The sequence below is a fragment of the Eptesicus fuscus genome, chromosome 2, assembly GCF_027574615.1.
Source record: "Eptesicus fuscus isolate TK198812 chromosome 2, DD_ASM_mEF_20220401, whole genome shotgun sequence".
NCBI lineage: Eukaryota > Metazoa > Chordata > Mammalia > Chiroptera > Vespertilionidae > Eptesicus > Eptesicus fuscus.
In genome coordinates, this window is record NC_072474.1 from 115652131 (window position 1) to 115720950 (window position 68820).

Below are 68820 nucleotides of genomic sequence, written 5' to 3' on the forward strand. Positions count from 1 at the left end.
ATGGGTCACGTGGACGCTGTCGCCCTCCCTACGGCCACGCGAGCCTCTGGGTCACGGTCCCGAGAGGGTCAAGAGCGTTCCAGCTGCGGGCAGGGCCCGGGCATCGGGGGGCAGCGGCCAGGAGGGGGGTCCTCCCTCCCCAGCTCAGCCACGCGCCCAGCCCTGGGGAGTGAGAGAGGGCTGCTCCCCTGGGCCACAGCAGTGTCCTCGGGGGCCCTGGTGGCTGAGGGCGCTGCCACTGTTGCCCAGTGGACCCGGGGCGTGTCCGGGGCTGTGCACACCCGTCTCTGTCATTGTTCAGGGCCAGGAGGGGCGGGGGGCATGTCACAGGCCTGGTGCCCAGGGGCGTGTGGAGGGTGAGCAGATGCATGAGTGCACAGTCCCTCCTGCGTCCTGCCCGCCAGGCTGTGCCCTGCAGCAGGGCGGGCACGATCGGGCCAGCAGGGGCGGGGGCTTCTGAGGGGCCCCGTGGATCCCACCCAAGGGCCGGGTGAGACGGTGCTCGCCAGGCAGTAGCTCTGTCTGTCCGTCCCTCCAGCTGCTCGGCTGCTTTGCCTGATTCTTTAATGGCCCCGCCCCCGCAGGGCGTAGGTAAGTGGTTATAAGACGTGACTCAAACGCGGGAAATTATGGCCTGGGAACTAGGCATGTGTGGCAGGAGGTGGTTTTTAAAAGTTAAACAAAAAGTCCAACCCCAGGCAGGTCACTGGAAGGTCCTTCCCGTCCTCCCCTGGGCGTGGCTCCTGGTGTGAGACTGAGGCGCCGTCACTGCCTGGCTCCTGGGGGCAGGGGGCCGGGAGCCCCAGCGCTCGCCAAGCAGGGTGTGGTCTCCCTTGTCCGGAACCCCAGAGCCGGGCTGTGACACTCCTTCCGGGGGGGGGGGGAGGGGGAGGGGGGGAGCGTGCCCGTTGCCGGGCGGGGCCCTGAGCTGGCACAGCCGTGCCATGTCCACGCTCCCAGCCTTAGTCCAGTCCTGGGCCGTGTGCACCCGGGCAGCGCCTGGGGGAAGAGACACTTTTGTGAGGGGTGACTGCTTCTCTTCCATTTGCCCTCTCTGAAGCCTCCACGGAATTTTCTAGAAGACCACGCAGGCACCGCGGCCCCAGGGAGGTGCTGCGAGTTGTGTCCGCGCTGGGCGTTCTAGGACACCCTCCGCCGCTGTGGCTCCCGCGCTGTGCGGCCGGCCGCTGGGCGTGCGGTCTTCTCTGAATCTGAAAGACGCTTCATGTGAACTTAACTGTCTTTCAAAGCAGCGCCGTGTCCCAAGGACCCGTGAGCCGGAAACATCGACTCAGAGGCTCTGGGTTTCTGTGCGAAGGGGACAGGCTGGCTTTGCCGGAGCCCGAGGCCGGCTGCGCCGTTGCTGGAAAGCGAGGCCCACTGAGCTCCCCGATGGACAGACCAGGCCGCCCGCGGGCAGGGGCTCCCGCTCCCGCTCCCCCACTGCCTCGGCCCCACCAGCAGCACCAGCGGGGCTCCCCGCGGGGCTGCGGGGCTGACGCAGTCTCGGCGGTGCCCAGTGGCGGTGCCCAGCGGCGGAGCGCGTGGATGAGTGACGCACGGCGCAGTGACGGCCGTGCTTTGCCCTGAACGTGCGGCTGGTCCACGGGCGGCCACCGTGGGCTCACCGCCCGGCCCCCCGTGGCGGATGGTGGTGTGGGTCCCGGACACCCGGACTCTGGAGGCGCTGAGATGGCAGCTGGAGTCCAGGAGGTCGAAGGCCTTCCCCTCCGCCTTCTCCACAGCAGGTCCCGCACCGCACCCAGCCTCGGGCTGCGTGGCAGCTGAGGGCACAGCTGGTGAAGGAAGCCCACGGGCGATGGCTCCGGGGACCGCTGGGCGTGACACGGGCTCGGCCTCGCCGTCTGGCCGGCCTTGTCCTCGGGGCTCAGGCATGCGCACGCCTGGCACACTGGCTGCCGAGGCTGCGGGGCTGTGAGCAGGGCCGGCAGGCAGGTGTGTGCACATCTGGACGGCAGAGTCAATCCCCGGCCAGATCCATGGAGGGGCTTCAAAGGCCCTGGGAGGCGGGGGGCTCCGGGCAGACAGCGAGTGGGGGTCCCCCTTTCCCTTACCTTGTGGCCACGGGTCCTGGACCCCCTCCTCCCAGGCCCCTCTGGCCTCCTCCCAGATGGCTGGGGTGATGCAGGCATGGGCAGGGGGAGGGGAGGCAGGTGGGAGGGGAGAACAGGGCGCATGGAGTTGGAGGCCGGCCTGTCTGTGTGGGCTCTCTGGCCCTTCACATCGCCCCCCTCATCTGGGGGGAGGGAGAAGGGGAGACGCACCCCAGTGAGCCTTGTGCCACCCCCTGGACCAGCCATCGTCCCCTCGGTGCCCAGAGCTGGTCCCCCCCCAACCCCAGTTTCACTGAATCCCCGGTGCCAGGCCGGGGGCCCTGCTGGTCGCCAACCAGGGGCGCTGCTCCCCAGGTGCGGAGCGAGGCCAGGCTCCGAGGTGCAAGCAGCCCAGGCCACAGGGGAGCCCCCCCCCTCCGCCTTCTGGGACCTCACCCCCCTCCCCTCCGCCCCCCACACCCTGGCAGGTGGGGAAGGTGGGGAAGCGGGCGGCCATTCCCTCCCTCCCTCAGGGGGTGGAGCCAGAGCTGGGACTGGCCGGGCTCGCGCAGCTGGGGTCTGAGCGCCCCCACTGGCCCAGGCATGGGATTCAGGCAGGACCCGCAGTGACGGGGAGTCAGCTCCCAATCTGGCAGGTAGGAGGCTGGACACTGAACCCAGAGGGGCGCCCGTCCCCGGGGGCGGGACAATCCGTGGAGGGCCTGGCTGGTCCCTCCTCCGCCCCCTCCCCGCGGTCCTGGCGCCTGGTTGTAACCCGACTCCGCTCGCTCGCTCGTGGGGGGCGGGAGCGAGCGCTGTGCCCGTCCTGTCCCAGCTGTAGTGCCACATCACGCGCCCGCGCCCACCATGCTGCTGCTGCTCCCAGCCGCGCTGGCGGTCGCCGCCGCCTGGCCCGGGTGCGAGCCCGCCTGGGACCCTGCCGGTAAGGCTGGACCGCGCGCCCTGGGGGGACAGGGCGCCCAGGAACCCCTCCCCCACCGGCACGACCAGGGCCCAGGGTAACTCCAGTGGGCGGCCATGGCCTTGGACTGGTGGTCTGCCCAGGAGCGGCACCTCGAGGCTGGACCCCAGGGTGGAGCGCCCGCAGCTGGGGGCAGCGGAGGGACACTGTACCCCACGTGGGGTCCTCTGGTCAGGCACAGCGGAGGGGCGCCCTGCAGGTGGGGCCGAAGGAGCCTGAGCCAGGACTTTGTGGGGGTAGGGAAGGGAGGCCGTCAGAGTCGGTCCTTCCAGGAAGGGGGCGGCCTCGGGGCCTGCTCGGCTGTGATGTGGCCGGACAACCGCAGGAAGTGGGCGCACCGCGCCTGGGGGATCCCATGCTAGGGGAGGGTTGGGAAGGGGTGGGGGCTTCTGGGAGGCTCTGGTCAGGGGGGGGGGATCCAGGGACCCCCTAGGGTGTGTGTCTGCCTGTGAATGGCCTGAGGGTGTGGGTTGTGCGGGAGTTTGGGGTCCTGGCCACACCCCCCTCCTGGAGTGGGCCTGTTCCCTCCTGCATCCAGTCCACTGTCCTCCAGGCCTGGTCAGCAGCAGACATCCGTGCCCCCAGGAGGCAGGGGTCCTCTGGGGTCAGGGTTTGAGGGTGTCAGATGCAGAATCTCTCCAGGGCCGAGGCAGGTGGATGTCTGAGAACTGGCTGCACCTGCAGAGTGAGCATGCACCTGGAGTGGGCGTGCACCTGGAGTGGGCGAGCACCTGGAGTGGGCGTGCACCTGGAGTGGGCGAGCACCTGGAGTGGGCGTGCACCTGGAGTGGGCGAGCACCTGGAGTGGGCGTGCACCTGGAGTGGGCGAGCACCTGGAGTGGGCGTGCACCTGGAGTGGGCGTGCACCTGGAGTGGTTGTGCACCTGGAGTGGGTGTGCACCTGGAGTGGGTGTGCACCTGGAGTGGGTGTGCACCTGGAGTGGGCGTGCACCTGGAGTGGGTGTGCACCTGGAGTGGGCGTGCACCTGGAGTGGGTGTGCACCTGGAGTGGGCGTGCACCTGGATGGTTGTGCACCTGGAGTGGGTGTGCACCTGGAGTGGGCGTGCACCTGGAGTGGGTGTGCACCTGGAGTGGGCGTGCACCTGGAGTGGGCGTGCACCTGGAGTGGGCGTGCACCTGGAGTGGGCGAGCACCTGGAGTGGGCGTGCACCTGGAGTGGGCGTGCACCTGGATGGTTGTGCACCTGGAGTGGGCGTGCACCTGGAGTGGTTGTGCACCTGGAGTGGGCGTGCACCTGGAGTGGGCGTGCACCTGGTGTGGGCGTGCACCTGGAGTGGGCGAGCACCTGGAGTGGGCGTGCACCTGGAGTGGGCGTGCACCTGGAGTGGGCGTGCACCTGGAGTGGTTGTGCACCTGGAGTGGGCGTGCACCTGGAGTGGGCGTGCACCTGGAGTGGGCGAGCACCTGGTGTGGGCGTGCACCTGGAGTGGGCGTGCACCTGGAGTGGGCGAGCACCTGGAGTGGGCGTGCACCTGGAGTGGGCGAGCACCTGGAGTGGGCGTGCACCTGGAGTGGGCGTGCACCTGGAGTGGGCGAGCACCTGGAGTGGGCGTGCACCTGGAGTGGGCGTGCACCTGGATGGTTGTGCACCTGGATGGTTGTGCACCTTGAGTGGGCGAGCACCTGGAGTGGGCGTGCACCTGGATGGTTGTGCACCTGGATGGTTGTGCACCTTGAGTGGGCGTGCACCTGGAGTGGGCGAGCACCTGGAGTGGGCGTGCACCTGGATGGTTGTGCACCTTGAGTGGGCGTGCACCTGGAGTGGGCGTGCACCTGGAGTGGGCGTGCACCTTGAGTGGGCGTGCACCTGGAGTGGGCGTGCACCTGCCCAGTGAATGTGCCAGGAGCAACCATGCCTCAGCCTGGACATTCTCTCCCCTCTGGCCGGAGCCCTCACCTCTTCCCTCCCCCTCCTTTCTGCAGAAAGACCCGGCCAGCCAGGGTGTGAAGCACACAGGTGTGTGTGTGTGTGTGCATGTGAGTGTGCCTGTTTACACACAAGTGTGCATGCGGGTGCGGATAGGACGTGCACAGTGCCTGAACCCCTAGGCGATGTCTGGAATCATAGGTCCTCCTTCTGGGAAGCGTTCTCTGACCTGCCTTCCCAGGGGGACTGCAACCCCCCTCCGGACATGGACCCACAGCCCCCTCCTTCCTCTGGCATCAGTGCCCCTTCCAGACCCGCCCTCCTTGCCGTGTGGACTCCGGAAGCCGCTGCCGTGCCCAGCTGCAGGCGGGCCTGGGGAGGCCGGGCAGTCGAACCCGGGCTCCCATATCCACGACGGAGCCGTCCCCCTCTCCCGTGCCCGAGGGCTCAGGCCAGCCCAGACCCTTCTGTCCCCCCGCTCTCTCCCTGGCCTGGTGGAGGCCTCCAGGTCGCCATGGGGAACTGGGGTCTGAGGAGACTCCATGCTCCTCGGGACCCGGCGGGTCTGGGCTCAGACTCTGACTCCTCCACTCGCTGTGTGGCTTGGCCGCTGGCTGGACCTCTCTGACCCCGTTCCGTTCTCTCACGTGCTGAGGCGGCCCTGGCAGGAGGGGTAACCCAGCTCGGTCTGTAGGGCAGCCCCGGCCCGGCCCATCCCTCGTGGAAGAAACGCTGACACCTCGTGGTCGAGAGGCGTAACGGTTCGTGTGGCCCAGAGCCTCCGACGTGCTGGCTGGCCGGTCACATGTAACTTCCATTTCTAGTGGCCACACTCAGGACAGGGGAAGGGAGCTCTGACTACGCTGAGCTTACCCAGGGTCGGCGAGGGCACAGGGTTAGGTCGCGGCCTTCTCCCCTGGTCCGAGCCTCCTCTGCACCCACACTCCCTCCTCTTTCCTGCTGCCCCCCACTCCCCCTCCCTCCCAGGACTCCTGTCTGGGCTAAGTCCACCCCAATTTCCGTCCCTGGAGTCAGGCCTTCCCGCCTGGCCCCGCAGACCGCTCTGACGGGCTCGCAGGTGGCGCTGCTGCGGCTGGTGGTACAGGCCTTCCCGGGGTCTCGCTGTTGGGTCCACGTGTCTGGGCCTCGAGGGGGCCTGTGAGCCCCTAAATACTGTGTGTTCTCCGAGAAGAGGCCCCCGCCCCGGGAAGCGGAATAACGCCGCACCTGCCGAGTGCTCTGGAGGGCAGGGAGCCGGCGCCCCGACCCCCGGGGACCCCGACTCCCGTGGGGTGGGCGGGCCCCTGGCTAGATGTTCGGGAGTTTTGTGAACGTGATGCGCAGCCTCGGAGGCTGGAAGGTGGCGTGAAGGGGGTGTTGGCTCCGGGCGCAGCGGGCGGACGCTGGGCAGGCCCTGTCCTCGGGGGGCAGGTTTGCCAGACGCTGCTGGGCTTGGGGATCCCCTCACGCCCTGGCTGTGCACCTTCCTGGACCCTGTGGCTCGGTGTCCGCCCCTGTGCACTGCGGGTGGCGGGGCGGGGCCGCCGGGGGCCGGGGGGCTGTGAGGACTGAGATGCTGCCTGAGGGGCCAGCGTGGGGCGGGCCCGGCCAGCACCAGCTTTAGGGGGTGACTGACGGCAGGATCCGCACCCCTAACCAAGCTGCCTTCCCTTTGCAGGCGGCTGCCACCGGCCGTCGGCCACAGACAGCGGTACGTACGTGGGCTGCCCCCATGTTTGTGTGTGGGAGCGAGGCAGACCCCCGGCCCCATCGAAGCATTTAAAGAGCCAAACCCATGGCTCTGACGGGTAATGAGTAACGTGGCCCATTAACCACATCCAGGCGCTTCCTAAGCGGCTAGAAACGAGACCCCAGGGACAAGGGAGGGCCTCGCCCTGGGCTGGGCCCCCGCCAGGCCCGGCTCCTGCAGGCCGGCCCCTCACCGCCGGCCCCTCACCGCCGGCCCCTCACCGCCGGCCCCTCACCGCCGGCCCGGGTGGGCTGCACACGCTGGGCCCAGCCTTCGGGTGTGCACTCAGCACCAGCCCCTCGTCCCGGGTCCCGGGTCGCAGCCCCGCCCGCACCTGCTGAGCCGGGGCTGGGAGGAACCGCCCCCTCTGGGCTTCCTCCCAGCACACCGAGGAGGGTGCCGTCTCCTGATGGCTGGAAGGTCACGCGGGGTCTCCTGTATCTGAAGGGAGAACAGACGTCTCTCCACGTCTCCCCTGCCCGATCGGATCCGCTGTCTTCCAGGCGGAGGGACTGGGCCTTTTCTTTAAAGCCGGAAACGGCTGTCTCTTTATGGCAGTGGGCGGCGTGCCCGAAGGCGGCAAACCCTCGGCAAGGCTGGCTCTCCCGCTCCCATTTCACAGATGTGGAAGCTGAGGCCCAGAGCGGCCGCCCGGCTTGCTCAGTAGTGAGCGGCAGAGCCAGTTGGCGTCAGGAGCCTTCCCTGCCCTCCCCCCCACCCCGGCCCCCGTCCGGCTTCCTCTGAAGAAGGCCTCGCCCCGGCCCCTCTCAGGCCAGCCTGCTGGGCCCCTCAGTGTGGGCCTGGCCTCGGCAGGGCGGGGGGGTGGTCTGCTTGGGCTGACAGATGGCGGTGTGGGTCCTTCTGGTCCTCCTGGGAGGGAGTGACCTGTGACCCCTGCTCCCCCAGCCACGTGCGTGGACCTGCAGCTCCGGACCTGCAGCGATGCCGCCTACAACCGGACGGCCTTCCCCACGCCCCTGGCGCACCGGTCCCGGGAGGCCGTGGAGGCCAGCCCCGAGTACGTGCTGCTCGGCGTGCTGCACCACCTGCTCGAGGGCCAGTGCAACCCCGACCTGCGGCTGCTGGGCTGCGCCGTGCTGGCCCCGCGCTGCGAGGGCGGCCGGGCGCCCAGGCCCTGCCGGCGCGTCTGCGAGGGCCTGCGGGAGGCCTGCCTGCCCGCCTTCGACGCCATCGACATGGCCTGGCCCTACTTCCTCGACTGCGGCCGCTACTTCGGGGACGAGGAGGAGGGCTGCTACGACCCCCTGGAGCAGCTGCGAGGTGAGCGGGGCCGGCGGGGCGGGTGTCCCCCCGGGGCTGAGCCGTCAGGTGTGCAGGGGGCCCAACAGGACAGCTGAGCAGAGGGCGGCGGGCTTCAGCGGGGCCGGCCGAGCAGGAGTGCAGGCTGGCGTGGGGAGGGCGTGACCCTGCAGGCCTGCGAGGCAACGCCCGTCACTGCCTGAGGCGGACCCTGAAAGATGGCACAGAGGATGCTATCCGGCCGTGGAAGTGGGGTCCTCGGGACCCGCGGGCTGAAGGCAGCTGTGGGAGGGCCTGCGGAGATGGGCTTTGGCTCCTCGTGTGGACACAGCAGAGGGGGAGTGGGCAGCCCTGGGCGCTGGTGAGCACTCTTCTCAGGAGCTGGGAGAGGAAGTCCTGGGGGGCTTCCCGGCTGTGGTGCTGAGGGGGAGGAGCTAAAGCTCCGCTGCCACGGAGGTGCTCTCTGTGCCGCCGGCCAGATGCCCTCGTCACACGTGGCCCCTGAGCTTGGAGTGTGGCTGACGGCGGAGGCTCTGAGTCTTTATTTTATTTTAACCGATTTAAGCTGAAGCATGAGTAGCCCCGCGCGGCCAGTGCGTGCCGCTGGGCGTGCAGGACATCTGCTTCTGGCCTCGGTGCTCACGCCACGAAGGCCACGGTGAGGCCTGTGGCCTGGGGCCGAGTGCTGGCCACCACCCCCGCGTGCAGGTGACAAGGTGGGGGATGGCGGCAGGTGAGGCCCCGCCGCTGGGTGGACGGACCGTGAGCACCTGCTGGGGGGCTCGTGCTGGGATGTGGAGGGCAGGCTGCACCGGGGCTGCCCAGAGCCTGGGTCCCAGCTCTGCCCTCCCTGCCGAGGGGCTCAGCGCGCCCCGGAGCTGCCCCGTGGGGTCCCTTCGCCAGGGGCTGCCCTGCAGGAAGGAGCAGGTCCCTGGGCAGCGCTGGGTGTGCAGAGGCAGGGACGCCCCGAGGCGGTGGGCGGGGCGGGGACCAGAGAAGGAAGCCAGACGCCCCGAGGGAGGGCCGGCGCCTGCCCGGAAGCCCGGGGACTTGGCCTGAACGGGATTATTTTGGGACAACTCCCCACCAAAAGGCCAGTTCCGCCCACTTTCTTCCTCCTCCAAACCATTCTGAGCGGAAGCAAAACCTCAGGGAAGGGAGACTCAGGGAGAAGCCCTCACCATTAGCGCTCCCGGGATCAGCCCGCAGGGACCCGCGTGGGCAGGGGGTCACAGGGGGGTCACAGCGGGTGGGGTCACAGGGGGTCACAGCGGGTGGGTCACAGCGGGTGGGGTCACAGGGGGGTCACAGCGGGTGGGGTCACAGCTGGGGGGTCACAGGGGGGTCACAGCAGGTGCTCCTGGGAAGCGGACGCACAGCCAGAGGCTGCAGGACAAGCAGCAGGTGTCCCGGGAGAGGGTGCTGGGTCGCCGTCCTCCGTGCTCTGTTCTGGAACATTTCCCAAGTAGTGACTCGTCCCTGCATTCGCAGCAGCGGCCCCGTGTGCTTTCCACGCCTGCGGCGCCGTCTGGCTGTGGCCGCTGAGAACTAGGGGGTCTTCACTCAACACAGCAGACTGGCCAGCGTGCGCTGGGGTTGGGGTGTGAGGGCCTGGAGCGTCCCGGCCCCCGGCAGCCCTGGGTTCGGGCTGGGCAGACAGAGCCGCGTGGGGGGGGGGGGGGCGCAGCCAGGCCGAGGCTGACCCGCACCCGCTCTCCCCAGGGGGCCTGGATGAGGGGGAGGCGCTGCCGACCGGGCTGCCGCTGACCTTCGTGGACTTCAGCCACCACTCCTACGCCCAGATGGTGCGCGTGCTGAGGCGGACGGCGGCCCGCTGCTCCCACGTCGCCAAGACCTACAGCATCGGGCGCAGCTTCGACGGCCGGGAGCTGCTGGTCATCGAGTTCTCGGCCCGCCCGGGCCAGCACGAGCTGAGTAAGCACTGCCACTGCCGGGCGCCCCCCGTGAGGCCGGCGTGAGCCAGCCTGCGGGGAAGGACTCGGGGTGCACACGCCTTGGGGTGTACATGTCGGGGCCCAGGAGTCTAACCAGAGCCCCGATGTTTGGGGGACAGGGTCGGGGCGGAGGCTCAGGGCTCTGCTTGGTGCGAGGGGGGTGGGGTGGGGCGCAGGGCCACATCCCACAGACACGGGGAGCCCTGAGTGATGTCGTCGCGGGGACCAAAGGGGACGAGCAGGGAGAAGCGGAGGCGGCTCCGGCGGCTGCAGGCACCTGGCCCGGTGTCTCCAGGGAACCGGCCGCTCTGTGCGCTGTGCTGTTTGCGACTGTGCCCCGCCCCAGGCAGGTGTGTGCAGCGCCCCCCGCCACCCCCCCCCCCCCCCCCCGGCCCCGTGCGGCGGCTCGGAGAACACAATTCACAGAACGTGCGAGCACGCCCCTCTTCCACTTTAGAACCCACGTCCATGTTCCCTCGCATCAGCCTCGAGGGCCTGTGGGTTTTCTGTTCACCCTCGTCCGAGAATATTTTCCCATTGATTTTTTTTTTTAGAGAGAGTGGAAGGGACGGGGAGAGACAGAGAGAGAGAAACATCGATGGGAGAGAGACACATTGATTGGTTGCCTCCCACATGTGCCCTGACCAGGGCCAGGGATCAAGCCTGCAGCCGAGGTACGTGCCCTTGACCGGAATCGAACCGGGACCCTTTAGTCCGAGGGCGGACACGCTACCCACTGCGCCACCCCGGCCAGGGCTGAAGGCCCTGCTTTGAGACGACGGAGAATCACATGGAAAACGCCACATTTTATCCCCCTCTGCAGGGTGGGGACCCTGTCCTGCCCAGGGCCGTTTGGATTTTGTAACATCACTCCCGGGCCTACACAATTATCCGCTTAGACTCAGCCTGCTCCATTTGGTCAAACATTTAATTAACTCCCCCCAATGCCCTGGCAGGGCCAGACCACAGCATCCCGAGGGCCTTATACGGCCCGTGGGCCGGATGTCCCCGCCCCTGCTGTAGAGCTTTGTCCTTTAGGGCAAAGTCAGAGTTCACTGCCCACCAGCTGGAGGGCAGGAGTTCACTCCCCATCATGACGGACAAAGGGCCACTCAGGCCGGGAGCTCGGGCGCTGAGGAAATGACCACGGGACTGAGTTTCCGGGGCAGGCCCAGGACAGGGCAGTGGGCCAGGGGTGGGGCTGGGGGACGGCCTGGGAATCGGGGCGTTTCTAGCAAAGGCTCCGCCCCAGGCTAGGCAGCCTGCTCCCAGTGAGCGAGGTGACGGCGGACCCACCCCCCCACCCCCCACCCCCGGGCACTGCGCGCATCGAGCACAGCGCCTGGTCCCGGCCTCCTCGGGGGCGTGTGAGAGGGGCCCTCAGCTCGTCTGTCCCCTGACCAGGGAGTCCGCGGGAGCGGGCGGCAGACCCCACTCAGCCTTGGTCCTTATAAGTTACTGAAAAACACCCCCCATCTCAGCCGAGCAGCCCCGGCCCCTTTGCTGCGCTGCCACCCTCAGCCCAGCTTTCATCCTATACCTATAGGCTCGGGCAGCCGAACAGGGTCAGAGGTCATGCAGCCCGAGCCTCCAATGCCCACCCTGCCCCTCCCCTCCAGCGTTGGGGTGTGGGTGAGGGTGCCCCTGTGCAGGCGGCCGGGGAACATGACCGTGGGAAAGCCCGGCCCTCTACCCTCTGCACTCGGAGGACCTGAGGGTTTGCTCCCACAGCCCAAGGCCTGGCCGCACACAGCCAGGAGGGAGCCACCATTTTCCAGATGAGCTACGTGAGGGTCAGAGAGCAGTGGCTTGCCCAAGGTCCCACAGCTAGTGAGGCTGCCAGGCTCCTGGTCTACCTTTTCCCAGCATTCATCCATCCACCCACCCATCCACCCCTTCATCCATCCACCCATCCATCTACCCATCCATCCACCCACTCACCTACCCACCCACCTTTTCATCCATCCACCCATCCATCCACACACCCATCCACCCCTTCATCCATCCACCCATCCATCTACCCATCCATCCACCCACTCACCCATCCATCCATCCATCCCACCCATCCACCCACCCACCCACCCCCCCCATCCATCCATCCATCCACCCATCCACCCACTCACCCATCCACCCATCCACTCACCCATCCACCCCTTCATCCATCCACCCCTTCATCCATCCACCCATCCATCTACCCATCCATCCACCCACTCACCCATCCACCCATCTATCCACCCCTTCATCCATCCACCCACCACCCATCCACCCACCCATCCACCCACCCATCCATCCATCTACCCATCCATGTATCCACCCACTCACCCATCCACCCATCCATCCACCCACCAGCCCATCCATCCATCCATCCATCCATCCATCCATCCACCCATCCATCCATCCACCCATCCATCCACCCATCCATCCATTCACCCATCCATCCAACCATCCATCCATTCACCCATCCATCCACCCACCAATCCATCCATCCATCCATCCATCCATCCATCCATCCATCCATCTATCCACCCATCCACCCACACACCCATCTATCCACCCCTTCATCCATCCACCCACCCATCCATCCATTCACCTATCCATCCACCTACCCATCCATCCACCCACCCATCCATCCATTCACCTATCCATCCACCTACCCAACCATTCATCCACCCATCCATCCACCCCTTCATCCATCCACCCACCTACCCATCCACCCATCCATCCATCCACCTGTCCATCCACCCACCCAACCATCCATCTGTCCATCCACCCACCCAACCATCCATCTACCCATCCATGTATCCACCCACTCATCCATCCATCCACCCATCCATCCATTCATCCATCCAACCATCCATCCATTCATCCATCCACCGATCCATTTATTCACTCACCCATTCATCCACCCACCCATCCATTCATCCACACATTCATCCACCCACCTGTTCATCCATTCACCCATCCATCCACTCACCCACCTGTTCATCCATCCATTCATTCATCCACCTACCCATCCATCTGCCAATCCACCCATCTGCTCATCTATCCATCTGTCCACCTGTTCATCCATCCATTTTTCTGCCTATGCACCCATCCATTCACCCACCCATCCAACATCCATTTATTAATCCATTCATCCACCCATTTACCTACCCACTCACCTTCCTTCCTTCCTTCCTTCCTTCCTTCCTTCCTTCCTTCCTTCCTTCCTTCCTTCCATCCTTCCTTCCATCCTTCCTTCCTTCCTCCTCCTTCTTTTCATCTTACCCATCACTCACTGGCTGTCTGCCTGCTCACTAAGCACCCATGCATACCAAACTAAAGCATGGCTGTCAGTGACATTCGTACAGACAGTGCTGCCGTATGTCGTTAACTAATGTCCTCAATTCGTCGTGCTGCTCATTAGGGCTAGACAGAGTGATGACCCCAACGAGACCTCGTTAGCCATGGAGATACCGGGGCCAAAACAAGTCTGAGTGGGTCCCAGAACATGGCCACCCCGCCACGGGCCCACAGGCTGAGGCGTCACGTGTCCCCCCAGTGGAGCCCGAGGTGAAGCTCATCGGCAACATCCACGGCAACGAGGTGGCGGGCCGGGAGATGCTCATATACCTGGCGCAGTACCTGTGCTCCGAGTACCTGCTGGGCAGCGCCCGCATCCAGCGCCTGCTCAACACCACCCGCATCCACCTGCTGCCCTCCATGAACCCAGACGGCTACGAGGTGGCGGCCGCCGAGGTGAGCACGCATCCGGCGGCCCATCCATCGCCAGCAGTCGGGGCGGGGGGCGGGGTCTGTGCACCCGGGCTGGGGGACGGGAATTCAGCCGGCGGCAGCATCGGCGGGTCCTGCTCGGGCAGAGCATTCGATGGCGTGGCGCAGAGGTGATGCGCTCCGGGGAGAACGGAAGACGAGAAAGGGGGTCGAGAGGGCAAGTGCGCTGGCTGGAGGCTGTGGCTCTCGGACCTGCAGGAGGGGGAGCAGTGCACAGCGGTGGGGGGTTGGGGGGCACTCCAGGCAGGGGAAGCAGCCAGTGCCGGGCCCTGAGGTTGAGGGTCAGCAAGGAGGCCGGGTGGGAGGGGCCGGAGAGAGGGCAGAGGTCAAGCGTGGACATGCTCCCAAGTTCATCACGTAAACCAGAGAGAAGCCACAGCGCCTCCAGAGGAGCAGGGTGGGGTGCTGGCCCCAGCTGAGGGTCTGTGTTTCCGGGGGGGCCTGTGGTTTGGGGTGGCCTGTGTTTGGGGGGGACTGTGTTTGGGGGGCCTGTGTTTGGGGGGCCTGTGTTTAGGGGGGCCTGTGTTTAGGGGGGCCTGTGTTTGGGGGGGCCTGTGTTTAGGGGGGCCTGTGTTTGGGGGGGCCTGTGTTTGGGGGGGCCTGTGTTTAGGGGGGCCTGTGTTTGGGAGGCCTCTGTTTAGGGGGGCCTGTGTTTGGGGGGGCCTGTGTTTAGGGGGGCCTGTGTTTGGGGGGGCCTGTGTTTGGGGGGGCCTGTGTTTGGGGGGCCTGTGTTTAGGGGGGCCTGTGTTTAGGGGGCCTGTGTTTGGGGGGGCCTGTGTTCAGGGTGCTGGCTACAACGGGTGGACGAGCGGAAGGCAGAACGCACAGAACCTGGACCTGAACCGCAACTTCCCCGACCTGACCTCCGAGTTCTACCGCCTCGCCTCGACCCGCGGCACGCGCCCCGACCACCTGGCCATCCCCCCGCACTACTGGTGGGGTAAGGTAGGAGCGCCGCCCGCCCGCCCAGGTGACACACGGGGGGGGGGGGGGGTCTCAGTGTCGCCAGGACCTCAGGGTGGTGCCTGCCCGACAGGAGGGCCTGGTGGTGACAGCCTCACCCTGGGGGACAGCTCCCCGCTGGGACCCTGCATGGAGAGCCCCGGAGCCGGGCGGGGCGCAGGGGGGGGGCGGGGGGGGCCAGAGAGCCATGCGCCTGACCCGAGCCCGAAAGGCCGGGTGGCCGGTGGTGGGCGGCGGTGGCCTGTCTGAGGCCGCTCCCCCCCCCCCGGCAGGTGGCCCCTGAGACGAAGGCGATCATGAAGTGGATGCGGACGGCGCCCTTCGTGCTCTCGGCCAGCCTCCACGGGGGCGACCTGGTGGTGTCCTACCCCTTCGACTTCTCCCAGCACCCCCACGAGGAGAAGATGTTCTCGCCCACGCCGGACGAGAAGGTGCGAGGCGGCGCGGGGCGGGTGGGCTGCGGCGGGCGCAGGGGAAGCTGCGGGGCGAGGCCCTCGGGCTGGCCCGGTGTGGGGCCTGTGCTGAGCCGAGTCCCTGAATCAGAGCAGCCTTCCCAGTCCAGCTCCAAACCCTCCTCCAGGGAGCCTCCCGGCCCAGCGGACGCAGCCCCCCCCCCCCCCCCCTTTGTCAGTGCCCAGGCCGGAGCCTCTGGGTGGGCCCTGCGGCCACCTGCCCCCACCAGGCCCCTGGTGTTTCCTGTCCACGGGGAGGGCAGTTCCGGGAGCCGCCAGCAGAGGGCAGTGCCGCCACGCTCGCGACACCGGCCTGTGGGCCTGGCGGGTTACGGATGGGGAGGAACTCTGGCCCCAGCATCCCCTGGGCCTGGGGGCCTCCTCCTCCTGGGCCTCTCTTCCCTCCCTGGTCCTCCCCGCAGGGGCGGCTGAGGCCTGTGAGATTGACAGCCCCCCAGCCCCACAGCCCCCCTGCCTGGGTCCCTCCCCGGCCTGGCACTGGGGCTCACGGGCGGGTCTGGGAAGGGGTGGGAGTGGGTCCCTCCCTGTTCTGTGGCTGAAAATCTGCGTCGGGGGAGAGGGGCCGGGGCAGGCACTGCCTTCGCTCCTGACACGGCTGGCCCGCGGCTGGTCCTCATTAGCTCAGGTACCAACCCCTGGAGCAGCCGCCCAGGCCTGCAGGGGTGCCAGCTCTGTGCTCAGAGCCCAGTAGGTGCCCGGGCGGAAGTGGGCTCCTGGTGCCCTGGCCTCGGCTCCCCTGGGCTGTCAGAGCTCAGGGCCAACGCCTGGGGAGGCCTGGCCCCTGGGCGGCGGGAGCCCTGGGCTCTGGGCACAGTCTCTGGACCTCAGAGGCAGGAACTGAACATGTCCCCAGGGGCCGTCACCTCCTGAGTCCCCGCAGAGCCAGAACCGAGCGTCCGCCCACCAGCCAGCAGCCAGCAGCCCGCTCCTCAGCCCTGCAGCCGTGGTGGTCTCCGGCGAACCAGGTCCTAGGAGAGGCGCTGGGGAGCAGGGGAGCTGATGAGAGGCTGGCCAGGGTGTCCCAAGTCACCCCCAAACTTCCATGGCACCCCGTGGGCGAGGGCCAGGGCCTCGGGGCAGCGTTCAAGGCCCCCAGGCTGGCCAGGGCTGGCCGCTCCTCCCATCTCCCCGCCGGCCCCCGCCTGCTCCACAGGAAGGCTGCCCCTGAGCCGGGCTCCGGCCCGTGCGCCCCCCACCCCCTCGGACCCGCCCACCGCGGGATGAGCTGGCTCTACCCAGGGCCCAGGCGGAGGGCCGGGCAGGCTGCCTTCTACACGGCCCCGGCCTGGTCCTCTTTCCCTGATCCTGCCCACCATGCTCCCTCGGCCGGAGCGCCTGCGACTTCCTTTCCGGCGCCCCCCCCAGGTCGGCCTGCTGCCGGGTGTGCAGGGGCTCCGAGCTGCAGGTGCCTCCACGGGCGCCCTGAGCTTGGCCGTCCACCTCGGGCCTTCGCACACGCTGTGCCCCTGCGTGGACACTGTTCCCTGTCTCACCTGGGTTGCAGGTGTCCGTTGTGGAGGCCCCTCCATCTTCCGGGCTCTGGTCTTGGCCTTGGGGAACCTCTTTTCTGGTCTCCTTTCCAGATGTTCAAGCTGCTGGCCAGAGCCTATGCGGATGCCCACCCCGTGATGATGGACAAGTCGGAGAACAGGTGTGGGGGCAACTTCCTGAAGAGGGGCAGCATCATCAACGGGGCCGACTGGTACAGCTTCACGGGAGGTGCGGCCTGGGGCAGGGGAGGGGCGGGGCGAAGGGAGGGGCCTGAGGGGGGGTGGGGTGAAGGGAGGGGCCTGAGAGGGTGGGCGGGGCGAAGGGAGGGGCCTGAGAGGGTGGGCGGGGCGAAGGGAGGGGCCTGAGAGGGTGGGCGGGACGGAGGGGAGGGGCCTGAGAGGGTGGGCGGGGTGAAGGGAGGGGCCTGAGAGGGTGGGCGGGACGGAGGGGAGGGGCCTGAGAGGGTGGGCGGGGCAAAGGGAGGGGCCTGAGATGGTGGGCGGGGCGAAGGGAGGGGCCTGAGAGGGTGGGCGGGGCGAAGGGAGGGGCCTGAGAGGGTGGGCGGGGCAAAGGGAGGGGCCTGAGAGGGTGGGCGGGGCGAAGGGAGGGGCCTGGGCTGGGTGGGGCGAGGCTGGTGCCCTGGGCCTCAGCTTTTTCTGGGAGCTGCACTCTGGGCCGCCTGTTGGGGAGACCCCGCTCAGGGGAGGGGAGTCCTGGTTGCCGGCGGCAGGGCGGGGCCTGGGACCCCGCTGCCTTCCTGGTTAAGGGGCCGGTCCGTTACGTGGCCCCCTGGTGCGCCTGGTGCTGTTTGCCTCCGAGGTCAGCAGGGCTGCGGTGGGTAAGGGGCTCCAGGGAAGGCCTTGAGCGCTGCCGGTGCCAGTTCTGCAGGAATGCACTCACCCTCGTTCGGTGTCTCCAAAACGCAACCTGAACTGGACTCTGCACTTGTTTGTTTAAGCTGCTGAGGCCGGGGCTGGGGCTGCGCTGAGGCTGGGCACAGAGCGATGCGGGTGCACCCCACCCTGCGCCTTGAGGGCCGCGGGGCTGGGCCCACCGCCTCTGCGCTCCGCCTGCCGCCTCGGCTCGGCCACCGCACACTCGGTGTTGGTGCCATTTGGCCGATGAGGTGGCAGAGCTGGGGCGCGTCGCAAGCCTGTCCCCGTCCTGCGTGGGCGGGGGCGCTCCCCCTGCTCCCCACGCCCCGCCTTCCCTTCCTGGGCAGAGCGGCCTCGCGCCCCAGCTCCCCGGCTCGAGGGCTCCCTGACCCCGGGCTCCGAGTCCCAGTCAGGACCCTGTCATTAGGGTCTCCCAGGGGAAGCGTGGGGGGGGGGGCGCGCCGAGGGCCCTGTGGGGGGCGTGGCTGCACTGCAGGCCAGGATGCTAAGCCCCTGGCACGGCACTGGGCACGGGGCTCCCAGGAGGTGCTGACTTCCTCAGGGGGTGTCCCCTGCTCCGGGCACAGGGCTGCCCCTCAGGGCCTGGCTCAGAGGCGGTCGCCCCTCTGGCTGGAGCGGCCGGGGTGGTGGTCAGCTCGGTTGCCGGGAGCCTCCCTCTGCCCATTCGCTGGCTGCCCGGCTGCGAGGCGGCGTCCCCTAGGGAAGGAGGTGACAGGACCCCCCGGCCGCGGGCAGGACCGGGCAGGTGGATGGGCGTTGCCATCCCTGGGCCGGGCCGGGCCGGGCAGCCTGGCCACGTGTCGGGTTCTGTCCTGAGGTGGGTCCCTCACCCACGCGGGCGGCACGCCCGGCCCTGCCCTGCGGGCCCAGGGCCTGGCCTCAGCCGCTCCTCTGGGGAGCGGGGTGGTGGCCACGGCGCCCGGGAAGCGGCGCCCGCGTGGCGCTCACGGCCCGTGCCGCTGCCGCAGGCATGTCCGACTTCAACTACCTGCACAGCAACTGCTTTGAGATCACGGTGGAGCTGGGCTGCGTGAAGTTCCCCCCCGCGGAGGCGCTGTACGGCCTCTGGCAGCACAACAAGGAGCCGCTGCTGCGCTTCGTGGAGATGGTGAGCCGGCGGCTGGCCCTGGCCTGGGCCTGGGGCCGGGAGCCTGGGGGCCGGCGGCTGGCCCTGGCCTGGGGCCTGGGGCCGGGGGGCTGGGGCGGGGGCCGGGGGCCGGGGGGGCGGGGGCCGGGGGCCGGGAGCCGGGGGCCGGGGGCCTGGGGGCCGGGAGCCTGGGGGCCGGGGGCCGGGGGCCTGGGGCCGGGAGCCTGGGGGCCGGGAGCCTGGGGGCCGGGAGCCGGGGGGCGGGGGCCTGGGGCCGGGAGCCTGGGGGCCTGGGGCCGGGGGCCTGGGGGGGGCCCGGGGGCCAGGGGCCGGGAGCCTGGGGCCGGGGGCCTGGGGGCCGGGGGCCTGGGGCCGGGAGCCTGGGGGCCGGAGCCGGGGGGTGATGAGACAAGGAGAGCTCGGGCAGGGGCGGGGGGCGGGCGCAGTGAGGGTCCCGATGGCCGTAGGAATGCGGGGCTGATGGCTCTGGAAGCAGGGAATCTGGTCCAGGCCTAGGGCACGCCCGCCCCTCTGACAGGAGGGCACGGGCTGGTGGGGAGCAGCAGGCTCTGAGAGAAACTCCATGGCCCAGAGGCCATGGGGTGGTGTGGGTGGGTGTGGGTGGTGGGTGGTGGTGGTGTGGGTGGTGGGTGTGGGCGGTGGGCGGTAGGTGGTGTGGGTGGTGGGTGGTGTGGGTGGTGGGTGTGGGTGGTGGGTGGTGGTGGTGTGGGTGGTGGGTGTGGGCGGTGGGCGGTGGGTGGTGTGGGTGGTGGGTGTGGGTGGTGGGTGTGGGTGGTGGGTAGTAGGTGGTGGGTGGTGGGTGGTGGGTGTGGGTGGTGGTGGTGGGTGTGGGTGGTGGGTGTGGGTGGTGGGTGGTGGGTGGTGGGTGTGGGTGGTGGGTGGTGGGTGTGGGTGGTGGGTAGTAGGTGGTGGGTGGTGGGTGTGGGTGGTGGTGGTGGTGGTGGGTGTGGGTGTGGGTGGTGGTGGTGGGTGTGGGTGGTGGGTGTGGGTGGTGGGTGGTGGGTGTGGGTGGTGGTGGTGGGTGTGGGTGGTGGGTGTGGGTGGTGGGTGGTGGGTGGTGGGTGTGGGTGGTGGGTGGTGGGTGTGGGTGGTGGGTAGTAGGTGGTGGGTGGTGGGTGTGGGTGGTGGTGGTGGTGGTGGGTGTGGGTGTGGGTGGTGGTGGTGGGTGTGGGTGGTGGGTGTGGGTGGTGGGTGGTGGGTGTGGGTGGTGGGTAGTAGGTGGTGGGTGGTGGGTGTGGGTGGTGGTGGTGGTGGTGGGTGTGGGTGTGGGTGGTGGGTGGTGGGTGTGGGTGTGGGTAGTAGGTGGTGGGTGGTGGGTGGTGAACAGCGCTTTACAGAGTCCCCCACGCCTGGCATCGGTGCTGACACCATCCTAGGCAGCAGACAGTGCCACTTACAGGCGGAGGTGGGCTGCTGGGCCCGGCGCCTCCTGTCCCTGCCCTCAGCGGCTGAGTGACAGCAGGAGGAGAGCGGGGGATGGGCCTGGCGCCCACTGTCCCCGGCCGCTGCCCAGAGCGTGAACTCAGGCCCCGATGCCCAGTCCTGTCCATGATCTCCTCCTTTCTAGAAAGAGCAGGAGCCTTGCTCCAGGCACGAGCGGGGCAGCGGCTCTAGCCGCAGGAGGAAGCAGAGATCATCGCTGGACGCTGGTCATTAGCGCGAGCTCCTGTTTTACGGCCGCCCGACCTCTGGCCGTGTGGGGCCGTCCTCATTCAATAATGGCTCGCGGCCAGACCCCGGCTCATTTCATTTTACGGCCGTCTGGTGCAAATGAGTTTTAAGGAGCCTTAAATGGCGCTGGGATGGCTCTGAGGATATTGTATGTGAAGGCTGGGGAGATGAAGATTTACTAGCGAGCGAGAGTCTGCGGGAGGCTGGGCAGCACGGCCGGGCGTGGCCGCCCCCGAGGACGACCCTCAGGAGAGCCGGGCGGCCTGCAGATAAGGATCGGCCTGTCGGGGCCCATTCAGGCCTTTTGCCCAGTGATCCTGACCAGGCCTTGGGGGTGTCTCCATCTCCGGGGGTGTGGGGCTGGGAGGGGAGGGGTGCTCACCATCGCTCCTTCCCTGCCAGAGAGCTCCAGATCCCGGTTCCTCCCCTGAGAGCAAGGACCAAACACAGCCCAGCCAGCTCAAGCTGACGCTGAATGCGGCCCTACTATGTGTCTGACCGCTGCTCTCAGGCTGCAGGGAGGAGGGCAGTCAGTGGCATTCCAGTGAGGTTGGGGCTGGGAGAGTGAGGCCCAGGTCCGTGGGACCCCCGGGGAGGCCCCTGATGTGGCCAGTCCTCAGGGAGGGCCTCCCGGAGGAAGAGGTCTATGCGCCGTGTCTGGAAGGGAGAGGAGCTGGGGCCGCTCTGCGGGGTGGGGGGTGGGGGGGCAGCCTCCTGGGAGACCAGCCTCTCGGCGCGGTTTCCGCTCCACCCCGTGGTCCCGGCCTCATGCGACGTGGCCCGTGGACCCCCGTGTTTTCAGCCGACAGAGCAGGTGCCCTCATTGTCCCCCCGAGACATGCCAGCAGGTGGGGCGGTTCTGGGAGGGGCTTTGCTTCAAGAAAGAGCCGTGTCCCAGCCTCGCCGCTGTCCCAGGGAGCCGTGGGCGTGCTGGGCCCGTGGCCACCCCGGCGCTGTCCGTATGGCTATGTGTTCTTACCCCAGCTCCCCGGCAGGCCGCGTGGCCCTGCTTTCCAGGTGGGGAGGTAGCTTGCCCAAGGTCACAGACCAGCTTGTCCAAGGTCGGAGACTGACACCAGGACCCAAATCCTGGCCCGTGACCTCCCGGTGGCCCGCGTGCCTTTAGGAACTCGACTCAGAACCCGGCCGGCTCCGGTGATGGAGGGGGGCCCGCAGGGGCTCAGCCGTGGGCAGAGGGTTCTCTGCGCGGGACCCGCAGCCGGGAACGTCCGCCGGGCGCTCTGGCGGGACTGCGGGCCGTTCGCAGACCCGGGCCGGCTGCCTGCCCCCCAGGTGGGCCCACCGGTCACCCTCCCTTCACAGATGCGGACCCCGAGGCCCAGAGAGGGGAGTGGCTCGCTCAAGTAGGCAGAGTGAGGGGTGGGCCGAGCCCACGCGAGACCCCAGGCTCCCTGGAGAGACAGAGGGGCTGGCTGGGCGGCTGGCTGGGTCTTCGCGTGGCCACACCCACACCCTCCTCTCTGGCCCCGGCAGGCGCACCGCGGCATCAAAGGTGTGGTGATGGACAAGTTCGGCAAGCCGGTCAAAAACGCCCGCATTTCAGTCAAGGGGATTCGCCACGACATCACCACAGGTGGGCGCCGTTCCGGGCCTGCGTCCTGGCCCCAGGCTCCCGGGACGACCTAACCCATCCTCCGCCCGCCTGGGCCGTGAGGGTGCGCGGACCGTCTGCTCCCCGCCAGCTTATTCCTGCGGCATTCGGCCCCGGGGACACTCCCAGGTCCTGGCTGCTCCCTGCTCCTCAGGAAACAGCTGCGGGCGAAGCCGCCTTCTCACACTCCACGGGGCCAGTGCCTCCAGCCACGGGCCTGCGCGCTCGATCCCAGAGCTTACGTCCCACTGACACACTGGCCCGTCCAGGGGGGGGCTCTGTGTCCCGGGGGTTTCACAGCGGATTTGAAAACGGTGATGCCCTGTGACGTGTTACCTGGTCCAGAGGAGGGAGCGAGGGGTCTCGGTGTGGTGTGGGGACAGAGGGTGGGGATGGTCTGTGAAGGCGTCAGAGAGGAGGCGGTGCCTCAGCAGGGTTTTGAGGGATGAATAGGAGCCTGATAGAGGGAGGAGGTGGGAAAACATTCCAGGAGGTCACCGAGGCCAGGGTAAACGTGGGGTCTCTCCGCCCTCCAGGCCAACCCCCCACTGACTCCCATCCCCCCCTCAGGGGGACTCTGAGCCCAGGTCTGAGTACATTTCCTCCTCTTGGTCAACAGCCCCGGATGGCGACTACTGGAGACTGCTGCCCCCCGGGACGCACATCGTCACTGCCCAGGCCCCTGGCTACTCCAAGGTCATCAAGAGAGTCACCATCCCCGCCCGGCTGAAGAGGGCGGGCCGCGTGGACTTCATTCTGCAGCCTCTGGGGACCGGACCCACGAAATTCCTTCAGGGGCCTCGGCGAAGCAGGCCCGGGCCCCGAGACCCGCCGGGAGGCGCGGGCCCGCACGGGGCGCCCGAGGAGGCGGGCCAGGAGCCCCGGCGGAGGCCGCCCGGGGCCGGCGGCAAGCCCTGGTGGTGGTCCTACTTCACGGCGCTGAGCCAGCACAAGCCGCGCTGGCTGCTCAAGTACTAGGTGCCGCCCGGGCCCCGGCTCCGGCTCTGTGTCCCGGCGGCACCCGGAGAGCCGCGGCCGCTTCATTAAAGCATTTTATCTCCTGACAAACCTGCTTGTGTGAGGCCCCTGCTGGGGACCAGCTGGACCCTGGCCCGGTGAGGCCCCCTGGTGGCCACTATCGGGGCTGCCATTCCGACTCGCCGGTGCGTGGTCCCAAAAGCGGGGGGCCTCTACTTTACAGAACCGAGCTCGCGGCACGCCCACGGGCACGGGCACAAGGAGAGAGGGTGGTGCCGGCCGAGCAGGTGCCGCTGGGGCTGTGTGTCTGGGAGGGGGTGGAGGTGGGATGCTGGGAGGGGGGAAAGGTCAGGTGCCTGGCTGGGGTGGGCACAGCAGGTGGCCCCTCAGGGTCAAGGCCTCAAGGGCAGGAGAACGGGCGAGAACCTAGAGCCCCGTCGGTCCCTCGAGGGCCGCGATGTGCAAGGACCAGGGAGCCCAGGCCCAGAGCCCATCCGAGCAAAGGACCACAGACTCGGGACAGAGCCCCGGGGAGAGGCGGGGGAGGGTGGAGACGCCAGAGCCACGGGCCGGGTCGAGGAGCCTGGGGGCGTTACTGGGTTCCTGGGAGCCACGGCTGCGGCTGCGGGAGCCGGCCTGGCTGGCGGGAGGGCCCTGCCCGCCCGGGGTTGCGGGTGGCTGTGGGTGGCTGTTTCAATTTCCTATCATAACCCAGAACAGGGGGCCTGGCCTGCAGGCGGGGAGAGGGAAGGTGACCTCCTGGGGGTCGCTCCCAGGCGTGAGGAGGAGAGGGGGGTGAACAGCACCCCGAGCAGCAGCAAGGCGAGGGGAAGGCAAAGGAGCCCGCGGCCCGGGAGGCGCTGAGCGTGAAGGCCTCGAGGAGTAAAATGCCGACCCCAGGCGCGGGCCTGGGCGGAGCCTCTGGCAAAGGGGAGACCAGGGATTGGGGTGCAGTGTGTGCTTAGGGAAGCGCGTGTGGGGGGCCAGGGATAAAGAGGGACTGAAGAGGGGGTGCCGAGGGGGCGCCGGGAAACGCGCCGGAAGGAAGGCGAGGTTCCTCTTCTGCCAGAGAAGGCGGAGCGGAGGGCCGCCCGCACATGGGAGAAGACATGCTGGAGAATTAAAACAATTTATGAATCGATGAAGCAATAACTCTGTGCTGTGCGCTAATCAACTTAGCCGCTGACTCTCTGAAGCCGAGTTATTAAAAAGACAAGAAGAATGGGATGAAAGCGGGATTCTGATAGGACGCACCGCTCAGAGCCACTCACCCAGGAGACGATAAAGCAGTCATCCAGTTAGAGAAATGGAATCACATCATCCACAAACTCAATTTAATAGCTTGTGTACAAAACATTTCTGACCTCAGAGATTATGCATTCTTTTTTTAAAAAAAATATATGTATATATTTTATTGATTTCAGAGAGGAAGGGAGAGGGAGAGAGAGAGAAACACCAATGATGAAAGAATAATTGATCGACTGCCTCCTGCACACCCCACACTGGGGATTGAGCCCGAAACCCAGGCATGTGCCCTGAACAGGAATCCAACCGTGACCTCCTGGTTCATAGGTCGATGCTCAACCACTGAGCCATGCCAGCCGGGTGATTATGCATTCTATCCAAGACCCCTTCAGCATTTCTCAAAACTGATAGTGTGCTTAGTTAAAAAGAAAAAACTTAAGAAAAATTTAAAAGGTTGAAATTTTCTCTAGCCATATTCTTGAAAAATTAGAAATAATAAATAAAATTTTAACCCACCCCCCAAAATCCCTTTACCACTTGGAAAATAAGAAACACGCCCTTGAACTACGCTTTGTCTTAGAGAACCCACAGAACTGTGGGCTAATACGGTGGGACCCCATTCTAACCCGGAACCCCGGCGCCACGGTCCTGCTGCCCCACGGTCCCAGGGGTGCCCTCGCCCACATGGTCCCCCAAGACTTCCCCCATCACTTTTGCTCACATCCCATTAGTCAGAACCCAGTCACATGGTCAGGCCTAGCTCAGGGCATGCTGGGAGTTGTAGTTTTATAGGGGTGGGATGTGCTGCTAAAAGGAAGGTCTCCTTATGGTGAAAGAAGAGGAGCATGGAGTTGGAAGACGATCAGACCCTGCACCACCCCCGTGGCGTGGACAGAAGTAAATGCAGGGCAGCCCCCCGATGGGACACCCGGAAGCAGGGCCCGGGGAACGCGGGTGCCGAAGAGCCGGCGGCCGAGAAGGAATGGACGTGCCACCCTAAGAAGGCGTTGTTAAAAGGGAAGGACGTGGCAGAGGAGAAAGATGACACCAGCAAACTAACCCACACCAACAGGATGACAAAGGCCCAGAAAGACCAGCCACGCAGGCCGGTCGCTCATCAACACGACGAAGGAAAGAGAGAGCCAGGGCCCCGGTGGAACTGGAGGAGGCGTAACTAACCCATCAGAGGCGTTTAGGGAAAGCGGCACGTAACCGCGGCGGCAAAACGGAAGACCCAGCAACAGAGGTGGCTTCCTGGGAAAATACAAATTAAACACACAAAACACATAAATTACAGATGGAGCGGAGGAAGCAGTGGAGAGGTGAACAGGTCACGTGCATAGGACAGGCGGGCCGGTGTCGGGGGGCTGCGGGCAGGGCAGGGGGCGTTGGGGGGGCTGCGGGCGGGGCAGGGGGCGTTGGGGGGGCTGCGGGGGGGGCAGGGAAGTTGTAGCCTTTTTTTTTTTAAAAAAATATATTTTATTGATTTTTTACAGAGAGGAAGGGAGAGGGACAGAGAGCTAGAAACATCGATGAGAGAGAAACATCGATCAGCTGCCTCCTGCACACCCCCTACTGGGGATGTGCCCACAACCAAGGTACATGCCCTTGACCGGAATCGAACCTGGGACCCTTGAGTCCCCAGGCCGACGCTCTATCCACTGAGCCACACCGGCCAGGGCAGTTGTAACCTTCTAACTTGTTGGCTGGTCACCCAGCAAAGTCCCCACCCCGACCCCCGGTGGCGAGGACGCACAGCTCTGGGCAATGCTCGGCCCGGAAACCGGGCACTTCCAACGGTTCAAGCGGCGAGTTTCACGTTATGTAAGTTTTACTCCGTCCTTAAAAGGCAGAGAAGGAGCACCGGAGATGACACGGATGGGACCCGCCCGGCTGAGAGGTTGACGGTTTGGGAGGGGGCCCAGGGCGTGCCCGGAGCTGCTGGGCGCCGCTCGCTCGGCACATCCACCCGGCTCGTCCCGCCTCGCCCTCCCCCCCTCTCTGCTGAAAGCCCGCTCCCCCTCCCCGCCCACAGGCAGAGACCGTAAGCCATCAAATGAGTTAGGCAGGCACGTTTCCCCGTCCATTTTCGTGTCCAAATCTAATCTTTTGAGAACCGACTCCCTCCTAACGCACATAAGATGGGCTTTCATCAATAGTAATATACGATCAGTTACTGAGGAGAATTGATTAGTGGCGGAGCCGTGCCCCCGCCGTGGGCTGATGGCCCGTGAAGCCCGGCGTTGCGCGGGGCGGGCCTTGCCCTCGGCGGTGGACTATCTCCGCCTTTTAGCGGGGATTGGATTTATACACAATTTTCTAATGGAGCGTCAGGACCCGAAGGGCCCTTGACATCCAGCCCCGCGATGACACCATCGGGTGCGCCGGTGGCCGAGGCGGCGGCGGCCCGACCGCCTCCGATGGGCCCTGAGCTTTGCTGTCTGTTTGGCCGCACAGATCCGTTTTGTCCTCGGAAAGTTGAGCCCCATAAATCCAACGTCGCCGATTCCATCGGGGAATCGGGGTGGTTTCAGCCGGTCTGTCTCTCAGCTGAAACAGCTCAGGGCTTCACGAGACGACAGCGAGGCCAGATGGCAGCCGGCAGGGTGGGCACAAGGACGGCCTCACTGGAGAGTCCCGAGGCCAGCGCCAGCCCGGGCCCGCCTGTCTCCACGGCCGCCCTGCTGCAGCCAGCAGAGCGGGCTCCGGGTCTGGCCCCCTCGCTGCGTGGCTGCTGTGCTGAAGGGAACCCTGGCGGAAGGAAGGGCCAGCTGGGCTGACGCGCCGGCGCTCACAGTGGCCCCTTCTCGCTGGGGCGGATCTGGACGGCGGGCGGTAACGGCGGGGTGGGCGCTCAGGAGGCGTCTGCAGGCCGCGAGCTTGCTTCCTGAAGAGCAGGGAATGGACGAGGGCCCCTGGGAGCCCTGGCCCCCGCCTCCGGGCCCAGCGTGGCTTCTGCGCCACGCAGCCTCACGTCACCCTCCCCACTGACTGCACAGGGCAGGGCGGAGCTGACCCGGGTCCGCAGCACCCCGTGTCCCCGCTGCCCCCGCCTCCCTCCCTCCGTTCCCACAGCCAGGCTTCCGGAAACAACTCTCCCTCTCTGGTCTTCCTCGTGCCCTGCCCTCCGTGTCCCACCCTCCGTGTCCCACGCTCCGTGTCCCGTGCTCCGTGTGGGGACTTTGCTGGGTGACCAGCCAACAAGTTAGCCGGCTGACGTTTCACCAGCACGGGACCCTGCTGTGCCCTGAGAGACAGGCGGCCGTCCCGCCCCCTCCCCCCCTCCACCGGTGACTGTGGCCCATGGGTCTGAGATGTGGCCAGGTTACGGCGAGGTCATGCTGGAGGGGTGGCCTGGCCCAATGACCGTGTCCTTCTAAGAGCCGGGCCAGAGGAGCACGGGGAGAGGCAGGCGAGACAGCCGCGGGGCCCTGCCCACACCCTGGCTGCACTCCCGCCCGGGACTGAGGGTGAATTCCCTTGTTCGAAGGCGCTGGGCTTGTGTCCCCTGCCCCAGCCGCCACCCTGCGAGCCCGGGCCACCCCCTGACGCTTTTGCTGCTGTGGACGTTCCAGAAAAGACAGGTCAGGAGCCAGGGGGTGTCACGTTAGTCCCCTGGGGGAGTCGTCCTGGGAGACAAGTGGAGGGAGGATCCCCAGATGCCCTGAGCGGCCGCGTGCCCCGGCTGCAGCGGGACGTGCATAATGTGTTTGCTTTGCAATTCTCTCCCTCAGCGGAGACACATCGATGTGACGGGAAGGGCGGCCCCTGGGGCCGCGGCCTCGTTAGAGGACAGGAGGCCGGGCTGAGGGCCGGCTGGGCGGGCACAGCCCGGGGGGTGGGGGAAAGGGGGAGGGCGTGAACCCCCTCGGCTGAGCGACCACCACAGAGGCCTTGCCCCAGAGCCGCCCTGGGCCGTGCCCGTGAGGCCCCCTCTGGCACCGTGCTCGGCGTCTCCTCGGGGACCAGGCCCCGACGCCGGCTGCCCTGGGCGGCGGCCTCCGAGAAGCGGACACTGGAGGTGTGAAACGGGGGTGCCCTGACCACTTCCATGGGGGCAAGGCGTGGCTCAGCAACTAAAAAATGGTTTAAAAACCCAACTCAGATTCCACAGGAGGGCGCCAGGTCAAAGGGCAGCGTGAAGGTGCTGGCTCACCTCCTGGGTGCGGCGGCCGCCCCCGCCCCCGCCCCCGCGCCCGCCCCCTCGGGCCTGGTCGGTTCCTGGGCTCACGGTCTCCGCTGTGGTGAGAGGCACGTGCCCAAGTCGCCGACCGCGAGCGAGAGGCCTCTCTGTGCCCCGGAAGGTGCTGGAGCCGCGGGAGCCCAGGCGGGGCCGCCGGGCCCTCGGAGGCCAGGCCGGTGGCACGTGGGCACAGGCCTCCGGTCTCCACTCCCTGTGTGCTCAGCAGGTTCCGCGGAGACACTGATTCCGGTCCAAATCAGGACCAGGTGTCCGTCCCGGCAAAGCGGGCGCGTTCGGGTCAGAGAGGCTTCGGTCCCCTCCCGCCCTCCCCGTCTCCGGCTTCTTCACCCTCAGCCCCTGGCGCCCCGTCAGCATCTGCGTTTCCTTTGACCTCTGACCTTTGCCGCGGAGCCCGGTCGGTGGCCACGGAGGGTTTATCGGTGGGAGATTTCTACGCTCCATCCCGGTCCCGAGGCGCCTGCGAGAGCTTTGAGGCGCCATCCCAACGCGGACGGACCCGCGCGGAGCCCCGGGCAACGGGAAAGTTCCCACAGAAAACCGGGGGCCGGAGGCCAGGAGCCCAGCAGAAAGCTCGGGGCGCTGGCAACTCGAGCTCCAGACCGAAGACGGGAGCGGTTAGTCACGGCGCCCGGCAAGTCTCATTGAGGACCTACTGTGCGCGGGGCTGGGCTCCCGTGCGGAGCGCCTCAGACATGCTCTGGGGGTGTCTCGTGACCCACATGTGCCTTCCTGACCCCAACAGCCGCCCCACTTGGCAGCCCCAGCACCCCCCGGGCCCCCAGAACCCCTGGGCCCCCAGCACCCCCCAGCCCCCAGCACCCCCCAGGCCCTCAGCACCCCCCAGGCCCCAGCACCCCCCGGGACCCCAGCACCCCCAGGCCCTCAGCACAGCCTGGCCCCCAGCACCCCCCCCCCCCCAGGCCCTCAGCACCCCCCGGGCCCCCAGCACCCCCCGGGCCCCCAGCACCCCCCAGGCCCTCAGCACCCCCCGGGCCCCCAGCACCCCCCAGGCCCTCAGCACCCCCTGGACCCCAGCACACACACACACACACACACACCCCGGGCCCTCAGCACGGCCTGGCCCCCAGCACCCCCCCGGGCCCCCAGCACCCCTGGGCCCCCAGCACCCCCCGGGCCCTCAGCACCCCCTGGACCCCAGCACACACACACCGCCCCCCCCCCCCGGGCCCCCAGCACAGCCTGGCCCGCAGGCTCCCGGACCTGAGGGAGGCCGGAGGCGGGGAGGATGGACTGTGGACCCGCCTGTCTGGCTTGTCCGGTGAGCCCGTCCCCATGAGTGACAGCAGAGAGGTTTGCCCAGCGCCAGGGGTCAGCCCACGTTGCCAGAATTAATGTGCAAGATAAACAGACCCCAGGGGCCGATCGGCGTCTCAGGCCGGGGTCAGAGGGCTGCTCATTTGGGGGGCGGGGGTCAAAAGCGTGCAGCCAGACGGGCTGACCAGGGCGGCTGCTGGCCGCGCCCAGACGGCACGGGGGAGGGGGTCGGCGTGGCTGTTACCGGGAAAGCCCGGCAGGTTGTCTGCAGCCGCTCTCGGCTGCCCGAGCACATCAGCGTCAGCCCCGCGGCCCCGGGCCCCAGCCCCGCCCGGGCTCCTGGGAGGGAGGCCGGCCACGGTGGTGGAGGGGCCGGTGGGGGCGGGTGGGGGTCCAGGTGCGGCCCCTGAGGCACCCCGTGACGGGGAGCTCACTACTGCACAGCGTTCAGGAGCCGCCGACCCTCCGAGACAAAGGGGGTTAGCACCGTCCCCTGAGAACGCCGCCCCAGGCGCTGGCTCAGCCTCTGCGGGCCGGGCCGGGCACAGCTGGCGGGCTGTCCAGCACCGTTCACAGCTGGGCCTGGTCAGCCCCCGGCCCTGCGCCTGCTCCCTGGTCCATGAGGAGGAGGAGGAGGGGGAACTCTGCGAAGTCCCGGGCGGGAGGCGGGAAGGGGCCCGAGCCCCGCCGGAGGACCTCCGCACGCCGGGGGTAGCCAGCACCTATGCCTGCCCCCTCCCTCCCTCTGCCTCCCCCCACACACGGCCTTACTGAGCCCCTGCAGGTGCCAGCGCCGTTCAGGAAGCCGGCAAACCGCATGTGCAGGTTAGGAGACGGCCAGCGGGCAGGCGGCTCGGGGGGCAGGGGGCTCGGGGTGGGGGGGCAGGTGCAGGGCAGCGTCCAGGGGAACAGACTCGGGGCCTTGGGCCTGTGCGAGGTGCGCTGTGAGGGCCGTGGGCCGTGTCCCTGCAGGGACAGGCGAAGGGGCCCGAGCCACGGGGAGGAGCCTGCCCGCCAGAGGGCGCTCACATCCCACAAAACCCGCCCCTTTATCTTTATTTTTTAATTTACTGTCTTTCAAATATATTTTTTTATTGACTTCAGAGAGGAAGGGAGAGAGAGAAACATCCAAGATGAGAGAGAATCATGGATCGGCTGCCTCCTGCACGCCCCACACTGGGGATCGAGCCCACACCCCGGGCCTGTGCCCCGGCCGGGAATCGAACCGTGACCTGAGCCACGCGCTCATGCACACAGGCGCACGGATGTGGCTGGAACGGCTGCATCCAGAGACCGGACTGAGTGGAGCGGACCCCTTTAAAGCCACGAACATGGAGCATCCCTCCACGCACTCGGCCTCTGACGCCGTTAGGGACGCTAACAGCTTCCGCCACAGAGGCCTCTGCCTTTTTAAGGTTTGCGTCTTCATTTCTGGGTGTTCCACAATCGCTGCCGTGCGGTGACAGTTAGACTCCGGCCTGGGGCTCACAGCGCTGGGTCCACAACACACGGTCCGGGATGCAGAACCTGCGGCCCTGGGAATTCCGACGGCCCGGCTGTCCTCACGCTGGGCTTCCCAGAGAACGGGCTGTCGCGGGAAGCCACCGGCAGCCGAATCCCTGCCCGGTGGCGTGTCCTCCAGTCTCTGTCTTGCCTACGGAGCTGGCGGGTGCCGGTCACGTGACTGGAGGCCGCCCGCCGGCCCGGTCCCCGCGGCGACGCGGAGGTGGCCAGCAGCCCCTCCCAGTCCTGCCTGCCCTCCGCCCGGCAGGCAGCGCGCCCCGCCGGGTGAGGGTCCCCCGGCCTGCGTCTGCGGCGCTGCTTTCTGGACCTCGAAGAGGGTACCATCGACTTCCTCGGTGAGGGGGAGACGGGCTAGCCTGAGGTCACCCACGTGCCGAGGGGGACGGGCAGAGCCCCGGGCGTGACCCCCCCAGGGTCCTGTCCTTCCAGAATCAAACCGCTGACCGCCCCGAGGGCTATCCATCGCAGCCACCCCCAGGCGGCTCGTCGACATACTACACGAACACACCTTTGCCCGACCGAGGAAGGGGCGGAGCGAGGCGCTGGGTGACGGAGAGGCCAGGCGTCCCAGCCGAGCCCCATGGAAGCAGAGGAGACGCGAGGTGAACACGGCACGGGCTTGCATTTGAAACGTGAGAAGGAATCGATTTCTTTTTCCAGAAAGACATGTTTTCAGATTTTATTTAAGGGGAAATAGAAAACCTACAACCGTGAAACCATCGGGTAGCCCAGACCCTTTGAAGGCGCGTCCTGACACGTCTCCAGACACGGACAACCTCCGCGGCCTCACACGGCCCCGCCCCCTGGAGGGCGGCACAGTCACCACCCACCGTTCCCACGGGAGCAGAGGGTGCGGCCAGGCTCACGCACTCGAACGTGAATTCCCACGCGAAGAACCAGCCAAGTCAGGCCGGCAGGTGATTGAATCCCTCCATCGTGAGACGCGAGCTTTTCTTAGACACGTGCGTGGGTTCCGGCCCCCACAGCGCTCCCAGGGAGGCCACACAGCTCTGCGTGGAAACGGAGCGGCGGGAGAGTGGGGCGGGCCCCGGGCAGCCACGCCTCAGGGCAGAAAGTCCTGGGCCCGACACAGAGCCGCCCACTCACGCGTGTGAGGCAGCAGGAGAGGCGGTCACGCCAAGGACGACGCTGCCTGGGGACGGGGGAGGGAGGGGGACCCCCGCGTAGGTGAAACCGAGCCCCAGACAAAGGCGTGGGAGCGTGTCCGCCCGGCAGCGCGTCCGCCCGAGTGCACAAGTCACCGTGCGACGCAGAGAGGAAAAAGGCCGCAGCCCGACAAAAACGGGCCCGAGACACAAACAGAGGACGTCTGAGTGTCCCACAGACAGACAGACAGACAGACCGATGCCAGGTCACCCGAGGGCTGGGACACGCACCGGGGCACACGGGGACACCCCGGAAGAAATCGCGAGCAGCCTGCCCGCCGTCGTCTGAACGGTGATACCAGGGGCCTGTTCCCACGGCGACATACTGCAGCCCATGGCAGTCATTGCCGACATGGCAGCCTCACGCTGCATGCGATGCAGTCCCACTGGCCGCTCCGAGACCAGGCCTGGCAGCTGACGGGGGAGAAGCCACTTCAGGGCAGTGCGGCCTCGGGGCGGCAGGGGGCGGGGGTGGGCAGCGAGTTTCTCTCCTTTGTTTCAATAAAGGTCAATAGAAGTGATCGGATGTGAGCATCTGGGTGCTGGGGGTCGGGGGCCTGGGTGGAACGTCCCTCTGTGCTTCCCTGTGGTTTAACAGTTAATGGAAGAGACACGGACGACACAGGACCTCGGGCCGAGGGCGGAGGCGGGAGGGAGGCCAGGCCGGGCCGGCGGGCGAGGCGCCGGGCTTCCCTCTCCCTCCCGAGCAGGACTCACCCAGCCGTCTCGGTGGCTTTGCGTAGTTCCTGGTATTGATCGGAGAGTCACTCTCTGGCCACAAGCTCCCGGGTGGGGTCCGCGGCAGGAGCGGGGACCGGGGACGGCCCCTCCTGGCGGCAGCCGGGCGGGGTGTGCAGAGAGCGCCGTGGGAGGCGGGCTGGGCCGGGAGCCGGGGAGTCCGTGCAGGCCCGGCTGCCCCTCAGAGCTCCCGGTGACCCCAGGCAGCCACACGCCTGTCTCCCCCGGATGCTGACAGGGAGGGTCTGACTGGCCTCCCCGGACCTCCTGCGGGCTGGGTGGCCTCGTCGGGAAGCGAGGGCGCCCTGCGGAGGCGGGGCATCGGCTGGGGGTCTGGAGGAATGAGCAGGCGTTTGCAAGGAGGAGGCGGGAGGGGCACTCTCGTCCGCGGGAGCAGCGTGGCGAAGGCGCAGAGGCCTTAAGGTAAGGTGACCAGATCGTCCCATTTTGGCGGGACAGTCCCAATTTTTAACAATTTGTCCCGCATCCCACGGCGTTTTAAAAAAGTCCCTATTTTTGGAAAGAATCTTACCTTAAAGGCCTGGCAAGCCCGGGGGCTGCCTACGGGGAGTTGGTCTCAACCCCCCTCCGAGGGCTCCCACCGCCCACCGGAGCCTCCGGCGCCCGCCACACCCGCGAGGACAGAACTGCCGGGAACCTCGCTCCAGGCTGCGCCTCCCGAAAGGTGGGGAGGCGTTGGGGGGCGTGCAGCCCTCCTGACCCCCACGTGGGCTCCACTGCGGCCCCAACACGGGGAAGTAACCGGCCCGGAGAGGAGCGGCCGGCGAGGCAGCCGGCGCACGCCCCACCCTCCCGGACGAATCAATAGAACATGCCGAGTCTAGACGCATCAACGCCGACTATTTAACCAGAAGCAGTTAGAGCTGGAAGACACTTAAGTGGCGATTGAGGGTCTGATGCGCCCGGAGTGCTCGGAGGATTTATGGGAGGTGAGAGCCGCGTCACGGAGCCTGCAGCCCACCCGGCGGCCGGCGCGGGGACATGGCCTTCTCTCCCCGCGGGCGGCCGGGCGGGCGGCCGGTCCAGGGAGAGAGAATCTGCTCATTTCCGCCTCGGCCGGCTGCCGGGTGCCTTTGTGCTGATAATATTACAACGCGATGCACCATCACCGATGGCGGCCACGGTCCTATAACCACAGCGCCTGACAGGCCGCCGCCCCTGCCCCCGCTACCTGTTCAAATGTAACGGCGGCCACAGGCATCGAGTGGCCCCACCTTCCAGACACGTTACCTCCTGGGCTCTCCCAGCAGCCCGCCGCCAGGTGGGGCCTCGCCTTCGTGGGGCGGGGAGAGAGCGGTTTCGCTCAAGGCCACGGCGGGGCTTGCCCCCGCGGACCAGGCTGCACACCCACGAGGTCCCCACGGAGCCTCCCGGGAGACCCCTCTCAAGTGCCTTCAACTGCCCACTTGCTTTGAGTGGAATCAATGGCGCGTCTTAATTGTTGGCTGTGACTTTGGGCCCGACCAGTTCCCGCCGCATTAACGAGGGCCCGTAAATCACCCTAAGTGCCCAGACGGCAGGAGACGCGGGCTGGGCCTTGAAGACGGCGCAGATCTCCACGGACTGCGGACTCGGCTGCTTCGGCTCCTCCCATCCGCCTCCAGGGCAGGTCGATGCTTCCCTACAGGGAGACCTCGCGGAACAAGAGATACACTTCCCAGGACACCGCAGTCACCGCCATGGCTGCTTAGCGCCTCTGTCCAAGGAGCCTAGGCCACAGGTCTCCGTGCAGAGAGGGCCCCGTGCACCCAGGTCTCCCTACACCCAGGTCTCCCTGCACCCAGGGCCCCATGCACCCAGGTCTCCCTGCACCCAGGGCCCATGCACCCAGGTCTCCCTGCACCCAGGTCCCCATGCACCCAGGTCTCCCCGCACCCAGGTCTCCCTGCACCCAGGTCTCCCTGCACCCAGGTCTCTGTGCACCCAGGTCTCCCTGCACCCAGGTCTCCCTGCACCCAGGTCTCCCCGCACCCAGGGCCCCATGCACCCAGGTCTCCCCGCACCCAGGTCTCCCCGCACCCAGGTCTCCATGCACCCAGGTCTCCCTGCACCCAGGGCCCCATGCACCCAGGTCTCCCCGCACCCAGGTCTCCATGCACCAGGGCCCCGTGCAGTGAGAGTCCCATGCACCCAGGGCCCCGAGCACCCAGGGTCCCGTGCACCCAGCTTGTGAGCCTTCCGGAAGTGGGGTTCCACCTGATGCACTTCTCACCACTCCCAAGGCCTCAATTCTAGTGCAAGCCCCAGCCCCAGCGACACGGGCTGCCTCTGTGAGTTTGTCTGGGCTCTGCCTGCTCCTCACGGTGCCAGGGCCCTCGGGTCAGGCGCAGCCCCAGCCGCCCCGCCCCGCCCAGGATACAGTAGGTGCTCAATAGGAGCTTCCTGTCCACCGCGGACGTGGGCTTCCCCCCTCGGAAGGCGGAGGCCCTCGGGCAGGGTAACGCTCCAGGGTCTGGAGGAAGCAGCTCCGTGGGGAACAGCGTGACAGGCCGATGAGATAAACATGCTAGGGACACACGTGGCAGCAAACCTTACAGGCGCGCCTGTCCGCGAGGAGAAAAGAAAGAGAAGCCCTTGAGGGGGGGGAGTGGGGAGAACGGTGAACCCAGGACGGGGGTCCCGGGGACACAGCCCCCCCACAGGTGTCCCAGAGACAAGCCGGAAGGGCCCCACGCACCTGGGGGGTAAAAGCGGGGCCCAAGCAAGGTCAGGGCTGGGTCAGAGCCGCCTCCAGAGCCAGAGCTTCTGAGACAAGTGCCCCAGGTTCTGAAGTCCGGCCACTACCTCCCACCAAGCAGGAAGGGGTGTCAGGCTGCAGGGGGTCCTGGGAGGCTGGGACTCAGGTGTCGGGCAGAGGGGACCCATTTAAGCCGGGGCCTCATGCGTTCTGCATAGGAAGTGACAGGAACATGAAATCACAAAGGAAAGTTACGTCCTGAGGAAAAGTCACACCACCAACCGCCTGCTGCCTCCGATGCAGAGAGACCAGCAGGAGGAACCGCTGGATGGAGAGCAGACGGACCCCACGTTCTCAGAGCTCAGGGTTCTGCCGAGGGTTTGACCAGGGAGGAGACGGAGACTGGAAGTGGGAGCTGGAATAACCGGACTGAGAAAGCCGGCAGCGGCGTGGGTGCCGCTGAGCGACGGTGAGCCGCGAGCGGCGCGGAGACGGAGGGGTCCCGGGACGCAGCACAGGGATGGCGACAGGAGAGGTGAGAAATCGGGTGAGTTTCTCACACCCTGGAGCGCCCCTCGGAGGGCCAGGGAGCTCGAGGGAGGAAGTAATGGAGAGAATTAGGTAGTTAGAAGATAAAGATGAGATGGGTTTTTACTTTTAAATGTCTATCTATTGATGAGAGAGAGAGAGAGAGAGACCTCGATCTGCTGTTCCTCTCATGATGCATTCATCGGCGGCTTCCTGGCTGTGCCGGACCGGGGGCTGGTACTTGCAACCTGGGCGTACGGGGTGACGCCGTCACCAGCTGAGCGCCTGGCCAGGGCCGAGAGGGGGTTTTTAAACATCTGTGCGCTGTTCGTGAAAGACACACTTGTAAGGACAGAGACGGACGAAAAGGAAAAGTCTCAGGAACTCTCATCGGCACGCCAGCGTGGCGCCTGGAACGCCCGCCGAAGGGGCCTCCAGGGAACGCGGCCACGGGACGGGCGTCGCCGAATTCAGACACAAACTGCACCTCGACGCGATTCTAAACGTGTTCACCCCCGCTCCCAGCTTCAAATGCACAGCACAGACCAGACGCGTGGAGCCACACGAGGGCGCGTGGCGGACCCGTCCCGCGGGCCGCGGGCCGCTGTGTGGCACCTGGTGGAGGAAGCAAAGACGGGACAGCGCCGCGCACCCCCACGGACACGCTTAGGCGCCAGCGACCGGGACATTCCGTGTTCGAGGGGACACGGGCTTTACAGATTGAAAACGAGGCCGTGAACTGAGCAGCCCTCAGATTTCAAAGACGACGCCGGGAGACCGCGGCCTCCGCCCTCGACGCAGTTCAACGAACGTCAGCGAACCTCAGACGTGCGGCGAGTGTAACGTGCAGTGTCATTGGCTCTCACGTCGGAAGGGAATGTGGTTTAAAGCGGATGATCCGCGCAGGAGAGGTCATACAGGAACAGCTTTCTAGAAAGTTAGACATGCCGGACCAGACTCAGGGAGAGGGAAAATGGAAGTGCTGAGGCGCTGAGCGGAGGTGCAGGGTGAGACAGGACGGGCAGGGCTGCCTCGCTGAGAAGGGACATGTGAGCACAGACTGAGGTGAGCCGCGCAGGCGACTGGGGCCGCGTGCCCCGCTGGAGAGGGCGGACGTGCAAAGGCCCCGGGTGAGCCCGAGTGGCTGCCCCCGGAGCCCCCAGAGGCGGGGTGCTGGGTCTGCGTGAGCTGAGGGAGGGGCAGGGCCAGGCGGGGTGCTGGGTCTGTGTGAGCAGAGGGAGGGGCAGGGCCAGGCTGGGTGCTGGGTCTGTGTGAGCAGAGGGAGGGGCGGGGCCAGGCTGGGTGCTGGGTCTGTGTGAGCAGAGGGAGGGGCAGGGCCAGGCTGGGTGCTGGGTCTGCGTGAGCAGAGGGAGGGGCAGGGCCAGGGGTGCTGGGTCTGGGTGAGCAGAGGGAGGGGCAGGGCCAGGCGGGGTGCTGGGTCTGGGTGAGCAGAGGGAGGGGCAGGGCCAGGCAGGGTGCTGGGTCTGTGCGAGCAGAGGGAGGGGCAGGGCCAGGCGGGAGGACTTGGGCCTTTATTCTAGGAGATGAGGAAGTCTTGGGGACCTGGGAGCGGAGAAGTGAGGTGAGGTGAGAAAGGACGGTGCTGGCTGCTGTTTCAAGAACAGCCTCTAGGGGGCTGTGTGCCGGGAATGGCCACTGTCCTGTGCGTCACCCAGGTTCCTGGACCCCGACCCGCTCCCAGGGAAGTGGGGAATCTTGGGATCCTGGAGACCAGAGCTGGAAAGTGTTGTGGAGCGGATGCGAGTGCACGACCACTGGAGCCCAGACCAAATTAAAATTTAGGGAGCCTTTATTAGCCGGGCGACCCGGCGACTGCTCTGCCATCTCCACGCAGGGAGACCAGAGAGCAGCAGCGACCCTTTGTGTAGGACCGCTTTTAAGCACATTAACCACATCCGGTTTTTGCAGAACAAGTAACCCAAGACAAAACAGTTTTTCCCAAGCCACGTCAGGATCATGCCAATGACGACCATGTTATTCACAGGGCCATCCTGTTCTCCAGAAAGCTGACAGTGTTCTGTGAAAGAAGGCTACGTGCTGGGAAGGGGCCATGAGACCCTATCTCAAGGCCTGGCCTGGTGTCAGCACTGACAACTCTATCTGGGGCACAGTCCATGGCCTCTCTGGAAGCATGCTCAAAAATTCCCACTCTCCAACAGAAAGGACATCGGACATCGCCTGTCCACACCCCGAAAGACAGACGGCCTAGGAGGGGCCTCTGAATCCCGGGCTCCTGGTCCTCCCTCCACTGCCCCAGAGCCGGGTGCTGGGGGGGGGGGTGGCGGGGGGCGGGGGGGGGAGCGACGCCGAGGACGCAGCGGCTCCTGTCTGCCCCCACCGCCATTCCCACCTGCGCGGGCTCTCTGCTTGCCTGCATCGCCGCGCACCAGGAGCAAAGCCTGTTTGCCTAAATTCAGAACCCCCCCCCGCCCCCCGTTACCCACCGACACTCAGACGCACCTGCAGCACGTGGAGGGGAGGGGGCCGCTGTTTCCTCTGCCAGGCCCCATCCCCGTCACAGTGAGGGGGGCCGGGGTGACTGCCCACCTGTGATTTAAGAGCCGGTCAGAGAGGGGGTCTCGGAGCTGGCGAGGGGCAGGGATGGACCGCCCAGTGCTACTCAAGCCCCTGTGGCCTCTCTTCTCTCCCCCAGACCGAAGGCATTGCCCCTGGTGACCGTCTCAGGGTCAAGGGTCAAGGCTTCAGTCCACGCCCGGCTTGGGACCTCGGTTGGCTCTGGAGGCGGGCGCCAGAGGAGGGGCCAGGAGGCGCCGTGCCCACCGCTCAGGGGCGCAGCCTCCGGGGCCACCAGGAGGGCGGCCTCGGGACGTGGCGGCTTTCAGAAGGTCAGGCCCGAGACCACGCCTCCTGCCCGCCCCAGCCCACCCCACGTGGTCTCCTGGGGGCAAGGGCCCTGGGGGCCGGGGATGCTCTGCTCTCCTCGCTCGGTTCCAGGGAGTGACATGCACCCCCCAGGCTGCCCTGCCCTCTCAGCCATCACCGCTCCTCCCACCCGCTCCCCCGCCCTCCAGCCCCAGGCAGCAGCTGGCCAGCTGAGCCCACACCCTCCGAGCAGAGGGCGAGCCACGTCTGAGATGCCCCTGGGCCCCAGGGGACCGGAGACCTTGACTGTGAGAACCGGAACGGAGGGGTGGGAGGCGGGGGGGACGTCCTGGCGGAAGGGCCGGCGCTGTCCGTGGTGCTGACCGCAGGCTCCTGCCAGCCAGGCTCCCTGCCCCGATGGCCCACCCTCGGCCCCGCCCAGGCCCCCAGCTCCCCAGCTCCCATTCACCCACCCTCGGCCCCGCTCGCCCCCACGCCCTCTGCGGCCACACAGCGTGGGGGAGGAAGACGTGGCTGCACCGCCCCCTTCAGGAGCTCACAGGTGCTGGAGGCGAGCCGGTGGGTAAACCGGGGTGGATGAGGCCGCGGGCTCGGAGCACGAAGCGGGCGCAGAGGGAGCGGCAGGTCCAGTGTCCTGACTCCCGGGCGTTCTTCCACTAAAACGGCCGCCACGCGCCCACGGCCACCAGGCTGGCTCCGCCTCACCGGCTGCCGCCACGCCGCAGGCTCGTTCCACTGGTTGTCACGTATGTGCGCGGAACAGTTGGTCTCAATGTCCACTCTCAGGCCAAAGGCCCGCGTCCGCCTCCGGCCGTGAGTGACAGGAGCCTCCGTTTCCCGCCTGTGGGGCCGGAATAAACGGAACCTGTGTGGGTGCCGGGGGGGGGGGGGGGGCTGCTGGGAGAGGGAGCGTGATGGTGTCAGGGCATCTGAGACGCTGCACAGCCCCACACGAGGGTAACAGTTCTGAGTCAGACTAACATCGTACATTCCGGCAACTTTAACGGAATATATCGAACATGCTCAGCCGCTTTCTACCCCCTCGCCCAGACGCGGGGGGCTGGTCCCTCCTGCTCCTAAGCCTTAGACCCCGCTTACAGACCTCACAGAGGCGCACGGGGCCCGGTGGGAAGGATGGCCTCTCCCTGAGAGCGCCCGCCCGACCCCTCCCGCTGCCGTCGCTCCGGCAGCAGTGAGCCGTGTCCCAGGTCCCGGACAATCGCTGGCTCCCGTCCTCCTGAGCAAGACGCAGAGTCCTTGTCCTGCTCACCCACAAGCCAGGCCCGCCGAGACGCGAAGACAGCCGCCGACGAAATGAGGGAACAGCGTGAGTCAGAATGAGGCGCCGCGGGGACAGGACCCGGGAGGTCGTCCGGTGAACAAGCCGGCTCCAGCCGGCAGCCAGGGCAGAGGAGACAGCGGGAACAGCCTCCGACCCCGGAGAGGACTAGGCACCGAAGTCACGAAGAGAGCCCGGCCGCGGGGCTCAGGGGTTGAGCGTCGACCTGTGAACCAGGAGGTCAGGTTCAATTTCCAGTCAAGGGCACATGCCCGGGTTGCAGGTTCAATCCCCAGTAGGGGGCGTGCAGGAGGCAGGCGATCCATGATTCTCTCTCATCATGGATGTTTCTCTCTCTCTCTCTCTCTCTCTCTCTCTCTCTCTCCCTCTCTCTTCCTCTCTGAAACCAATAAGAACATATAAAAACACAAAGTTATGAAAAGGACTTTAGGGTTTCAATCTATGCAATTGGGGCGGAGCGCAAACGCCCAGTCCCTGGCATAGCGCCAGCACAGAACCCCGCACCGCGCTCTGAAGACACGGTGAGTCGCCGGTCAGCTGCTGCTCTGAGACTTTTTAAAAAATATGTTTTTTTATTGATTTCAGGGAGGAAGGGAGAGGGAAAGACAGGTAGAAACATCCATGATGAGAGAGAATCATTGATCAGCTGCCTCCTGCACGCCCCCCACTGGGGATCGAGCCTGCAACCCGGGCATGTGCCCTTGACTGGGATGGAACCCGGGACCCTTCAGTCCTCAGGCTGACGCTCTACCCACTGAGCCACACCGGCCAGGGCTGCTCGGAGCCTGTTGTGTGATCTTCCACGTCACGTGGTTCCCTGTGGGGGAGTCGGCCCCGGAGCCGGAGAGGAGCGCAGACGGGAGACGGGAAAGACGAGGTAACACGCCCTCGCGCCGTGTTTGCAGTGAGTGTCAGTATGACCTCGTGAGACAGTTCATCTGAAAGAAAAAGAAATCCCTGGCCCCGTCCACGGGGGAGGCCACGGCAGCCACGGCGAGGCGGCAGCGGCGTGTCTGTGCTCTCGTGCCTGACGGGGCCTCGGAGCATCCTTTCCGGGAGGACCGGGCTCCTCGAGGCCAGGGCGGGTCCCAGGGCGGGTCCCAGGGCTGGTCCCAGGGCGGGTCCCAGGGCGGGTCCCAGGGCGGGTCCCAGGGCTGGTCCCAGGGCGGGTCCCAGGGCGGGTCCCAGGGCGGGTCCCAGAGCGGGTCCCAGGGCTGGTCCCAGGGCTGGTTCCAGGGCTGGTCCCAGGGCTGGTTCCAGGGCTGGTCCCAGGGCGGGTCCCAGGGCTGGTCCCAGGGCGGGTCCCAGGGCGGGTCCCAGGGCTGGTCCCAGGGCGGGTCCCAGGGCTGGTCCCAGGGCGGGTCCCAGGGCGGGTCCCAGGGCTGGTCCCAGGGCTGGTCCCAGGGCGGGTCCCAGGGCTGGTCCCAGGGCGGGTCCCAGGGCGGGTCCCAGGGCGGGTCCCAGGGCGGGTCCCAGGGCTGGTCCCAGGGCGGGTCCCAGGGCGGGTCCCAGGGCTGGTCCCAGGGCGGGTCCCAGGGCGGGTCCCAGGGCGGGTCCCAGGGCGGGTCCCAGGGCTGGTCCCAGGGCGGGTCCCAGGACGGGTCCCAGGGCTGGTCCCAGGGCGGGTCCCAGGGCTGGTCCCAGGGCGGGTCCCAGGGCTGGTCCCAGGGCTGGTCCCAGGGCAGGTCCCAGGGCGGGTCCCAGGGCTGGTCCCAGGGCGGGTCCCAGGGCGGGTCCCAGGGCTGGTCCCAGGGCTGGTCCCAGGGCGGGTCCCAGGGCGGGTCCCAGGGCGGGTCCCAGGGCGGGTCCCAGGGCTGGGCGGGAACCGGGGCATGACGGACATCTCGTCACGCGTGCTGGCGAGGGGGTGTCAGGACCGAGACGGCCACGCCAGGGAGGCTCGGGACCCCGCACGCCTGCGAGGCCGCGGCGGGATGGGGGCTCCCGCGCTCCCGTCCTCGCCCACACGTGGCGTTCGCAGTCTCTGCCATCGCGGCCGTGCCGTGGGCCGTCACCGCGTCGCGCTCGGTCTCCATTTCCATTCTCCTGCCGACTCCGTGCTGGGCCTCTTCAGGCCTCTGGGCCATTAGCGTCTCTTCCCCGGTGGTGTCCATGCAAACCTCCCGCCCGGTTTACGTTGTCCTCTCATTGACTTGTCCTCTCATTGATTTGTCAGCGCAGATGGATAGATAGATAGATTCTGGATAAGTTCTTTACCGGGTATACGCTTTGCAGATTTTTTCTCCCGGTCTGTGGCTGGTCTTTTTTCACTTTCTTTAAAAGCCTCGTTTGCAAAGCAAACTTCTATAGAGTCAATACATTGATTTTGTTTGTTTGTTTTATAGTTTGTGCTTTTGTGTCCGATTAAGAATTCACCGGTCCCGGCTGATGTGGAAGTTGTGTTGTTTCAGCTCTTGGGCTCCGCGCTGCGTCCGCTCCGAGTTAAGCGGGAGGGAGGCGCGGTGGGGAGGGGGTGCTGAGCCGGGGCCACGGATGGGCCCTCCGTGAGCTGGTCGTGGCCGGGGAGGCGGGGAGGACCGGGGTCCCAGGTGATCACGGACCGTCTGGAGCGATGGTGTCGGCCACTTTCCCAGCAGCGCCTGACCCCCTGCAAACCCTCTCCGCATTGGACCTGCGCAGCCCCCTGGCCGGACTCCTCCCCTGTGGTGCCGGGGAAAGAGGGCTGAAGCACAGAGCAGCTCAGCCACCTGCCCAAGGTCACACAGCAGGCAGGGGTGGAGCTTAGGTCGAGCCTGGTCCCGCTTGTCTGCTCCAGGCAGCGTGGAGATCCCCAGTTCCTGGCCCCTCTCTCTGTTCACCGAGCGCACACGAGGCCAAGCAGTTGTGTTGTGGGGTTAGGGAAGACGCGGGGTCCTGGGGCCCAGCAGGTCCTCACCGAGGCTTGCTGGTCGGTGTCTGCCGGGGCTGCCGGTCTCCCTGAGGTATCGGCTGAGCCCAGACCCCAGTGCCGGCCACTCAGGGCTTCCTGCTCGCCCCGAACACGGCCTCGTCTGGGGACGCATGTCGTTGAGGAACCGCCATGATCTGATGGCGCCTGGACACAGGGTCCCTAGAGGGGCTCTCACCAGGGTGGGCAGGGGACGGGAGGGAGGCTCAGCCAGGGTCAGGAGCGGCTCAGCGGCCAGCACCTCTGTCCTCTGGGAAGGGAGGGACCCGTGGTTACTGCACCAGAGAAGGGGGGGAGGGAGTGTCACAGGCCCTGGGGCTCAGGACACCTCGCACTGAGGCCCTGACCTTATTGGGCTCCCCCTCCGGCCTCCGCTGGGCCCCCTCCGGCCTCCGCTGGGCCCCCTCCGGCCTCCGCTGGGCTCCCTCCGGCCTCCGCTGGGAGGCACAGGGCACAGCAGGCCATGGACGCCGCCCCACAGGCCGCCTCCAGGGCGGGAGAGGGCAGGGAGGGCAAGTGGGCGCTCCCAGAGGCCACAGCAAGCGTGTGACTGGAGAGGGACTCGGGCCGCTGACCTGCGTGTCACTCCCTGGCGACCGGACTTACAAACAACTGTGGGAGGGAGGGGCCCCGGCCATTCCCTCGAAGCGAGGAGGCATTAGCAGGCCTGCGGGGCCTGGGAGGGCTCCCCACGGAACAGAGGCCCAGGGCTGAGGGGACAGGCTGGGGGGGCACTGGGCTGGGGTACCCGGCCCCAGACCTCACTGCCTGCTGGGCTCCTCCTCCCGGGGCGGGGGCGGGGAGGGCCGGACGAGGGGGGGTGAGTGAAGTGGCCCCTGGGGGGTGATGCGACCCCTGTGGCTCCTGGTCTGAGTGGGAGGCAGGGGGGCCCCTGAGGGGCAGGTGGCCGGGGCGCCTCCATCTGAGAAACGCGCCCTCGCCCTCGGCCGGGGGCCCAGCAGGCACATTGGAGGGCCTGGGGCCCGGACGTCTGAACAGCATTCCGAGACATCTGACGCGCTCCGAGGACACGTGGCTTCGCTTAGGCCCGGCCGCCGCCTTTCTTGTGGGATGCGGCGGTCCCGCGTGAGCCCGCGGAGCGGGGGGGAATGAGAAACAAAGTCGGGGGGACCCGCGCAGCTTCTTGCCTCTCGCGGCCTCTCCTTCCCTTTCAAGTCGGCCCCTCCCCGCGCTCTGCGCCGTGCAGCCGCTCGCCGTCCGGGCCGCATTTGATTCTGATTTGCGCCCGGACCGCGATGACAGGCGGCCTGGCCGATAATGGACGAGGCGGGCTCCGCGAGGTGAGGCCCGGGGCCGGCCATCCGTCTTGCTGCCGCCGCTCAGCCAGCGGCCAGGGGGCTGCGGGCCCGGCCGGGCGGGGACCGGGAGCCAACAGGGCAGCCCGTCTGCCGTGCCGTGACCCTGGCTGCGGGAGAGAGGCCCACGCCACGCCGCGGGGTCAGGGGTCGCTGCAGGCCGAGTGACCACGGGCTCGGACGCCCGCGGCCACCGCGGCATTTAAGCGAGCGAGCGGGCGGAGGTGGGCTGAGGCGGGAGCGCCCCGCCGAGGCGGGGGCAGTGGCGGCCCGAGCCTGGCCGTGGGGGTTCGATGGACATGCTTCCCAGCTCTCTGGGCCGCCTTCATCCTGAGGGGAACATGGACACATGTTACATGTAAGGAAGCAGCAGTATCGATACATACAAAACATGTCAGCACAGGACGGCGAAGGGGCCCTGACGCGTCTGGAGGAGCCCATTCACACCCGGACCCCGGACTCGGAGCCTGGGCCCGCCATGGACGGAACCGCTCTCAGTCCGAAACAGCGAGAACGCCTCTGCGCTGGCGCCCGCAGACCGCGGCTCCATCCTCTGCTCCCCGCCCCCCCCCCCATCCCCCCCGACCCCCCCCACACTGTGCCATGGACTCAGCCGCACTGCCCGTGCGTGGCCTCAGCCCCGGGACTCCTGACCCCAGGATGCGGGAAGTGACTGCGCCGGCTCCGAGTCTGGCTGCAGGGCCACGGCCGCTCCTCCGGCTCCTCCAGCCTCGCCCCTCACCGTGCAGACGTGCCAGGCGCGCCTGGAGCCCAGGGACACACAGAGCACATGCCCAGCCGGCTCCCCGAGGGCGGGCAGGGTGCAGAGCTCCCGGTTTGCAGCGGCCACCGGCCCCGGCTCCCGAGCCTCGGGGGCTGGCTGTGCAGCCGCACTGAGTGGCCAGAGGCCTGCGTGGCGTGGACACCGCCGTCCTGCCTCTTCCTTCCTCACCCCCTCACCGGCCCGGACAGACCGCCGGTCCCTTTGGGTTCCATTCCCCTCAGGACACCCGGCTCTCGGCCTGACCCTACCCGGCCCCTCCCGCCGCAGGACGCACAGCCGCAGGGCAGAGCTCGGCGGTGCCGGTGTGGGAGGCCCGGGCCCAGCCCCGCAGCTGCGGCCACGGCACACACCGTGGGCAGACACCTCCTTCCCTGCGGGGGAGGGCGGATGCGGACCAGCACCTGCGTGCCGGAGCCGTGGTCAGACACGGTGCTGAATGCCGAGTGCTGGGCACACGGTTGGCATTCAAGAAGGGCCCTGGCGTGGGGTTCAGGCCGGAGGCAGCGGCCCTTTGACCTGGGGCGTCCTGCCAGCCCCGTGCGGGGTGTCCTCCGGGCTTGGCCGGATCTTCCCTCCCCCCAGGAGAGTGAGCAGAGAGACACTGCCAAGTGCAAATTTGACAACCAGACGCCATGCTGGGGCGCGCGGACAGCTCCGCGGCTTTGATCCCCGCTGCCGGCCGGTTTGCGAGCTGCCCCGGGTCTGTTTTCCATTCGGGTTCAGCTGCGCCCTCCTTGACGGCAGATCAGTTTTCAAGCCCCAGCAGACTGAGCAATGGGCGTGAGGAAAGGCCTGCCCGCCCCCCCTCCCCCCCGCCGCGGGGTTCCCCTCTCACGGGGCCCCGGGGCTGAGACGGGGTCCTGGGAGTCACGGGAAAGATGGGAATGTGCTCCGGGGTGGAGACAAAGCTGCTGTGGGGTGGAGGGCCCAGAGTGGCTGTGCAGGACCGCAGCGTGGCTCCTGTGCCCACTGCCAGCATGATGGGCATGGAGGGCCCTGGTGCCCAGGTGCCATGAGGCCTCCGAGAGGTTTGGTAGAGCGGCAGGTGGGAATTCTGTACATGAGCTTGATGAAGACGGGCAGTGATCTTGACCTTGATGATTTCAAGGGGAAGTTTGTTGAATAAATCCATGGGTGGATAGATGGTTAGATGAGTGGGTGGTTAGATGGGTAGGTGGATGGATGGGTGGATGGATGGGTGAATAGGTGTGTGGATGGATGGATGGATGGATGGATGGATGGATGGATGAATAGGTGGATGGATGGGTGGGTGGATGGACGAGTGAGTAGGTGGATGGACGGGTGGGTGGGTGGATAGATGAGTGGGTGGATGAGTGACTAGGTGGGTGGTTGGATGAATGGTTAGATGGGTGAGTGGATGGATGGGTAAATAGGTGGATGGATGGATGGATGGTTAAATGGGTGGGTGGATGAGTGGATGGGTGAGTGGATGGATGGATGGATGGATGAACTGATGGATGGTTAGATGGGTGAGTAGATGAGTGAGTGGATAGATGGGTGAGTGAATGGATGGGTGAATAGGTAGATGGATGGGTGATGGTTAGATGGGTCGGTGGATGGATGGGTGAGTAGGTGGGTGAATGGATGAATGAACAGGTAGATGGATGGGCGATGATTAGATGGGTCGGTGGATGGATGGATGAATGGGTGGGTGGATGGGTGAGTGAGTAGGTGGGTGAGGGATCCACGCTGTCTGGGCTCTAAGAGTGAGCACATTGTCATCTACAGGGAGCAGTGAGCCTCGCCCCCTTCTCTTCAGGGTCAAACAAAGTATTGACCTTAGAGCCGCCTGGGATGACAATGTGGTGTTGGCAACACCACCAGGGTCCTCTCCCCAAGAGCCACAGCCCCGCTCCCCCCGTGGGCGGTCTCACCAGCCATGGCGTGTGCGGAACGGGGAGCAGTTCCTCCAGGTACGCTGCCCGGAGGACGTCCAATTAGGAGACAAAGGCGGGGTGCGTCTGAGAAAGGGAAGGGGACGGGTCACCCACAGGAGGAAGGCGTGGCTATTGGCGCAGACAAGCCAACATGGTGGCGCTGAGTCTGAACAGTGTTTTAATTCAGCTCAGCGTCATCCGTCTGGTCGTCATAGTATCTGTTTCTTATCCTTGCAGTTTTTTGGATACAATGTTGCCCAGGCCCAGGCCAAGGCAGTTTTGCCCTTTGAACTTTCCAAGGTTTGAGACATAGACACACAAGGCAGTTCCTGTGGGAGGGGGGGCTGGGGGGGGGGGGGGGCGGCAGCTCCTTCCCATCGCTGTGCGCACCGGAGGTGGGGGCCAGGGAGAAGGCCTCGGCGGTGGCAGGCCTGCGCTCCGCTCCCCCTCGGTCCCACGCTCTCCCCGTCTCTGTCCGTCCCTTCACCCCTTGCTGTGCTGTATCTGTGTGTCTCTGTAGCGCGCGCACACACACACACACACACACACACACACACACACACAGGAAGACAGCAACAGCAAGAGAGCATTAGAGAAAAAAGTGGGGGATTCTGTGGAAGATTTTTTTTCTTTCTATTTTTCAGTGTTTTCAGTCCTCGGGCAGAGCCGCGCCTCTGGGCTGCATTCCCCCGCATGGCCACTATGTGGCGCACTCTCCACCCAGCGGATCCCCTCCTTAGCTGTTTCTTTTCCGCGTTTAAAGTCCCTCTGCCGTCACCTTCCTTTCTCATAACAGCTTCCGGGTTTTACATTCAGCATATTCTATAGTTTCTCTAATTAAAGCGCATGAACTGTGGGAAACCCCTGAATTAAGAGATTATTTCCTTTTGCCACCCCAATAACGACCTACATTCCCCTGTGTGCGTGTGTGCGTGTGCGTGTGTGCGTGTGTGTGTGTGTGTGTGTGTGTGTGTGTGTGCACGGGCACAGGGAGGGGTAAGAAGCAGATGATGGCTCGCCTCGCACAGGAGCAGTGTGTGTGTGTGTGTGTGTGCGTGTGCGTGTGTGCTTGTGTAAGTGTGTGTGTGCGTGTGTGCGTGTGTGTGTGTGCGTGTGTGCGTGTGTGTGTGTGCGTGTGTGTGTGTGTGCATGGGCACAGGGAGGGGTAAGAAGCAGATGATGGCTCGCCTCACACAGGAGCAGTGTGTGTGTGTAAGTGTGTGCGTGTGCTTTTGTGTAAGTGTGTGTGCGCGTGTGTGCGTGTGTGTGTGTGTGTGTGTGCATGGGCACAGGGAGGGGTAAGAAGCAGATGATGGCTCGCCTCGCACAGGAGCAGTGTGTGTGTGTAAGTGTGTGCGTGTGTGCTTGTGTAAGTGTGCGTGTGCGTGTGTGCGTGTGTGTGCACGGGCACAGGGAGGGGTAAGAAGCAGGTGATGGCTCGCCTCGCACAGGAGCAGTGTGTGTGTGTGCGTGTGTGCTTGTGTAAGTGTGTGTGTGTAAGTGTGTGTGTGCGTGTGTGTGTGTGTGTGCGCACGGGCACAGGGAGGGGTAAGAAGCAGGTGATGGCTCGCCTCGCACAGAGCAGTGGAAAGGAACCAACAGCGTGCTAATTTCAAAGGCGTGCACTAGGATGCCTATGAGCTGGCCGGGTGGTGCCGGGTCACAGGTGCCTGGGGCTGGATTGTTCGCGGACTTGGATCGATGCGTGGCCCTCAGCTTCGTCCCCAGGTTAGTGCCCAGGGCCCGGGACGCTGTGATCACTGGGCACCTGATGGTGGTGGAAGGTCGATGGGAGGCTTGTGAGCTCCGTGTGCAGGGTCGGAGCTCAGGGCCCAGGGAGTCCTGCCTCGGGGTAACCTCCGGGTGGAGGGTTGGGGGTTCAGGGAAGGGGCGGAGGACTGGGTCTAGATCGTGAGACTCTTGCTGGAACTTACGCTTTGGCTAAAGGGGCATCTGGAGGGCTTAATGCGGGAGCGGGAGGGGGTGGGGCTGCGTTTTGGAGTAACCCCGCGGAGCCGTGGGCAGGCCTGGCCCGCGTCGGACACTGTCCAGGCGCACGGAGGGTCACAGACTCCTCGCCGGGTGCAGTGCTGTGCCAACGTCAGCAAGTCAGGTTCAGGGAGTGGTTGGCACCTCGTGTGCGCCCCACGGGGCTGGGCCCAGACCCCCCCAGACTGAAGGTGGCCAAACCTGCCTTTGGGGCTGTCAGTTTTTGCTCATCGTATTTTTGTTTGTTTTCTTTTTTCGTGTTATTTTTTTCTCTCGTCGTATTTTGAAGCTGTGTTATTATTATTATACACATAGTTGAGCCTGGATTCCTGGTGAATGGCCTTTCAATCATTATGCTCTCGTCTTCGGTCCCGGGTCTCGGCCTAAAGACTGTTCCACCCGGCGCGGCGCCCCTCGTTCTGCTGCGCTCCGCGGACGCTGCGCCTTGTACACACTGAACGCCGGTGGCCACCCTGCGTCGATCGAGCACGTCCGTCGGAGCCCTTTGCCAGGAGGCTCAGGGGATGGCTAGCAGTTTTTAACAACGAAGCATTTTGAATCAGCATGATGCACAGCGTTTCTTTAGATTTAATGCTATTGCCACTTCACATGCTAGAGTGTAAAACAGTCTACGTGTGTGAGTCGCTTTATTGCGATATTCCCTTTATTGCAGGGGGCGGGACCCGAACCCACAACATCACTGCGTTTGCCTGCACGTCCCCCACACGTTACTCTTCCTGAACCCTTCTCCTCCGGGGGGTCTCTTCTATGCGGCATCTACACGGAGTGGCCAGATTATGATGATCTCTGAACCCATAATAATCAGGCCACTCAGTGTATATATATTCTAATATATATTCTAGAGGCCCGGTGCATGAATTCGTACATGGGTGGGGTCCGGCCAGCCTGGCCAGGGGGCGGGGACATGGGTGGTTGGCCGGCCTGCCTGCTGGTCGAACTCCTGGTCGAGGGGACAATTTGCATATTAGCCTTTTATTCTATAGGATCTACACTGAGTGGCCAGATAATTATGCGTTCAGAGATCATCATAACCTGGCCACTCCGTGTATGCGTGACTGTGGGCTGCCAATCGTGGCCGTTGGCATTTAAGACAGTTCCCCTTTAATGGAATTACAGCGGCATTTCCTTCGTCTTTGCATTTGTTTCCAGTTTGTCCCACCGTCTTATGCCTCCTTTTAGACCAACCATGGATTTCAGGCCCCTTTTCTCCCTCCCCTGGCTGAGTAGCTACCTGCCTCACCGGCCATCCTGGCGATGAAGGACATTCTTCATGTATTAAAGCCCAACACTGCCCACCGCGCCCACCACACCCAGCCAACGCGGACACGCTCAGAGAACACGCGGACCCCAGGCGTCCTCCCCTGCCTCGCGTGTCCTTCGTGTCCCCTGTACGTGTGTGTGACATGTGTCGTCTGCATCATCTTCGTCCATTGAGCTGTGCCCACGCAGCTGCCCTCTCTGTGGCTTTCCCTCAGGCCTGGCTCCTTAGGACACGACTTCACCCCCTCACTCGGGAAGGACGTGGTGCCAGGGGCAGACCCGGGTCCCAGGGTTCGCCCTCCATCGCTCTCAGGATGGCGGGGCTTTGCGGAGAAGTCGTCTGTCTGTCCTGTCGCCGCCCCCTCTCTCGCCTGCGCTGAGCGCTCCCGCGGTCTGTCCCAGCGGCCGTCGGCCTGTCGGGGCCTTTGAATCACTATTGTCCTTGTTTCTCTCCTTAGGTTGCCTGCCGGCTTCAGAGTCAGCTGTTGGTGTTTTCTTCCGTTTTGGAAAACCCCAGCCATTACTTCTCCTGGTCCTGCTCCTTTGCTCTCTTCCCCGCCTTGGAATCTAAGTGCATCCATTTATCTTCGGCCTTTTCAAGTCTGTCATTCCCTCCATCCGCTCCCCTTGTCTCAGCCGGGGTAGTTTACGCCCCTCCCCCCTCCCCAGCTTACAATTCACCAGCCTTTTCTTCTGCTCCGCCCCCTGGGTGGGGGGTCCATCCACCGAGTTCTCCGTTTTAGTGGCTGGACCGTCAGTTCTTCAAACCCCATTGACAGCTCTTTACACTCCCCTTTCTCTGCTCACACGCTCCCTCCGGTCATTCCAGTGACTCGAACCCAGGTCATCCGTGGGTCTGCTTCTGCTGTCTGTTTTCTCTCTTGACTCTGCTTCTCGTTTTGCTTGGAAACTTGTGAACGGCGGTGAGGCCTCGTGAGTAACACGTGGTAGAGGGTCTGGATGGTGCTGCATTTCTCCAGGATGGCTCGGCTTCACCCTCGGAGAGGTGGGCCGGGCGGGAGGCAGAGGGCTTTGACGCAGCCAGGGCACCAGCGTCCGGCAGCTGGGTCACAGTCTCCGTAAGCCTTGCTCTCCCTCGGGTTCATCCCCACTCCCAGGCTGTCTTCCTCCAGGTGCCTTCTGGGACCCCTCCTCGTCAGGGGACCTCGAATAGCAACTCTGACCCTTTAGGACGGTGAGGCCAGAGCTCCACTCAGATTCCCAGCCGGCTGGCCGTGGTTTGGTTTCCTCCGAGAAGCGAGAAGCGTCAAGATTCGGCAAATGTCTCGAAGGGAAGCTGCCGGCGGTGAGCCGCTCTGGGTCTGCCTCGCCATTGCAGGTCCCGTGGGAGACGCTCTGAGGCCTCCACGCATGTTTTTAAATGTGTTTTTTTTTTGGTTCTTGGTGTTGGTCTTTCACAAATGCCTCCATCATAGTCAGGAGCCCAAATCCCTGTGGAATAGGTAACAGGGGCGGACGGCGTCGGGAGGGCTGGGGGGGGCCTGGGGTGGGCGGAAACACAGACCACGAGCTAGGGGCTAGGGGACGGGGTCACAGGGCTGGAGGCTGACTAGACAGAGATGTCAGGGCTGGAGGGGGAGGCGGGAGGGGGCGTGTGGGGCTGGTGAGCCCATCCGAGGCTTGGAGAAGCGGCAGGGCCGGAGGGCTGGGAGGAGAGGCGTGAATTCTGTCTTCGACTTGAATTTGCAGGGCCAGCGGGTGGAAGTGTCCGGAAGACAGCAGGAGCTCCGAGAGGTGTCTAGATGAGGCGGCTGGACGGTCCCAGTGAGAGAGGGGAGGGGAGAGAAGGGGAGGGAAGGGGAGGGGAGGGGAGGGGAAAGGAGGGGAGGGTAGAGGAGGGGAGGGTAGAGGAGGGAAGACGAGGACCAGGGCAGCGGTGCTTCCCCAAGGAAGAGAGGAGCACTCCCCTGGAGGAGGGTGCACAGAGCAGAGGTGAGCGGAGGGCTGTGCTCGGTGGGGACGGCCATGTCCCCTGGTGACCCTGTGCAGACGGGAGGGGCCAGGGCAGGAGCCAGGTGGGTGAGGGTGGGGGAGGGGAGCGGTCGGGGGGGGGGGAGGGGAGCGGTCGGCGGCGGGGGAGGGCAGCCTGGACCAGGTCCTGAGGATGCCGCTGGGACTTCACAGAGCGCTGACTCTGACCTCAAGGTCAGACACTTCCTCGGGGTGTGCGGGAGCGGGCGGAGCCGGAGTGAGGGCTGTGAGCCCCGCCCACGGCCCCTCCTGCCCGGCCCCACCCAGCCTCACCCCCACCCCCTCCCATGGATGTGCTGTTTTCCCGAAGGCAGGAGGAGGCAGAACAGCGCCAGGACCCCGGGAGGGAGACCAGCAGGGGGGTCAAGCCTTGTCAGATTTCAGGGGCCAACTTCAAAGGGGCTGCAGGGCTTGGGGATCAGCAGACCAGGAATGTGGGGGGTGGGCGAGGGGAGTCCCCTCCCAAGAGAGCCGCGTGGCCTCTGGTTGTGGGTGTTCGTGCCCAGGGAAGGGTCCAGCCTGCGTGGATGAGGGCATGAGGGCTGGGCACAGCCAGGGCCTGAGATCTGGTGGCTCCTGGCCCACCTGTCACCCCCGCCCCAGCCCCCTTTCTTCTCCAGGAAATTGCCGGGGGGGGGGGCAGCCGAGGCGCTCGGGGCTGCCCGGTGTGGACACTCGGCCTCTGCCAGGGCCGTGCTCACGCGGGGGCCCCGCAGCCACTGCGCACCCGCGTGCGAGGTCGTGCACACATGAAGGCGGGGTCCCCGCGGGAGTGAAGGGCCCACGGGGTCAGGTCCTTCCTCTCTGTCTCAGACACACGCCCGGGCACACACACACACACAGACACACAATACACATCCTCCATGTGAGAGAACCATCCACCGGCTGCCTCCGGCACGCCCCGCGCTGGGCATCGCCCTGACCGGGAATCGAACGCTGACCTCCTGGCCCACGGGTCGACGCTCACCCACGGAGCCAGGCTGGTTAGTTTCATTTTGAAAGAACGTCATCACGTCATGGAGGAGAGACCGGGACCAAGGCCAGTGTGCCCGGGACGGTCTGGGATGTGTAAGCCGTGGGCTCCCGTGTCCTGGGTGAGGGAAGGTGACACCTTGGGGCCCATTAGCTGGCGGGGAATGGCTCTAATTGTTGGCCTTGTCTGATTATTTTTGTCTCCGTTTCCTTATTGCACCTGCCAGGGACGCTCCCCACTCCCCGGCTCCTCACGGCCCTGCCTCCCTGTCCGGGGCTCCCTGCCGGTGGCTGGCAATGGGCCTTGCGGGGGCATTTACACCACGGTCATGGGCAGATGCTACTCATCCAGGGGTGTTCTTTCGGGTTTGCTCTGAGCCTGGGCTCGCCAGCCCTGGCACCTGGAGAGAGAGGAGAGGCGAGCAGAAGCCGGGGCCGCGGGGCCGGGGAGGGGGCCAGTGAGGGCCGGGAACCTGCCGGAGGCGGTGGTGCTGGGCGCCGGTTCTTTTATCACCGGGACGGGGTGGCTTATGGCTTTCATCAGGTTCTCAAAGGCATTCCAAGCCCAGAAGGTGGAGGCTCTGCGCTGCCCGCGCCCCTGCCCCCCGCGGACCAGCCACGGGCGCGTCTCCCCGGCAGGGCGGGCGGGCGGGCGCTTCCCGAGCCTCAGACGTGGGCTCTGCCTGGCGCTGCCCGCTCCGCCCTGGAACTTCCCCTGGACTCCGAGGACTGAACTCTGAGCGCTGCGAGGCCTTTTCAGCGTAAAAAAGCGAAGGAGGACGCGAACGAGGCAGGAGGGAAGGCGGGCGCGCGGGCCCTCGGCAATTACCCTTTGAAATGAGAATGCTCGGGCAGATGTTTCTGTTTTCCTCCGGTCCTGCTCTCTGTCCAACCGGCGAAATGGGTCCCAAAGTCATTACCGCCTAATCACGCTAATGGCGCAGCATCCGATCCGCCCTCCGTCCAGACGCGGCGAGGCCGGCCGCTCCGGCGCTTCCGCCCGGGGCCTCATTAAGTGGCCTCGGTCCCGGGAGTTAAACAGGGCAGTTGACTCTCTCCCGTCCCGTCCCGGCGAGATAAAGTGAAACACATTGCTGCCGGAGGAGGGACAGAGAGCTGCCCCTCTGGAAACGCGGCCCATCAATCATAACCTGATTACAAATTCGTCACCTTGAATCAATTTCTGTTCACAGTTCAAAAGGCGCTCTGAGCTCGGGGCTATCTGGAACCTTCTACATGTGGAGAGGATTAGCATTTGATCGAATTCCTCCTTCTGCGGAGGAGACGGGCGTGGCCGCACGCGGGTGGGGGCGAGGCGGGAGGCTCCGGACCGGGCACCTCTGCGCGGGCGGGCGGCTGCCAGGGCTCCCAGCACCCCGATGCGGACCTAACCCTGGGGGGGGGGGGCGCTAAGGTCCTCCGATCGGTCATTTCCCGCTGCAGCAGCATTTCTAGGCAAGCTTTCCCTTCAAGGAATTGGTTTGCTGGCAAAACGTGCCTGCATGTGTCTGTGTTTCTGTGTGTGTCCCTGTGTGTTTGTGTGTGTGTCTGTGTGTGTGTATGTCTGTGAGTGTGTCTCTGTGTGTCTGTGAGTGTGTCTGTGTGTGTGAGTATGTGTATCTGTGAGTGTGTATGTGTCTGAGTGTGAATATGTGAGTGTGTGTGTCTGTGTGAGTGTGTCTGTGTGTCTGTGAGTGTGTGAGTGTGTGTGTCTGTGTGAGTGTGTCTGTGTGTCTGTGAGTGTGTGAGTGTGTGTGTCTGTGTGTGTGTCTGTTGTGTGCATGTGTGTCTGTGTGTGTGTGTGTGTCTGTGACTGTGTATGTGTGTGTGTGTATGTGTGTGTGTGTGTCTATGTGAGTGTGTGTGTCTGTGTGAGTGTGTGAGTGTGTCTGTTGTGTGCATGTGTGTGTCTGTGTGTGTGAGTATGTGTATCTGTGAGTGTGTATGTGTCTGAGTGTGAATATGTGAGTGTGTGTGTCTGTGTGAGTGTGTCTGTGTGTCTGTGAGTGAGTGTGTCTGTGTGTGTGCATGTGTGTGTGTGCTCTCAAAGCCCCTGAGAGGCCCTCGGGCTCCCCCATTCCAGAGCCTCGTGAAGGGGGTTCTGTGCAGATGTCCTGCGCTCTGGCCAAGAAGTGAGTTCATCCACAAGCCAGCCTCTGAGCTGCCTTCTCCTACCCCGGGGAGATGAGGGGTGCTGTGGGGAGGGGAGATGAGGGGTGCTGTGGGGAGGGGAGACGAGGGGTGCTGTGGGGAGGGGAGACGAGGGGTGCTGTGGGGAGGGGAGATGAGGGGTGCTGTGGGGAGGGGAGATGAGGGGTGCTGTGGGGAGGGGAGATGAGGGGTGCTGTGGGGAGGCGGAGGGGGAGATGAGGGGTGCTGTGGGGAGAGGGGGGCCCCCGGCTCAGGTCAGACCAGCTTGAGTAACGTCTCCATCCCTGGATGAGACCCTGTCCCCTTAGTGCTGGGCCCCCGCACCCCACACCCTAAGTGGGTCCTGGCCCCGGGAGCCCACGCTGCCCTCCGCCTCCTCCTCTGGGCCGGGCGGAGCCTCAGGGCAGCCGCTGGGGAGCCGTGGGGAGCCCCCTAAGCACCACGCGTAGAACCGCCATGTGCCCGGGACACCACGTCTGGATTTCACACCAAAGAACCGAGGAGGGCCCAGTTCACGCGTCACTCACAGCAGCCGGGAGTGGGGAGACGGCCCGGACCAGGCAGGGGGTGGGCGGAGGGAGGGGGCGCGTCCGGGTGAGGGGGCGTGGCTCCCCTGAGCAAGGAGGCCCGGCCTCTGGGACCTGGAGGGACGGAGGACCCTGCCCTCGGTGGCCCTCGCGGTCACAGCGGGACACGCACTGACTCCCGCACACGAGGGCCGGACGGTCAGGCTCGGGAAGCAGGTGGCAGAGCGGCCGCGGTGTGGGGCGGGCACCGGCGGTCACGCCGTGGGCACCGAGGGGGGCGAGCGGCGGGACCTCTGAGCAGCGTCGGGGCCTCAGACACTCGCCAGGAGGGCAGGGCTCTCACCCCAACGCGATGACCGGGGCCGAGGAAGCACCTGGAGGTGACGGGTACGTCCGTGGCCCCATGGTGATGCGGTGACACGCGTGTGGTGCGTGTGGCCGCGTGCCCCCTGCACAGCGGTTCCCACCACGGAGCCGGGGGGGGGGGCAGAGGGGGAGGCCGGGGCTCGCAGACCCGCGGAGGCCCAGGGCGCGCCGGCCACGGCCGGGGTCCAGGCCACTGTGGCCAGACTCAGCGCAGCCGGCCGCTGCCGCCGGGGCCGGGGAGGGCGGGTCTCGGTCCCTCCCGGAGGGCCTGCCCCCGGCCTGGCCGGGGGAGCGTCGCTGTTTGTCCGCTTTGTCCCCGTTGGTCATCTGTGTGGTCATCGTCCGGGTGAGCGTGAAGGTCGAGCCGCGGAGGGACGTCTCCCCGCCACAGGAGCCGTGAAGTCCCGCGCGGCGTCCAGCTCGAGGGGCGACGCCTGGCTCCCGCTCCCCGGGCACACGGCCAGCGGGGAGACAGCTGCCCGCCCTCCGCAGCGCCCGGTCGGGGGTCCGACTCCAGCCTGGGGGGCATTCTGCGGGACGCCAGGGGCGGCGTGCGGGCGGACAGATGGAGAGCTGCGTCCCTGGAGGGAGGGGCGTTTGGACCGGCCCCGGGAGGGCTCAGGCCCTGGGGACAGAGCAGCGGCCGTGACCTGGGCGGCGTCTAAGGGGTTCGTTGCCCGGGGACCAGCGGTCCGGGATGCAGAGAGGACTCCGCGTGGGGGGGGGGGGCAGTGCTCCCCAAGGGGCCCCGAGTGGACCACAGAGCATCCCTCCCTGGGGGGCGGAGGCGGGGTGGCCGGGCCCCTCAGGGGCAGCACACGTCCTCTGCGTCCTTTTAGGGTCCGGAGCACACGTGTTGCCTGAGGCGACACCCGCTGTCCTCGGAGCCCCCCGCTTCCTCCCGGGGGTGGAGCCCAGGGTCCAGCGAGGCTCCCCTGCAGGCCCCCCACCTGCTGGGTCAGAGGTCGGCTCTGGGCATCGGCTCCTGAGCAAAGGCACCTGGAGGCCCGGGACGCGCAAAGCCCACGCCGTGAGCACCGGGCGCAGCTCGGCCCAGCCGCCCCCCCCCCCGCCCCTGGGGGTCAGCACCAACCGGGCTGGAGGGGACCCCACAGGCGACTCGTCCAGCGGCCTGCCCGTCACCTGAGAGCAGACGGTGCCTGTTCGAGTGCCGCCCGTGACGGGGAGCTCACCCCTCTCCAGGGACCCCTCCCTGGACACCCTGCTGGTTAACATGCCCCCAGCCGAGCCGAAAGCGCCTCCCACGGTCCCCTCCTCAGCCCCGCAGGCCTCCCTCCGTCCCTCCGTCCTTCCGTCCTTCCGTCCTTCCGTCCCTCCGTCCCTCTGTTCCTCCGTCCCTCTGTCCCTCCGTCTCTCTGTCCCTCCGTCTCTCCGTCCCTCCGTCCCTCTGTCCCTCCGTCCCTCCGTCTCTCTGTCCCTCCGTCCCTCTGTCCCTCAGTCCCTCTGTCTCTCTGTCCCTCAGTCCCTCTGTCTCTCTGTCCCTCTGTCCCTCCGTCCCTCTGTCCCTCCGTCTCTCCGTCCCTCCGTCCCTCCGTCCCTCTGTCCCTCCGTCCCTCTGTCTCTCTGTCCCTCCGTCTCTCTGTCCCTCTGTCCCTCTGTCCCCAGCCCCTCGGTGCCCTCCCCACCTCTGCCTAGTCCTCCCACCCGGCTCTGGGGGCCCTGGCCGTGCAGACCGGGTGCTGAAGGGCGAGGCGCGGGAGGCCCCGAGGGACGGCGCTCGGACAGCTTCGCTTTGGAAAGAGCTCGGGGCCTGGTGTCAGCCGATTGCCTTCCTGCCTGCACCGCCGAGGACAGGCCTGGGGCAGCCACTTGACCCCTGGCCTGTGACCTGTGGCCACCCACCTGGCACACAGCGCCGGGCGGACCCTGGAGGGGGTGTCCTCACGGCCAGAGTCACCCCGTTTCCCGGGAGTGGGAGAGGAGGAGCCCCGATGGCGGTGGAGCCCCCAGGCTGCTCCGAGGGTCTGGGGGTCACACACTCCACCCTCCAGCCCCCCTGGCCGCCCCCCTCTTAGAAATGAGGGGACGTGCGGACAGAGGGCGGCCTTCCAGGGCACTGGGGGCTGAGGCTGTCAGGCCCTGACCCGGTCCCTGGGGCTGTGACTCGGGGCCACGGGGTCTCTGTGATGTCACCCAGAGGCGGTTGTGCTGGGGGAGGAGGGGGTCCCGTCCAGGGACCGGCGTCCCGTGAGAGGAGAGAGGTTTGGACACAAACACCGGGACATCTCCTGTGACAGGGGCAGCGACGGGGAGGCTGGGTCTGCCTTCTGGGTCGGAACCAGAACCGGGAGAATGAGTGTCTGCTGTTTGGAGCCCCTGCTTGTGGGCTCTGTTGTGGCCCCAGGAAGCGAATACTGTCTGGCTCCCAATCAAAGCCCCCGCCCCCCCCCACACACACACACACCAGCTGTGTGACCTGGGGCGACTAGCTTAACCTCTCTGAGCTCAGTCTCCAGGTCAGAATAGTATTTCCCTGGGGTGGGGGAGGCGTGGGGGAGCAGTGAGTGGGGGGAGCGCTCGGGTTACTGGGAAGCGGCAGGTCCCCACGGGTGGGGGCCGGGAAACGGGGTGTCGAGGCTTCCTCTGCTCCCTTTGATGTGCACAGCGGCAGGGGGTGCAGGGGGCAGAGGGCACGAGAAACACTTTAAACACTTCGAGCCGAGGGCGGGCGGGGCTCTGGGAAAGGCCGGGCAATTAGCGGCTCGGTTTCCGCTCAGGCCGCCTCTCCGAGTTGAAAGCCCAGAGAGGGGCCCGGTCCTCGCGGCCACACCCCCGTTTCCCAGGCCCACCCCCTCCTCCCTCCTCAGAACTCTGCTTAGTAAATGCTCACTCGCCCCTGATTGCTCATGGCAGCCGGGAGGCCTGGCCCCCAGCAGGGCCGGCGCAGGGCTGTGTCCTCAGCCAGCTCAGCCACTCGCCTCACGGTGCCTGCGGGCCGGGGCCCAGCTCCTGGCCGCCACGGGGTCCGTGCCCAGCTCCTGGCGGCCACGGGGTCGGGGCCCAGCTCCTGGCGGCCACGGGGTCCGTGCCCAGCTCCTGGCGGCCACAGGGTCGGGGCCCAGCTCCTGGCGGCCACGGGGTCCGTGCCCAGCTCCTGGCCGCCACGGGGTCCGGGGCCCAGCTCCTGGCCGCCACGAGGTCCGGGCCCAGCTCCTGGCCGCCACGGGGTTCGTGCCCAGCTCCTGGCGGCCACGAGGTCCGTGCCCAGCTCCTGGCGGCCACGGGGTCCGTGCCCAGCTCCTGGCGGCCACGGGGTCCGGGCCCAGCTCCTGGCGGCCACGGGGTCCGGGGCCCAGCTCCTGGCCGCCACGGGGACCGGGGCCCAGCTCCTGGCGGCCATGGGGTCGGGGCCCAGCTCCTGGCCGCCACGGGGTCCGGGGCCCAGCTCCTGGCGGCCATGGGGTCAGGGCCCAGCTCCTGGCCATGGGGTCAGGGCCCAGCTCCTGGCCGCCACGAGGTCCGGGCCCAGCTCCTGGCGGCCACGGGGTCCGTGCCCAGCTCCTGGCGGCCACGGGGTCCGTGCCCAGCTCCTGGTGGCCACGGGGTCCGGGCCCAGCTCCTGGCCGCCACGGGGTCCGGGGCCCAGCTCCTGGCGGCCACGGGGTCCGGGCCCAGCTCCTGGCTGCCACGGGGACCGGGGCCCAGCTCCTGGCCGCCACGGGGACCGGGGCCACCTCTCCTCCAGGACAGCGGCCAGCCGTTCTGCCAGGTGTGAGGGACCGGAGCCCGGAGGGGCCGGAGCTGAGGGCACAGGCGGACCGAGAGGCTCGAGGAGCGGCCGGGCCAGCGGAGTCGGGTGCCTTCCCACCCCTCCCGGCCCTGCTTGTGCGGAGCGGCCATCCCCTGGTCCTCCGTCCAGGTGGGCTGGCCCCTCGCGTCCCCGGCCACACCACACGCTGTGCGTCAGGGTCTTGCCTCCGGAAAGCAGGCTCCTGGGGGCGTCTGAGCGGAGGCAGCGGGGCGTCCGGGCCTCCTCCCAGCCCGGCTGTGGCTGCCCCCGCCACCCGCAGCTTCTGCCATCTCCAACCCCGCCCCCCCCCCCCCCGTTCCCTGCCCCCCTGCTCCCTACCCTCTTGCCCCTCTACCCCCTGTCTCCTTGCCCCCTCCCCACCGGCCCCCAGCTCCCCCCTGCCCCCTTATCACGCTGCCCCCCTGAGCTCCTACTTCCCTGCCCCCTACCCCCTGTCCCCTCGCCCCCTCCCCCCTCCCCATCCCTCTGCCCCCCTGCCCCCTGCCCCCCTGCCCTTATCCCTCTGTGCCCCTGCTTCCTATTTCTAACCCAGGAATTATAATTTGAGTGATAACTCTCCCAGGTTAATCTATGCAGAAAGCCCGTGGTTTATGCTGAATCAATTATGGGGTGCAAGCCCAGTCCCCAGCCCAGGAGAGCTCTGTGTCCCCCACCCCAGCCCCGGGAGCCCAGTTCCCCACGACCTGACTGGGTGGAGAGGAAGCTGGCAGCGGAGGCGGGAGCCCAGCCAGACCGTTCCTGCCCCGCTCGGACCGGGGAGCTTCCGGGCGGGTCTCCAGGCCGCCGCCCGCCCTCCCGCCGGGGCTGCGTGCCGTGGGGCGCGGGACAGCCCGAGGACAGGGCACGCCGGAGGACGTGTTTGCAAACCAGACACCACGGACGGCCAGACGGCAGCGCGCCAGCCACGCCGGGCCCTCCTGCCCGGCACCCGGCACCTGGCACCCGCCACTGCCCGGTCCCCCAGGCCCTCCATCCGCCCTGAGGGCCGTGCCCGCCGGCCGCTCTGCGTCCGCTGTCCGAGCCGGCGATGGCGGGTTTGCAGGGCTCTCCGCCATCCAGTGGGGGTGGAGGGTGAGAACGGGGGCTTCCCTCCCAGTGAGCACCTCACACACCCACACACCCCACACCCCCACACCCCTGCACCCCCACACCCCCACACCCCTGCACCCCCACACCCCCACACACCCACACCCACACCCCCACACCCCCACACACCCCACACCCACACACCCACACACCCACACCCCCACACACCCACACACCCACACCCACACACCCACACACACACCCACACACCCACACCCCCACCCCCACACCCACACCCCCACACACCTACACCCCCACACCCCCACACACCACACCCACACCCCCACACCCACACACCCACACCCCCACACACCTACACCCCCACACCCCCACACACCCACATCCACACACCCACACACCTGCACCCCCACACCCCCCACACACCCACACCCCCCACACACCCACACCCCCCCACACCCACACCCCCACACCCCCACACACCCCCACACCCACACCTCCCCACACCCACACACCCCACACACCTGCACCCCCACACCCCCACACACCCACACCCACACCCCCACACCCCACACCCACACCCCCCACACACCTGCACCCCCACACCCCCACACCCCCACACCCCACACCCACACCCCCACACACCTGCACCCCCACACCCCCACACACCCACACCCCACACCCCCACACCCCCCCACATCCCCCCACCCACCCCCCCACACCCCCCACCCCACACCCCCCACCCACCCACACCACCACCTACACCCACACCCCCACCCCACACCACTCCCCACACCCCACACCCCCCCACCAACCCACCCACACCCCCCCACACCCACACACCCACACACCCCCCACCACACCCCCACACCCCCACCACCCCCCACCCACACCCCACACCCCCACACCACCCCCCACACCCCCACCCCACACCCACAACACCCACCACACCCACCACCCCACACCCCCACACACCTGCACCCCCACACCCACCCACACACACCCCACACCCACACCCCCCCCCACACACTCACCCCCACACCCCCCACCACCCCACACACACCCCCACCCCACACCCCCACACACACACCCACCCCACCCCCCACACCCCCCACCCACCCCCCACACCACACCCCACACACACCTGCACCCCCACACCCCCACACACCCACACCCACACCCCCACACCCCACACCCACACCCCCACACACCTGCACCCCCACACCCCCACACCCCCACCACCCCACACCCACACCCCCACACACCTGCACACCCACACCCCCACACACCCACACCCACACCCCCACACCCCCACACCCCCCCACACACCCACACCCACACACCCCCACACACCCACACACCCACACACACCCACACACACCCACACCCACACACCCCCACACACCCACACACCCACACCCACACACCCCCACACACCCACACCCACCCACACCCACACCCCCACACCCCCACACACCCCCACACCCACACCCCCCACACCCACACACCCCACACACCCCCACATACCTCACACCCACACACGTGAAAACAGGTCACATGCAGCGTGCAGGCAGTTTACGGGGTTCCCCTTTGGGGCTCACGCCTGGGTTTTGGGCTCAATCCCCAGTAGGGGGCGTGCAAGAGGCAGCCGATTGATGTTTCTCTCCCGTCGATGTTTCTCTCCCTCTCCCTTCCTCTCTCTCTAAAATCAATAAAAACATATTCCAAAAAGAGAGGGCAGCTGCCATGCAGGCGGCACGGAAGGGCAGAAGAGAACGGGCAGCGGCGGCAGCTGTGGGCGCCACGCGCAGCCGGGAGGCCTCTGAGAGCAACGGGGACACAGCGTGTCCGCTAGGCCAGGGCTCAGACCCTGTGGCATTTACGGCCCTTCTTGGGGGAAAGATACCTTTTTAAAAATCTACTGAAAAATCATTAAAATGTTCCAAGCCTCAGGATTAGGAAAGCCATGAGGCAAATGCGGAGGGCACGCCTCGGATGGAGCGCCACAGACTCAGTGAGCACGTGGGTTAAGGTCACAGAAGAGCCGCTCGGCCAGGGCGGCTCAGTGGGTGAGCGTCGACCTAAGAACCAGGAGGTCATGGTTTGATTCTCGGTCAGGGCACGTGCCGGGTTGCGGGCTCCATCTCCAGTAGCCGGTAGGAGGCAGCCAACCGACGTTTCTCTTTCATCATTGATGTTTCTCTCTCTCTCCCTTCTTCTCTCTCTAAAACCAGTGAGCATAAATGGTATAAACCCTTGACAAAGTAAAACCAACACGACAATGAATAAAAAAGCGTGGGGTTTTGATTGGGATTGTGTGAACCCTATAGACTAGGGTGGGCAAACTTCCTTAAAGCACCAGAGGGTAAGTAACAGTATTTTAGGCACCAAGTCGTCAGCTCTGCCACTGAAGCTCAAAACATCCATAGCAAGACACAAACTGAAGGGCATGCCTGCATCCCCATGAAACTTCACTTACAAAAGCAGGCAACCGGCCTGGGGACCACCGTTTGCCAGCCCTTCCCGTTAGATCGACTGATCTAAGCGAAGAGAGACATCTGAGCAATATTGCATCTTCCGATCCATGAACATGGTATGCCTCTTCGGTTACGTGGCTCTGTAGTTTTGCTCAGAAGTGTTTTGAGTTTTTGCGTACAGGTCTTGCAAAGCGGTGAGACCCGACGTCTCGTTTCCTTCCCAAGTTTGGGGGGATGCACCCATCACCGTTAAGGACAATGGTATCTGCTGGTTCACCGATGCCCTTCACCAAACAGAGACTCTCCCTTCTCCTCTTCGTTTGCCGAGAGCTCTCACCATGAACGCGTGTCGAAGAATGGACGTTGCAGGATGGTTTTCCTGCCTCTGTTAACATGACCACAAAACAATGTTCCTCTTCGTCTGGGAGTGTGATTACATGGATTGATTCTCAAACCTTGAGCCAGCCGTGCGTTTCTGGACGAACCCCACTCGTCTGGCGATGTCGAGTGTACACTCAGCTCGCTCACACTTTGGTGCGCGTTGGTCCGTCAGGGGCGGGTTCTGGCTCGTGTTCAAAACATCGGCCTGGTTTTCCTTCCTTGTAATTTCGTCACTGGCTTTGGAACCAGGGTGGTAGTGGCCTCAAAAAAAAAAAAAAATGAGTTTTAAGCACTCCTGTCCTCCGCTCTTCCTCTCTGAAAGAACTGGCGTTGTCCTGGCATTGTCTCCGCCGTAAACGTTGGACGGGATGCACCAGGGGCGCCATCTGGACCTGGAATTTTCTATGTAGAAAGAATTCAGTAGCAAATCGAATCGTTTCAATCGTTCTAGAGCTGTTCAGCCTTTCTGTTTCTTCTTCTGTCAGTTTGATAATGTGTAGTTTTCAAGGAACCTGTTCATTTATCTAAATTCTCAAGTTTATTGGAATAAGATGGGGGTTTTTTGCTTCGTTTTTAAAAATCTGTAGTAGACAGAAAGCTGTGTGTAATGAACATACACATTTGATGAATATGGAGATGAGTGTGCACCGAGCAGCCATCCCCACAGGCTATGCATCACCTCCAGGGGTTTCCGCCTTCCTTCCGGTTTAGGTCATTTGTTAGAAGTTCCTGGTTACCCTTTCCATGGCCACCCCCCCTCCCCCCATCTCAGAGTATTTAATGTTTTCAAAGCACTTTCACACCCACCATCCGACCGGAACGGCACGGAGGGCCCTACGTCTAAGCCCTGAGACTGGTCAGTAGTCTTTGCTCCCCTCCTAGGTGAGGACGCGCGGCCGGCATTGGGCACCCTCGCCCAGGGCCTGCCGCCCGCCGCCGCCTTCATCCCCGCCACGCCCCCTCCTCCTCCCTCCCCCCAACCGTCCATGCTGTTGCCTGCTCAGCACCCCGCACGCAGGATCCCCCAAGAGCAGTATGACAGCCCATGCATCGGGGCGACTCGCGTCCCCATGAAAGCTGGCAGTCCGTGACCCCAGCACGCGGGACGCTGTCACCGGTGCCTCAACATTAAAGCAACTGGGAGCGAGGACTTGGGACAGAGCCTCTGTGGAGGGAGGGGCTGCTGACCACAGATGTCCCGAGAGGCCAAGCAGAAATGGCGAAACGTGACTCCCCAAACCCAGACCCACAGGCCCCGGGGACACGACCCCTCCCCGCGCTGGGAAGGCCGTCCAGAGCGGCCGCGGGAATGCCGTCCTGCGCCCGGTGGGACCCAGGCATCGCTGTGTCCGTGGCTCCGGGTTTTGTAGGACGTTCAGGGGAACAGCACTTGGACGTGCCCCCAGGAGCTCCCCCCCGCGCCCCCCCCCCCCGTCGGGGCAGTGTGGAGGGCGCCCCGGGTGGGCCAGGCGCCTGCGCCGAGGACGCTCTGTCCGTGGGAACCAGCGCTCATTTGTCTCTGCCGCTGGGCGGTTTCCAGAAAGGTCCTTCCGAGGGTTCCGGCCTGAAACTCCAGCCCCGAGAGGGTCTAGACACCCGACGACTCGCGGGGAACGACAGTGCCTGGAGCAGCTCCGTTCTTTGTCACCGGCTGTCACGGCGGCGGTCCAGCCGTGATGAAACCGGGAGGGAACGGGGAGGCCTCGGCCTCATCTCATTCGAAGGGCCTTACGAGGCTGGCACCCACGCCACGCCCCTCCCGCTCCCTCCCCCAACCGTCCCAGGGCATCGGCAGCAGCAACAGGAAACAGCCCTCCCCTGGAACCCGCTGGCTCTCGGCTGCCCCTCAGGCCTCTCGGACCAGCGGGGGACACTCCGTGGAGCTGACCGCAGCACGGCAGCCGCCCCAGAGCTTTTCTGAGCGGACGCCGAGACTCCGTGAGCACAGCCAGCACGTCTGCCTCGGCAGGAGCGGCCCCGACGGCCGGGCCCCAGCCCGCGCTCCACCCCGGCGGGACCGGCCCTGCTCCGCGCCGGCGCCTGGCGGGCCTGGAGGCCCCGGCCCGCCTCAGTGGAACCTGAGAACTGGGTTTAACCAGAACCTGGCCCAAGGACAAGCCTGAGTACAGGGTTACTGAACACAGGAAGCAATCACACTCCGCACAGTCAGGCTGCAAACACCGTTACACGTTTGAGTGGAAATTTTCTTTGTTTCACCAAATTTAGAGAAATGAGAAATATTTTAAAAATAATTTTTATTGCTGTTTAGAGAGAAAGGAAGGGAGAAGGAGAGAGAGAAACATCGATGAGACAGGAACATCATTGCTTGGCTGCCTCCTGCACGCCCCCTACTGGGGATTGAGTCTGCAACCCGGGCATGTGCCCTGACCGGGAATCGAACCCGTGACCTCCTGGTTCCTGGGTCGACGCTCAACCACAGAGCCACACTGGCCGGGCTTGAGTGAATATTTGTTTAAATCCCCCTTTTTTTTTTACCCTAATCCACCACCACTTAAAATATAATTTTAAATGATATTAACGAATATATACATATCTATAACAAATATATTAAATAAATGTGTTAGTGTAATAAATTTATTATTTGTTCGTAACCAATGTGTGTGTGTGTGTGTGTGTGTGTGTGTGTGTGTCTCCTCAGGCCCTGGGAAAACCCGGCTCCGCCAGCTCCCCGGTGCACTGGACTTGATGGATTATCTCTTATCTATTATACATTATAAGTTGAAAACCTGGGCTTACCAACGCTGAGAGAAGACAGATAGCCTTTCTGGATATTACGCGAACGGAGGCAAATTCAAAACAGAAGCCGATACCAAGTGGCATTAGAACGGGGTCGTGTGATTAAATCTTGTCTGAACCCCGCTTACATAATGGGAAGAGTGTGAGCGCCCCCCGGCGCGCCGTCATCCGCGTGGTTAATCTTCCTCCACAAGAGACCAGATCCCTCTCCGCGGCGGTCGGAACCGGCGTTTTTCTTATTTAGGAATGACGGACGCATAAATCATAACATATGAGATTCTCCCATCACTTCGCTCCCTTAACTCTAAACATTTGTTCCGACTCCTGGCCAGCGCTGCGAGGGCTCCGGCGAGGCCGCGCCCGCCCGCCTTATTAGACGGGGCCGTTGCGAGCGTGTCCTGACGCCGGGCGTGCCCGGCCGAGAGCACGGACGACCGGACGGCCGGACGGCTGACCAGGCGTCAGGCACGCGGCCTCTCCTTTCGGCTGCTTCTCCGTTTCCGTAGAGGAAGTGGGATGGTTTGCGCCATCCACTGCGTGACTTTTTTCGGTGCTTGCTTTGTATTTGTGTGTGTACTTCTCTTTCCTCGGGGTCACAGGCTGACCCATCGCTCCCCCAGCAGAATCCGTCTTCAGGACAATCTGGCTCCGCCTGCACGGCGCAGGGGCTGAGCGCCCACCTGGGAGCCAGGAGGTCACGGCTCGATTCCCGGTCAGGGCGCGTGCCCGGGTTGTGGGCTCCATCCCCAGTGGGGGGCGTGCAGGAGGCAGCCGGTCCATGACTCTCTCTCATCACTGATGTTTCTCTCTCTCCCTGTCCATTCTTCTCTGAAATCAATAAAAACATGTATTAGAAAAATAATAACAAAATAAATTCTTCAGAAAAGAAAGAATGTAATCTAAACCAGTGATTTTCCACCTCTTCCATCTCGTGGCACATAGACTAATTACCAAATCTCGGCGGCACGCCAAAACATGTATTTTTTGCCGTCAGACACAAAAAGTCGGTATAATTGTGATTCACTCCCCCGGGCGGCTGCTGTGCGGCTGCTGTCACCTTTTATGCGACGATCTAAAGGAAGCGGCGGGCCCAGCCTAGCCAGCCAGGTGCCGCACGTGTAACCTGCTTTGTGGCTCGCAGGTTCAAAACCGCTGACCTAGACAGTGGACAGCGGTTCCCGCCTCTGAATGTCCTCATAACCGTAAGCCCGGGGCGGTGCCTTTGGCTTTCGGGTCATCCCCCCCCCCCCCCCACCGCCCAAATGCTGGCGGGGTCGTGAGAAGCGCGGGTGTGCCCGGGGATGCGTGGCCTCGCTCGCCCCGGCTGCTCCCGGACACGCCCGTGTGGCGCCCCCCCTCCCCCCGCAGACAGTCCCCACCGTGAATGCGCTGATACAATCCTCCCTGCGCTCCGTGGCCTGTGGGGGCGACACTGAGCCAGGCTCCCCGGCGGGTGGGGTGCCAGGGGCAGGCCGACCCCCTGCAGCCTGAAGGGTGTGGAGATTACGCTTCCTTTTCTGTCATTTGCTGAAACGAGGCCGAGCCCTGGCCCCCGGCCCGCCTCCTTCTCTGTGGGGGTGCACCGCCCCCCAGCACCTGCACCACCCGGCTTTTGTAAACGGGGGTGCCCTTTCCCACCCGACGTTCCCAGGACGCTGGGGACCACAAGGTCAAGGTGAAGAGCTGACCCACGAGGGACTCAGCTAAGGGGAGCGGAGAGGCAGCCCCGTGCCGAGGGCGCACACGCCGGCGCCCCCCTCGAGGTAGCACAATGGACGTGCGTATCCGGAGCTTCACGGCCGGACT

The 68820-nt window shown here is 65.7% G+C and overlaps 1 protein-coding gene across 1 annotated transcript; it reads left to right on the plus strand.

Annotated features, from left to right (window-relative positions):
- The first annotated feature begins 2921 nt into the window (after positions 1-2921).
- Positions 2922-22929, plus strand: CPZ (carboxypeptidase Z). Its single transcript, XM_028159680.2, has 11 exons — positions 2922-2997; positions 6604-6636; positions 7582-7956; positions 9658-9870; positions 13432-13628; positions 14448-14609; positions 14900-15058; positions 16684-16819; positions 18456-18595; positions 21761-21860; positions 22498-22929. The coding sequence occupies exons 1-11, from the start codon at positions 2922-2924 to the stop codon at positions 22854-22856; spliced, it is 1950 nt and encodes a 649-aa protein (XP_028015481.2). The 3' UTR covers positions 22857-22929.
- Positions 22930-68820: the final 45891 nt, after the last annotated feature.

Coding starts and splice junctions, on each gene's coding strand:
- CPZ (XM_028159680.2), top strand. CDS start 2,922: ATGCTGCTGCTGCTCCCAGCCGCGCTGGCGGTCGCCGCCGCCTGGCCC. Junction 2,998..6,603: donor GCCCGCCTGGGACCCTGCCG/GTAAGGCTGGAC, acceptor TTCCCTTTGCAG/GCGGCTGCCACCGGCCGTCG. Junction 6,637..7,581: donor GCCGTCGGCCACAGACAGCG/GTACGTACGTGG, acceptor CTGCTCCCCCAG/CCACGTGCGTGGACCTGCAG.